This window comes from Thalassophryne amazonica, chromosome 6, assembly GCF_902500255.1.
Source record: "Thalassophryne amazonica chromosome 6, fThaAma1.1, whole genome shotgun sequence".
Classification (NCBI taxonomy): Eukaryota; Metazoa; Chordata; class Actinopteri; order Batrachoidiformes; family Batrachoididae; genus Thalassophryne; species Thalassophryne amazonica.
In genome coordinates this window covers 27,982,656-28,054,744 of record NC_047108.1, presented here as the reverse complement: position 1 = coordinate 28,054,744, position 72,089 = coordinate 27,982,656, and positions in this window count along the sequence as shown.

Below are 72,089 nucleotides of genomic sequence, written 5' to 3'. Positions count from 1 at the left end.
TAATTTTTTGCATCTGCCTTGCGTACCTCTCAGCATACTGCTGCGTAGAGGAGCAAAAAACTGTTGCAGCTGCTTAAACTCGGCGTAGTCGGTATGCCGCAATATGCAACTCTACATTGGCCCCGGTGTGAAATGGAGTATAGGTGGAAAACTGCCACTGAAAAATGTGACGTATAACTACATCTTGATGAACAATATGTTTGATTTAGTTACTTTTTTTTTGGTACATATTGAACAAGACAGACCGGGAACATCCCACAAGAGCTGTAGCTTAAGAGATGTTCTCACCCAGTTGTTCACAATTTGGCTCTTGTCAAAGTTACTCAAATTTTAGTGTCTCCCCATTTTTAATTTTTAGGAGAAATTGGTAACTTGATGCCTAATATCCCATGAGCTTTTTGTGTGTTTTTATTTTCATTTAATAATAATGATGATGATGATGATGATGATAATAATACTTATTATTATTATTATTATGTGCCTTCCCACCCACCCCTGTGACCCTTGATTGGAGTAAGCAGGTATAGATGGATGGATGAATGGATGGATTATTAGTTATTATTATTATTATTATTATTATTATTATTATTATTATTAAGGTTTCCTTAAGCCCCATTCACACCGGGGCTGATAAACCGTATTGTGGCGTGCCATCTACGCTGAGTTCCATGCCAGCAATGAGCTCCACGCCAGGTTTAAGCAGCCAACAGTGAGTTTTTGCTGCCTACGCAGTAATATGTTGAGGTATACGTGAGGAGGACACAAAAAATTAAGCATGTTAAATTTTTTTCCCTGTTGAGCACTGGACGCAGAAAGCACACCATTTTTAAGCAGGTCTGCACAACACGGCGCTACTGCATGCAAGTCTGTGGAACACGGCGCTACTGTACACATCCAAAAACTGAGTGCGTGCATCCAGAGTGAATCACCTGGAGAACAGGTGTAGCATGTATGTGGCTGCATGATCCACGCAGCCCGCAGCACCTCTGTGTGCTCAGAACAGGTGATCTAACTGGTGGACTGGTGAAATCCAAAGAACAGAATCACCAGGTCTTTGAAAAAAAAGGGCAGAGACACAGCGCTCACATTCTCTCTCTCTCCCTCTGACAAGAAACAGGATGTTTATGTATGCTTGTGAGTTTAAATAGCAATATTTTCTCCTTTTTTTGGGGGGGGGGGGCACACAGTGGACTCTGAACTTTGCGATCTGTTTCATGTGGACAAACTGCTTCATTCACACAGTCTGAGGAACACTGTATCCACATAAAGCCTGATTTTGGAAAATGACATCTGAAAATACTTTTAATTCCTTGTCATAGCTGGAAATGTACCATTTTAAAGCAAGTCCCTATGTGTTTTTTCTGCTCCAGGTGCGCTATATCAGAGGATGTCGGTGTCACGCTCTGATCACATTTGGCCAGACAGAAGCACTGTGACGATTTAAACTTTTAAAGCGCCAGTCAACCATGATCAGGTCTGATCAAACCTGAATAAGCACTGTGACTCTTTAAACTAAAGCACCATTGCTGTCAGTATGGTCATCAGATGACCTGATTGATCAGATACTGAAATGCTGTGATGACTTTTAAAGTGTCATTGCTGTCGGTATGATCAGGTCTGATCACACCTGATCGTGATCAACTGGCACTTTAAAAGTTTAAATCATCACAGCGCTTTAATATTCAGGTCATCACAGATCTGATCAGGTCTGATCAGATCAGCTGACTTGATCGGAAATCAACTGGCAATTTAAAAGTTTAAAGAGGCACAGCACTTCATTCACGTCAGTGTTTACCACAGCCAGAAAATGATCCACCAAGACAAAAAACAAAGTTAAATTAGTCTGTTTCTGACCTGCACCACACTGTGTACCACACCTCACCTGAACCACCCACTCGGTGGAAACGGAGCTGTTAGCACACGCTGGTCATCAAAGTGTGACAGCTGCATTAATTTATGCCAGCATTTTTAATAAATGGTTTGACAGGGCCTAAAGCAACCATTGTGCCATCACACACCAGCCTACACAGGGAACTATGCCAATTTTCCAGCATACTGCATACACCTGGTGTGAAAGGGGCTTTATATACATTTTCTATACAGTTATACCCTTTACACTCAGTGAAATAACACTTTTGAATTTTTACCTTCTGCTGACCAATAGAGAGTTCCTCAATCTAAGTTGAACCATTTTAAAAAGTCATGTGTGCCTACATCTGTCAAACTTCTAAATGAAATTGGCGTAAGGCGGCAGGAACTGTTTGATGGCTCCATGGTTATGGAATGTGTGCAATATGGGGGAGGTGGGCGAGGATTGTTTGTTATACTGTTGTTTGTTGTGTTATATTTATATTTATGCTGTGTGTTTATATTGGGTATGTTTTTAATCTTTTAATAGTGCATTGTATGCAGCATATAAGTCAAAGATGAATTTTGCTTTTGGGATAATAAAGTACATCGAGATTTTGAAAGCAAATAACACAATTGCAAAGCCAAAGCAATGTAGACAAAATTATTTATTAATACAAGTAAATAATCGGTTTTACAGCCAGTATTCTTAAGGGCCCCTTCACACATAGTGCAAATACGTACAATTCCAGGCTGACTCATGACGAAACAGCTCATATGATCGAACCACGAAACATTGCGCCAATGGGCAGGCGTGCACGGTGCCGGTGTAATGGTTCGATCACGTGGGAACACACTGCACCACATCGTGCAGCTGCTGTGAAGAAAAAATAAAAAAAAATTAAAAAAATACATGCTGTGATGGTTTTGTGCATGCGGGAACACAGCAGCTTTTCACAGCAGCTGCGTGATGTGGTTACAATAAAAATAAAAAAATAAAAATTACATGCCACCCATGAGACTCGAACCCACACCTTCCAAGAGCTCTGATTGCCCATCAGAAACTTTACCACTGAGTTACAATTTCACTCCTGTGAAAGTTGCGAGAACCTGGCTGATATGAGGAAGGAGATGGACATATTTAAAATGAAATAAACCCACACACCATATATAAACACCGCATTTATCAAGGGGGCAACGCAAATATGATCCATCTGTTTCTCTGTAGATGACCTATGGTCACAGACATACAGTCATGAAGGGGCTGTTAAATAACCATGGTTAAATAAAAAGAAAAAAACTCCACTGGATTTGAACCCACACACGCTGATTACCAGATGGAAACTTTAACACTGCACTACAATCACTGTCATATAACAAGAGCTTGACATGGGTAAAATAAACAAGCACAAAAACACATTTTCTAAAAAAAAAAAAAGTGCTATGATAAGTGACCAAACATTGTTTATTACGGCATATTTCTGCTGATACATGACTGAAAGTGGCGTATTTGTCATACTGTTGGCTTGTTTGGGTCGTGCGGCACGCCGCTTACAGCCCTCGCGGCCCGACACGTGTGTCCTGTCAGACGTGACATTCAGATTGCCTGCTCCGTGTCCAAATGGACTGACGGCCCATTTCTCCTCCCATTGCAAAAGCAATATATGTTTTTTATGTATTTCCACACAAGCACACACACGCACATGTCCGTCAACACACGGGACAGGTGCTGTGGCTGTGATGTCCAGAACCTGAGATGTTCCAAAAGCCGTAGGCAGCCAGCCACGCCCCCTGTCCTGTCAGCACACAGACCAAGATGTCACTCTTTGATCAGATGAGAGATGCCTCACCTGCGGGTGGGGGGGGGCGCGAACCACTGGCACAGATGTGCTGTGGGGTGTGGGGGGGGGGAGCGAGCGAAACACATGCACACGTGTTGGTGGGGGGAGCTAACACTCTGGCACGCCACATGTGCACTCTGCAATTTCACAGTCATGGGGCACTTACACAAATTTCATATCCAGCTCGACAGTGATCGTCTGCAGCCTGATAGTACGAATGGCCACACATTTTCTAAGTGTCAAGCGAGCAGTGTTAGATGATTGTGCATGTCAGCTGGAATTTGGCCAACACCTGCAGTGAGATGGTTTGATGGGCTCACACAGCGCACACTCTCTCTTTCAGCCACTGGTGTGTGCAAGTAGTTGGAGCAAGAGGTGTACAAGGCGTTAGAGGCAGCTACAAAATTACGTTTTGCACACAATTCCTGCTTCATGTGCACTTTCTGTGCAAATCAACCAAATTTGCACTATGTGTGAAGGGGCCCTAAGATTAGTCAGGAGAAGAATACCTGAACAATTGAAGGTCACTGAGTATCTCGGACTTCATTAAGTTCATGTAATAGGCAGTTCTCAAAAAAACTGCAATAATGAAACGACTGGTGGGAAGCCACTGTGACACCCATGAAGTCCAAGTGATTGGAGAAACTGTGCATGAGCAACTTTGGTCTGTAATAGCAAACGTTACACAGCTTCAAGGATTAGTCGCAGAGAGCATTTATCTGAACAAATTTTGCACAATATGATTTCTTTAAATCATCATTATTTTTCATGGTTTCTCAGATTTGTGTTTAATCAGAACATATGGGCAGTATTAACGTTGTTAGTACTGCTTCTATTCACAACAGGTTTCATTGTTATTGCATACAAAGTGAACTCTGCATGATGATTCAATTTCTTACCATTTAAAACAGCTGTAATAACTTTCATGAAGTGAAAATTTGTTTGGACTGTGAGAAGATACATAACATATTTTGTGCAGATTTAAAAAAAAAAAGTTGCAGATTTTTAAACTGCAAACTGGCACTTACACATTTCCAGTGGCCCTGCTGTTAGATGGAACAGGCTGTGCTGATTCACTTCTCATCACATTAATTCCTCTGAACATCATCTTCTTTAATATTGCTACAGCAACATTACTGCCTTTGTAAAACTGTGTGTGTGTGTGTGTGTGTGTGTGTGTGTGTGTGTGTGTGTGTGTGTGTGTGTGTGTGTGTGTGTGTGTGTGTGGAGGGGGGTGGAATCACAAGCATGATCAAAATGGAGCATCGCAGCCCCTCAGGAGGTCTCTGTAAGCTCTGCATGTGGCACAATGAGATGGCTGTAGATCATAACAGTGATGATAGGGTTCGTGCTATGATGCCACAGACAGCAAACAGTGGTGATGATGAAGAGGTTATTATATATATATATATATATATATATATATATATATATATATATATATATATATATATATATATATATATATATATATATATATATATACACAAGGTCTGTTAGAAAAGTATCCGACCTTTTTTTTTTTTTTTGCAAAAACCTGATGGATTTGAATCACATGTGCTTGCATGAGCCAACCTTGAACCTTCGTGCGCATGCGTGAATTTTTTCACGCCTGTCGATTGCGTCAGTTGCTGGCAAGCTGCATTTGTGTGAGGTCATGTGTTTTGCTCTTGACGGATTTTCATTGTAAGGAAAATGGCGGAATGACTGGAGCAGTGCTACTGCATGAAATTTTGCCAGAAACTGGGCAACAGCCAGGTGGAAACCATTCGGAAGATTCTGATGGCTTTCGGTGGCTTTTCAGTCATGTAACTATCTGAGAAATTGTGGAAGAGGTGCGCATCATTTTTCGGAGTCCAGCATGTCCTGTGAGACTTCAACACGAAGGTGGCCAAATCTTCTGTCACAGTGGAATGTACCAAAAAAGTGCTGATGTCCACCTCTTCTGCAATTTCTTGGATAGTCACACGACGGTCCCGCATCACCACAGCGTTCACTTTGGAAATGATCTGGTCATTTCAGCATGTTTATGGCCGACCAGAGCGTGGCTCGCTCTACACCATTGTGTGGACATCTTTAAACCGGTTGTACCGCTCCTTAATCTGTGTGATGCCCATAGCATCGTCACCGAAAGCCGTCTGAATCTTCCGAATGGTTTCCACCTGGCTGTCGCCCAGTTTCTGGCAAAATTTGATGCAGTAGCACTGCTCCAGCCGTTCCGTCATTTTCCTTGCAATGAAAATCTGTCGAGAGCACTACACATGACCTCACACAAATGCTGCTTGCCAGCAAATGACGCAATCAACAGGCATGAAAAAATTCACGCGTGCGCACGAAGGTTCAAGGTTGGCTCATGCAAGCACACGTGATTCAAATCCATCAGGTTTTTGCAAAAAAAGGTCGGATATTTTTCTAACAGACCTCATATATATAGTTTTTATTAGTCCAGCTTGGAATTTTTTAGTTTTATAACAACAGTCATATTAGAACTGTGCAAGAGAAGGGCAAAGTAAAACCTGCAAATGGAAGGTAAACACAAATACCTGTGACAAATCAAGAAAATGACAATGAGAGAAATACTCTGTACATTTAAAGCAGGACATCCATCCATCCATCCATCCATTTTCTTCCGCTTTATCCGGAGTCGGGTCGCGGGGGCAGCAGCTCAAGCAAAGCCGCCCAGACCTCCCAATCCATACACACCTCCCCCAGCTCCTCCGGGGGAACCCCAAGGCGTTGCCAAGCCAGCCGAGAGATGTAGTCCCTCCAGCGTGTCCTGGGTCTTCCCCGGGGCCTCCTCCCAATGGGACTTGCCCAGAACACCTCTTCAGAAAGGCGTCCAGGGGGCATCTGGAAAAGATGCCCGAGCTACCTCAACTGACTCCTTTCGACGTGGAGGAGCAGCGGCATGACTCCGAGCTCCTCCCGAGTGACCGAGCTCCTCACCCTATCTCTAAGGGAGCGCCCAGCCACCCTGCGGAGGAAACTCATCTTGGATGGTTGTACTCGCGATCTCGTTCTTTTGGTCATGAGCCAAATCTCACGACCATAGGTGAGGATCGGAACTTAGATCGATCGGTAAATCGAGAGCTTTGCCCCCCCTACTCAGCTCTCTCTTCACCACAATGGTCCGATACAATGACCGCATCACTGCAGATGCTGCATCGATCCGTCTATCGATTTCACGCTCCATCCGTCCCTCACTCGTGAACAAGACCCCAAGATACTTAAACGCCTCCACTTGAGGCAAGGACACTCCACTGACCTGAAGAGGGCAAAGCACCTTTTTCTGGTCGAGAAGCAGGACATACGAGGGCTGTCAATAAAGTATAGGTCCTTTTTATTTTTTTCAAAAACTATATGGATTTCATTCATATGTTTTTACGTCAGACATGCTTGAACCCTTGTGCGCATGCGTGAGTTTTTCCACGCCTGTCAGTGGCGTCATTCACCTGTGAGCACTCCTTGTGGGAGGAGTCGTCCAGCTGAGAGACTGGCGCTTTGTTTGATCAAACTTTTCTAAACCTGTGAGGCACATCGAAGTGGACACGGTTCAAAAAATTAAGCTGGTTTTCGGTGAAAATTTTAACAGCTGATGAGAGATTTTGAGGTGATACTGTCGCTTTAAGGACTTCCCACGGTGCGAGACGTTGCGCAGCGCTCTCAGGCGCCGTCGTCAGCCTGTTTCAAGCTGAAAACCTCCACATTTCAGGCTCTATTGATCCAGGACGTCGTGAGAGAACAGAGAAGTTTCAGAAGAAGTCGGTTTCAGCATTTTATCCGGATATTCCACTGTTAAAGGAGATTTTTTAATGAAAGACGTGCGGACGGGTCCGCGCATTGGGACGCAGCCGGCGCGGTGCAGTGGCACAGGAAAAACACTTCCGTGTTGATAACCATTTGTAAAATCCAGGCGGCTTTTGATGGCTTTCAGTGGAGTGAGTATATGAGAAATTGTTTAACAGCTGGACATGTTCCAACTTGTCCTTAAGGCTTCCAACAGAGGTGTTTTTCCTGTGGCGGAGCGTCACAGCGGCTGCGAGCTGATGCTGCAATCCGTCCGCACGTCTTTCATTAAAAAAATCTCCTTTAACAGTGGAATATCCGGATAAAATGCTGAAACCGACTTCTTCTGAAACTTCTCTGTTCTCTCACGACGTCCTGTATCAATAGAGCCTGAAATGTGTAGGTTTTCAGCTTGAAACAGGCTGACGACGGCGCCTGAGAGCGCTGCGCAACGTCTCGCACCGTGGGAAGTCCTTAAAGCGACAGTATCACCTCAAAATCTCTCATCAGCCATTAAAATTTTCACAGAAAACCAGCTTAATTTTTCGAACCGTGTCCACTTCGATGTGCCTCACAGGTTTAGAAAAAATTTTGATCAAACAAAGCGCCAGTCTCTCAGCAACTTCTCAGACAAAGGAATCTCGACGAGGGGCTGGACGACTCCTCCCACAAGGAGCGCTCACAGGCGAATGACGTCACCGACAGGCGTGGAAAAACTCACGCATGCGCACGAGGGTTCAAGCATGTCTGACGTAAAAACATATGAATGAAAATCCATATAGTTTTTGAAAAAAATAAAAAGGACCTATACTTTATTGACAGCTCTCGTAAATACTGTATTTGCAGAGGTAGAGTAAATCTAGTACAATATGTACAGCAAAACAGATTTCACAGAAGTATTGAACAGTTTGTTGACCTGCAATAAACATAAGTAACACCCATATACACTTTGGATACATGAGAAATTCAAGTGCAAGTGCATGGAACACAAAAGAGGATGTGCAACTGTGCATATATGCATACAGTTGTGTTCAGAATAATAGTAGTGCTATGTGGCTAAAAAGATTAATCCAGGTTTTAAGGATATTTGTTATTGTTTCATGGGAAACAAGGTACCAGTAGATTCAATAGATTCTCATAAATCCAACAAGACCAAGCATTCATGATATGCACACTCTTAAGGCTATGAAATTGGGCTATTGGAAAAAAAAAGTAGAAAAGGTAGCATGTGCTGTTGATACTACAAACTCAAAACTATTATGTTCAAACTGCTTTTTTAGCAATCCTGTGAATCACTAAACTAGTATTTAGTTGTATAACCACAGTTTTTCATGATTTTTTCACATCTGCGAGGCATAAATTTTGTTGGTTTGGAACCAAGATTTTGCTCGTTTACTAGTGTGCTTGGGGTCACTGTCTTGTTGAAACACCCATTTCAAGGGCATGTCCTCTTCAGCATAAGGCAACATGACCTCTTCAAGTATTTTGAGATATCCAAACTGATCCATGATACCTGGTATGCGATATATAGGCCCAAAACCATAGTAGGAGAAACATGCCCATATCATGATGTTTGCACCACCATGCTTCACTGTCTTCACTGTGAACTGTGGCTTGAATTCAGAGTTTCGGGGTCGTTTCACAAACTGTCTGCGGCCCTTGGACCAAAAGCGAACAATTTTACTCTCATCAGTGTTGTGTGGGCCGCCCGAAGAGGAGGTACTGCTGGCTCACCACTACATTGACAGACTAAAAGCATATCTGGTTGTTTTGTGCACATTTGCAGAATAAATTATTTATTCGGACTTCCTATTGGCCGTTCATTTACGCCCCCTGGCATGTGTCCTGTTCCCAACAGGATAACTCGGCCACGTCATGGACTCTGAGGGGCATTTTCCACCAGTTGAACCACCAATGGAAATGCAAGGTGCGCAGGCTCCACCAGGAGGTGAGTTGGGTGAGCTGCAGCACAGTCTCTCCAACCTTATGGCTCAGTTGGATCTCTTAACTGAGCAGGATATTCACCTCACCCGTAGGATGGAGGCTCTCACCGCTCAGGCGGAGGCGCGCGCGTCAGGCGCAGCTGCAGCCACTCTTCCTGCGGGCCTGTCGCTTAATAATGATGATCCAGTGGTAGTTCAAGGGTCTCCCCCCCTGTCGCCTGAAGCTTACATTAGCCCCCTGGAACCGTATGGGGGTTGTGTCAAAATGTGCGCGGACTTCTTGATGCAGTGCGCACTCGTTTTTTCACAACGCCCCGTGATGTACGCGTCAGACCTCAGCCGGGTGGCTTATGTGATTAATTTGCTTCGGGGCAAGGCACGTGCCTGGGCTACGGCGCTCTGGGAGCAGAACCCACGGCTCCTGTCGACGTACACTGAGTTTATCGGGGAGTTTCGACAGGTGTTTGATCACCCTTACAGAGGCGAATCGGCTTCGAATGTGCTACTGTCAATCCGACAGGGGCGCAGGAGCGCCGCTCAGTATGCAGTCGACTTCTGCGTCGTGGCAGCGAGAGCCGGCTGGAATACAGTAGCGCTCCGCGCCTCCTTTATAAGGGGGCTGTCTCTAAAGGAGCACCTGGTGGTGAAGGATCAGCCGCGGGATTTAGACGGGCTTATCGACCTAGTTATACGGTTAGACAACCGATTAGAAGAACACCGACGGAAGCGAGATGAGGGACGTGGCCGGGCACGCGCCGCCCCTCTCCCTTCCAGGTCCGAAGCAGCGCCGCCCCCCCCCCGCTCCAAAGCCAGAGCGCTCCGCGTGACAACAGCTCCCCCTGCTGACGAAGCTATAGACACGAGCAGGGCTAAAGTAAAATCAGATAACAGACAAAGGAGGCTGGCCCATGGAGAGTGTTTTTTTCTACTGCGGCTCGAGTGTGCATATGCAGAAAAACTGCCCCAAAAGGTTAAAACGTCAACGCTCGCCCTTAGAGACTGGGCTAAGGGTGAGCCATCATACTCATGAGGGAACACCACGAAAGTCCGCATGAGTCCCAGTCACAATCCTCTGTGGGGATTTAACCCTTCATGTCCCAGCACTAATCGACACGGGGTCAGAACGGAATCTGCTTGATAGTAGATGGGCTAAGGAAGTAGGGCTCCCTCTAGTGACCCCTCCTTCACCTTTGAAGGTACGGGCACTAGATGGCACCCTTCTTCCAATAATAACACACCAGACACAGCCCTTAACACTGGTTGTCTCTGGAAACCACAGGGAGGAGATTGTGTTTTTTGTAACACCTTCTACCTCCAGGATTATTTTGGGTTATCCATGGATGATTAAGCACAATCCCCAGATCGACTGGCCGACTGGGGTTGTGGCTCTATGGAGCGAAACCTGCCACCGGGAGTGTTTAAGATCCTCGGTCCCACCCGGTGAGACTGCTAAAGAGGAGGTCTGAGTTCCCCCTAATCTTACAGCGGTGCCAGCTGAGTACCATGATCTTGCTGACATTTTCAGCAAAGATCTGGCACTCACGCTTCCTCCGCACCAACCGTATGATTGTGCCATTGATTTGGTTCCGGGCGCTGAGTATCCGTCCAGTAGGCTGTACAATCTCTCACATCCTGACCGCGAATCAATGTATACCTACATCCGGGACTCTTTAGCTGCCGGGTTAATCCGGAACTCTTCCTTCCCGTTGGGTGCAGGTTTCTTTTTTGTGGGCAAGAAGGACGGCGGACTCCGTCTATGCATTGATTATAGAGGGCTGAACGAGATCACAGTTCGCAATCGATACCCGTTACCTCTATTGGATTCAGTGTTCACGCCCCTGCATGGAGCCAAAATTTTCACCAAATTGGATCTTTGGAATGCTTATCACCTGGTTCGGATCCGGAAGGGAGACGAATGGAAGACGGCATTTAACACCCCGTTAGGTTACTTGAGTACCTGGTCATGCCGTTCGGCCTCACTAACGCCCCCGCGACTTTCCAAGCGTTGATAAATGATGTCTTGCGGGACTTCCTGCATCGGTTCATCTTTGTGTATCTGGACGATATCCTCTCTTCTCCCTAGACCCTGAGACCCATGTTAAGCACCCGATCCGGCCAAGGTAGAGGCGGTGAGAGATGGCCCCAACCGGTAAGCCGTAGGAAGCTGCAAAAGTTCTACAGGAGGTTCATTAAGGGCTATAGTCAGGTTGTTGGTCCCCTTACAGCCCTGACCTCCACAAAAGTCCCCTTCACCTGGTCGGATTGGTGCAAAGCCGCGTTTAGGGAGTTGAAACGCTGGTTTTCAAATGCAACAGTTCTGGTGCAGCCCGATCCTAACTGCCAGTTTATTGTTGAAGTGGATGCCTCTGACTCAGGGATAGGAGCCGTGCTGTCCCAGAGCAGGGAGTCCGATAAGGTTCTCCACCCTTGTGCCTATTTCTCCTGCAGGTTAACCCCAGCAGAATGGAACTATGACATTGGCAATCAGGAGCTCCTGGCGGTGAAAGAGGCCCTGGAGGAGTGGAGACACCTGTTGGAGGGAGCTGTGGTTCCATTTAGGGTTTTCACTGACCATCGGAACCTGGAGTACATCTGGACTGCTAAGCGTCTGAACCCCAGGCAAGCCTGTTGGTCACTGTTTTTCGGACGTTTTAACTTCCAGATCACCTACCGCCCCGGAACCAAGAACCAGAGGTCTGACGCACTATCCCGGGTGCACGAAGAGGACGTTAAGACAGAGCGGTCGGATCCACCAGACACCATCTTGCCGGAGTCCGCTATCATCGCCACCCTCACATGGGACGTGGAGAACGTCGTCAGGGAGGCCCTGACCCGTCACCCGGATCCCGGCGGTGGACCAGCTAACCGGTTGTACGTCCCACCAGATGCAAGGGCTACGGTTCTGGACTTCTGTCACGGTTCCAAGCTCTCCTGCCATCCAGGGGTGCGAAGAACCGTGGCAGTGGTCCAGCAGCGGTTCTGGTGGGCGTTGATGGAGACCAATGTCTGGGAGTACGTCCGGGCCTGTACCACCTGCACCAGGGGCAAGGCTGTGCACCAGCCAGAAAAGGGACTCCTCCAGCCATTGCCCATACCTCGACGCCCCTGGTCACACATAGGCCTGGACTTTGTCACGTGCCTCCCTGCGTCCCAGGGAATGACCACCATCTTGACGATAGTGGACCGGTTCTCCAAGGCGGCCCACTTCATGGCCCTCCCGAAGCTCCTGACGGCCCAGGAGACTGCAGACCTCCTGGTCCACCACGTCATGCGTCTGCATGGTATCCCGACAGACATCGTTTCGGATCGTGGTCCCCAGTTCTCCTCGCAAGTCTGGAGGCGTTTCTGTAGGGAACTGGGGGCCACCGCAAGCCTGTCATCCGGGTACCACCCCCAGACCAACGGACAAGCAGAGCAGGCTAATCAAGATCTGGAGCAGGCCCTACAGTGTGTAACCTCCACACACCCGACAGCCTGGAGTCAACATCTGCCGTGGATTGAGTACGCTCACAACAGTCAGATCTCATCGGCGACCGGCCTCTCCCCATTCGAGGTATGTTTGGGGTACCAGCCCCCATTGTTCCCAGCAGTAGAGGGAGAGGTTGAGGTCCCCTCGGTCCAGGCCCATCTCAGAAGATGCCGTCGGGTGTGGCGGACAGCCTGCTCTGCCCTTCTGAGAGCCCGGACGAGGGTGAAGGACCATGCAGACCGCCGACGCGCACCGGCCCCCGCTTACCAGCCCGGGCAGGAGGTCTGGCTTTCCACAAAAAACATTCCACTGAACATGGACTCACCAAAACTGACAGATCGTTACATCGAACTGTTTCCCATCCTGAAGGTCATCAGTCCAGCCGCAGTGAAGCTTAAACTCCCAGCTTCACTGCGGATCCACCCCGTGTTTCATGTGTCAAAAATCAAGCTGTACCACACTTCGGACCTCTGCACCCCCGGACCTGCACCGCCTCCTGCCCGCATCATCGACGGCGAGCCAGCGTGGACAGTATGTAGGCTCCTTGATGTTCGCCGGAGGGATCGGGGTTACCAATATCTGGTGGATTGGGAGGGGTATGGATCCGAAGAGCGCTCCTGGGTGAAGAGGAGCTTCATCCTGGATTCAGCCTTCCTGGCCGGTTTCTACCAGTGACACCCCGACAAGCCTGGTCGGGCACCAGGAGGCACCCGTTGGGGGGGGGTCCTGTTGTGTGGGCCGCCTGAAGAGGAGGTACTGCTGGCTCACCACCAGAGGGCGCCCTGCCTGTCATCGGGTTTCAGGCACCAGTGGGCGCAGTCGCCTCTCAGGAACACCAGGAGCATCGGTACTGACAGCTGTCAGTCATCACTAATCTACACACCACACCATAAAAGCCTGGGAGAGACATCACAACTCTGCCGAGTTATCTGCTTACCCTCAAGGTAAACTACTCAGCCGTTTGTGCCGTACGCACACGTTTTTGCTTCTGAACTTTTTGCAGTCGATTAACCTTCCGTACACTTGCAGCTTGTAGCCGAGTTTGTGGAAGTTGGAGGAGTTGGCATCTCCACTCCTCACTTCTGACTTGATTAAGTGATACATAAGGCACTGCACGTACTCTGTGTTCCTGTGTTTGGAGGTGGACGTTTTTCCCTCAGGAAGGAACTGTATCTTTGCTGACTGTTTTGCTGGGTGTACACACACCCACCTTTAACCTGTCTCTTTTCCTGACAGCTGGAAGTGGTGGCCACCTGGGGACTCAGGACTTGGCAGCTCCGGTGTGTTGCAGGTCTCCGTTGGCCTGCCCACGCATTACCGTGTTTTGTGATTGACAGACTAAAAGCATATCTGGTTGTCTTGTGCACATTTGCAGAATAAATTGTTATTTATTCGGACTTCCTATTGGCCGTTCATTTACACCCCCTGGCGTGGGTCCGTGTACTTCACTTTCCCATCAATCAGTCCACAAAGTAATCCTCCATTTCTCTTTAGGCCAGTTGATGTGTTCTTTGGCAAATTGTAACCTCTTCTGCACGTCTTTTATTTAACAGAGGGACTTTGCAGGGGATTCTTGCAAATAAATTAGCTTCACACAGGCATCTTCTGTCACAGGACTTACAGGTAACTCCAGACTGTCTTTGATCATCCTGGAGCTGATCAATGGGTGAGCCTTTGCCATTCTGGTTATTCTTCTATCCATTTTGATGGTTGTTTTCCATTTTCTTCCACGTGTCTCTGGTTTTTTTGTCCACTTTTTAATCAAACTTTGCTGTTCTTCTGAACAATGTCTTGAACGTCCCATTTTCCTCAGGCTTTCAAAGAGAAAAGCATGTTCAACAGGTGCTGGCTTCATCCTTAAATAGGGGACACCTGATTCACACCTGTTTGTTCCACAAAGCTGATGAACTCACTGACTGAATGCCACACTACTATTATTGTGAACACCCCCTTTTCTACTTTTTTTTTTACTAATAGCCCAATTTCATAGCCTTAAGAGTGTGCATATCATGAATGCCTGGTCTTGTTGGATTTGTGAGAATCTACTGAATCTACTGGTACTTTGTTTCCCATGTAACAATAAGAAATATACTCAAAACCTGGATTAATCTTTTTAGTCACACAGCACTACTGTTATTCTGGACACTACTGTACATGTGTCTGTTGGGTGGCTGAATGGACCGTGCTTTGGGTTTTTCATTCCGTCATTAAAGCCAGAGTGCCAGAATGGGACATGGAGAGACATTGATGGTGTGTGAGTGTCCTCATATCCGTAAGGGAAATATGATGAAAGGAGCTGTGAGAGATATGCACAGAGCCCAGAGTGAACTGTAAGGGGTCGACCACTGAAAACAATTCCACCTCAACTGCCAAAGTGGTGAGCTTTTGAGCTGAAAAAGATAAACCTGCAATAAAAAGAAAGTGCAAAGGATGGTAAGGAATATGTGTGAAGATTAAAAAAACAACACAATTCATTTTACTGCATGGAGGCTTCAGAACATCTGCAGTCAAGCACACAAATCACATTAATGCTCAGCTGACTGTAAAATGATAAAAGAGATTCAAAAACCAAATATACTAACATTTTAAAACACATTTTTCTTCTTCTGTTGACAAGTGGACAAAGAGCGACCGCAGGAGTTCGTATATGATTGAGGTTAACAGAATAAAAAAAAACCTGTACCCAGGAATAAAGGTTAAAAAAGAAAATACTCTCTGGCCTTTACCAATTTGTTGCCTCGGGTCAGGCACTACACAACATAACATGGGCTCCACAAATTGAAAAGCATTCTTCTTAGAGTGAATGCACAGCGAGGGTCATCACAGGTCAGTAGAAAGACACAGATTTGGGCTTTTATATACATGCACACACGCATGTGCACATGTGCGTGTGTGTGTATATATATATATATATATATATATATATATATATATATATATATATATAAAAACACTTTTTTGTCTTTATTGATCTCACAGTGGAGAAATTCACATGTTACGTCAGCTGTTAAAAAACACACAGGATGGGTGCGAGTAGAGGAAAATGTGCATCAAACAGCGTGTGCAAGGATAAGCAATAATAATAATACTTGTAACAATACAATAAAATAAGAAAATGAGGTAGAAATAGAATATATATATATAAGTACATATGCATACATAAACATGATTGGAATTAAAAAAGATAGGAGCATCTTAGTGGAATTTAGATGTGATAAGGTGACATCAGTGCTGGGATTTGTAAACGAGTTGTTATTGCACAATTTGTGGACAGATTAATATTGCACATGATTTGTGGACATATTATTGCATATGGTTATTTCACAGTGTTATTGTACAGCCTGACAGCAGCAGGGAGGAATGACCTGCAGTATCATTCCTTCTTGCACTGAGGGTGCCTCAGTCTGTCACTGAAGAAGCTGCTCAGCTCCACTACAGTCCGGTGCAGAGGGTGAGAGGAGTTGTCCATGATGGATTTGAACTTGGCTAACACCCCCCTCTCAGCCACCTCCTCCAGAGAGGACAGCCCAGCACAGAGCTGGACTTCCTGACCAGCTTATTCAGTCTCCTTCTCTCCCACTCTGTGCTGCCCTGGCCCAACAGACGACAGCATAGAGGAGAACAGAGGTCACAACAGAGTCATAGAAGGTCTTAAGCAGAGGCCTGCTCACTCCAAAGGATCTCAGTCTCTTCAGGAGGTGGAGGCGACTCTGGCCTTTCTTGTACATGGCGTCAGTGTTGTGAACCCAGTCCAGTTTATTGTTGAGGTGAACACCCAGGTATTTGAAACTGTTCACAGTCTCTATGTCCTCCCCCTGGATGTTCACAGTCTCGACCATGTGTGTTGCTTGGTTATGCCACACTCGTGAGGCACTTAGACAATTTTCACTGACAGCTCAAATGAGGTTGCCAGCTGTCTGTTTTGTGCTGGCAGCGCAAATTGCCCCGCCTTTTCTAAGTGTCCAGCGAGCAGTGTTAGATGTTCATGTGCAACATCTTGAATTTGGCCAACACCTTTCGAGAGAGGAGTCAAATGAGCACGCACAGGGCACTCGCTGTCTTTTGGCCGCTGGTGTGCGCGAATGGTTGTTGCAACACCTGTATGAGGCATTTGAGGTGGCTTTTTCACGAGTGGCATTTGACTCCTCCTTCGTACGCAATTCTGCCTAAACCGTGTTATGTGTGAAGGGGCCTTTACACAAGTCAGGGAGATGATACATGAACATTTCCAAGTAACTGAATATAGTTGTATGCAAAAGTCTGGGCACCCCTGATAATTTTCATGACTTTCCTTAATAAATCATTGGTTGTCTGGATCAGAAATTCCAGTGAAATATATCATATAGCAGATGAACACACTGCTATTTCAGAAGTGAAATTAAGTTTGTAGTATTAGTATAAGTGTGCAATAATTATTTAAACAAAATTAGGCAGGTGCATAAATTTGGGAACCCTTGTCATTTTATTGATTTGAATACATTTAGCACTAATTATTGGAACACACAATTGGTTTGGTAAGCTCGCTGACCCTTGACCTCCTTACACAGGTGAATCCTATCATGAGAAAGGGTATTTAATGTGGCCATTTGCAATTGTTTCCCCTCTTTGCATCTCTTCTATTGAGTGGCAACATGGGAGCCTCTAAACAACTCTCAAATGACCTGAAAACAAAGATTGTTCAACATCATGGTTTAGGGGAAGGATACAAAAAGATTTCAGCTGTCAGTTTCCACTGTGAGGAGCATAGTGAGGAAATGGAAGACCGTAGGCACAGTACCAGTTAAGGCCCGAAGTGGCAGGCCAAGAAAAGGCTCAGATAAGCTGAAGCGTAGGATGGTGAGAACAGTCATAGTCAACCCACAGACCTGCTCCAAAGACCTACAACATGATCTTGCTGCAGATAGTGTCTCTGTGCATCATTCAACTATACATCGCACTTTGCACAAAAAGATGATGTATGAAGCTGTAATGCAGAAGAAGCCTTTTCTGCGTATACAACACAAACAGAGTCGCTTGAGGTACGTTAAAGCACATTTGGACAAGCCAGCTTCATTTTGGAATAAGGTGCTGTGGACCGATGAAACTAAAATTGAGTTATTTGGACATAACAAGGGGCGGCATGCATGGCTGAAAAAGAACAGAGCATTCCAAGAAAAACGCTTGCTACCTACAGTAAAATTTTGACGTGGTTCCATCATGCTGTGGGGATGTGTGGCCAGTGCAGCTACTGGGAATCTTGTTAAAGTTGAAGGTCACATGGTTCCAGTCAATATAAGCAGATTCTTGAGAACAGTGTTCATGAATCAGCCTGTATGCAGATGCAGTGATTGTGGTGCAGACTGGAGACAAAGACTCTGGCTTTTACCCACTGAATACTGGCCTTCATCTGGGATGGTTTCTCTCTCCTACATGGGTTAATACTTGTATAGACTGGGTGCTGGATGTGGATGCCGGAAGCAGCGTCTTTGGCAACTTTTTTGATCATGAAATGTTTACTGATCCTTTACTTCAAGGACAATGCCATAATCTTGTGGAGTCAAATTATGCTTAGATTGCAGCACTTGAGAAGCTGAGTGAGGAATCGGAGTGTTTGGGTTTGCATTTGTCCTGGATCAAGACATTTTTCTATGTGCTTGTGAGATTGTGACAACAATCATTGACATACAGTGCCCTCCTAAAGTATTGGAACACTTGCTATTTCACACATTTTAATTTGTTCATGCCATCTTAAAGACACACAAATAATAATAATAATAATAATAATAATAATAATAATAAAATACAAAAAATAAAAATTCGAAAATGAGCTTCCTTAAAGTATAACTGAAAGCAAATCTCTACAATTTGATAAAAAAAAAAAATTAAAAAAATTAAAAAATAAAAGCCAAGATGATGGGTTGCATAAGTAATGGAGTGCTTTTGTACGTATAATACCTGTAAATAATCAGTTTTATTGCCAGTTTTCTTCAGACAGGGGACGAATACATGAACATTTCCCTGTCACTGAATATGTCCTGGACTTTATTTACATCAATTATTAAGAAATTCAAAGAGTATGGCATTCTTTGGTAAAGCTGTATGGGGTAAATAGTTCTCAAAACTGACTGTGCAAGAAGGAGAGGCACAAGGAATGACACCAAGACACCCAGACAACCCAGAAAAAGTTAAAGGCTTCTCTGGCTGTGATTGGAGAAATTTTCTGTCCCCAGTTATACAGCTTCATGATGACATTGTATAGAGGAGGATTTTCTTAAAAAGAAGGCCTGACAGTTCAGGAACCATTTGCCAGAAGGTACATATGAGATGCAAGCCTAGAGTTGATGTTTGCTTGTTTGTTTTTTTTTTTTTTTTTTGTTCTTTTATGTGATGTGTCATTTAAAAATCAAATGACAAAAAGAAGCAATAATAATGTAATAATAATGACAATAATAATAATTGTGTACATATGATAAAAGAACCTATACAATTTATAAATGCATTAATTTTGCTGTCTTAATGTATTTATAAATTACTTAGGTTCTTGTTATCATATTGTTAGACCCTGGGTTCTTTGGGCCTGTCCTGGATTAATGAGACTCTGTTATTACAACAAGGATAATTTATTCATTTCATGTGAAGTTAAACATACCAGATCTGGGGTTCTCACCATCTCGAGGTCACACACAAACCCGTTCAGGAAAGAGACCCCGAACAGTTTACAGTAAGGTTTTTATAGACATCCGTTGACATCATTGTGTGCTTACGTGATCAAACATGCCATGTCATGTTTAGGCCATGTGGACTAACTGGATCAACCTTCAAGATGTAAAGCAGGGCCTTGTGTTAGTGAAACCACTGGGTGCTGATATGTGTTTTTGCATGATCACAATATAATGACAGACGCAAGCTTTTACAAGATATACATTTGGCACAAATATCTTAACAAGAGTACAGTAAGTTACTGTGCAGATATTAGGAACATTACTGACCAGTGCAAACTTGCTGACTGTCATCGCTCTTAACCTCACACACCCCCAGCAAAAATGCAACAATATATGTACAATGTTTCGAGCATTTGAAATCAATAATATTATATAACATATGTATTTTTAAGTTATTTATTAACACCCCCCCCCCCCTCCCGACATGATTTAATCATGTCAACAATTAAGGTAGATTTGATATGATAATTCAATTCCCAACAATTATCCAATACTACAATCAAACCAGTATACTGCCAAACAGGTAGGCATATGGGCAAGCATCAATTAACCCCATCACAGTACGCTCATGTCATGCCTTCGTAGCCAGTCTTAGTGAGTCAGTGTCCCACAGAGACAAGATTGAGTAATCGTGACTGCGCCTGCCTTCGGTTGTCCCAGGGTATAAAATAGGATCTTACCCCTCATGGGCTATCCGCCTTCCATACTCACCTGAGAAAGCATACAGACTAGGCAGGGGCACCAAGGGGATGGAGGAACAACCATTTGAGGTGTCATATTTAAAAAATTAAATGTTAACAGATAAATTAAATTAAATTTGTAGGATCATTGAAAATGAATTGAAATGCCTCTATAGTAATTTAACTGAGAATAGAGCCACTGGATCACTCAATGCTGCAATCAACAAAGGACAGCATTTTTATATTCTCATTAAAATAATAATAATTATGCCAGGCGAGCGAACTGTCCAAAAATGCCCTCGGACCCCAGAGGGTTAACCAAACTGAAGTGTCTTGGGGTCACCCTTGATCCCCAATTAACATTTAAAAGGCATGCGAAAAACTTCACCAATTCCATAAAGTTCCATTTACTTCAGACATGTAAGAAAGAACTTGACAGAAAATGTAGCTGAAATGTTTTTAAATTCCATGATCCTCTTATGCAAATAATATGTTTTATTATTGCTGTTCAAAGCTCACTCTGCATCCCACAATCAAGTGGTATATCTCTTTTTTTCAGGACAACCTGTATTTTCAGAATATATATGCCATAGTAGTGTTTTATAAGTGTAATAAAGGTTTACAATCAGAAATAAGAAAAGAAAAAATAAAGCGAAAAATAATTTTCACACATATTTATTCAAAACACACAGCAAATTATAATAAACAACTATTTTACACTTTATAAAGGTAAGTTGGGGCCTTGTACAAAGAATGTACAAAAATAAACATTCTAAAATAAATTCAAATGCACATTTTGAACAATATATACAAAATGGTCTATGCGTTTTGTCTTTATTCCACATCTCAAAGCAATTTCTGTCTGCTATTACACAAAGCTTACAACACAAACTTTTTACCTAAATGGAGTTTGACTCTCTCTTGGAATGTGTTTCAGCATGTAAACAACCGCTCTTCACAGTTTGAGGCCCTGTTAACACCCCTCCCCCCTCCTTTCATTCAAATGCATAATTGGCACTTTACAAGTGAGAGCGAGAGAGACTTATTTAACAATATTCCCTGGCCAACTAAGTGAATCATTTCTCTCAGTGACAATCTTCGTTAGACCACGTTAGGTTGTAAGAGACCCTGTTACGCTGATCTCCTTCATTCATATGCGCAACGCTGCGCTTTTACGCATGGAGCCAGCAGCCAGGGGGCTATTCAGACAGCATTCACATGCCACAGAGTAACACATTACACCTAGAAGCGATCTTTGGGATACCATGTGAGACTGTTCTGCCCTACGACTGGATATTGGAAAACCATGTGACGGTGAACCAATTCCGATTGGACACTCACATTGCGCACATCATCACACAGCTTCTATGAGGAGTACAGAGATGGTGGATGGCTGGCCAAAGGTCTGCGGAGTTAACTTTTCAGCAAAAAAAAGGTAAGTTTCTATCTTATATCATTAAAAAGTTATTTATAATTTAGTAAAACGTGTACCAAGCTGTCGTATAAGACGGCGTTGGCCCCAGAGGGTTAATATGTCAACCACCTCACCATTTAAGAATACATTTGAACTGATTGTTTACTGGTAGCATTTACAGAACATTATACAGACTGTTTTTTGATTTTTTTCAACAGAACACATGATTTGGTTGTCCAGTTTGGAATAATGAACAGTGCTCGTGTAAGGGTATGGTGAGACTTCACTGATGTTTTAGCCTAGCTGAGGATCACTGTATCATCCATATACATTTTGATTAGAATATTCTGACAGATTTGGTAAGTTGATATATAAAAAATAAAACTGGCCCAAGGAACAACCCATGTGGAATGCTGGCACAAGTACCAAGGCACAAAGATTTAACACCATCATTAGTCACATATCCTACAGCTAGCCAGGCCCCTGTAGTTGGTGCGGACCAAGGTAGCTTAGCTGCCGTTAGCTGTCCCCCAGCAGATCCCGAGTAGCTGGGAAAGCAGGCCGGCTGGGTGACTGGGAGGAAGAAGCATAGTTCTAAACAGAAGCCCCCTGTACACCACCAACCTGTTCACATCTCTAACCATTTTTCGCCACTCTGCGACACACCCGCCGAGGATCAAACTCTAGTTATTGGCGACTCTGTTTTGAGAAATGTGAAGTTAGCGACACCAGCAACCATAGTCAAATGTCTTCCGGAGCAGGCGACATTGAAGGAAATTTGAAACTGCTGGCTAAGGCTAAGCGTAAATTTGGTAAGATTATAATTCACATCGACAGTAATGACACCCGGTTACACCAATCGGAGGTCACTAAAATTAACATTGAATCGGTGTGTAACATTGCAAAAACAATGTCGGACTCTGTAGTTTTCTCTGGGCCCTCCCCAATCGGACCGGGAGTGACATGTTTAGCCGCATGTTCTCCCTGAATTGCTGGCTGTCTGAGTTGTGTCCAAAAAATGAGGTGGGCTTCATAGATAATTGGCAAAGCTTCTGGGGAAAACCTGGTCTTGTTAGGAGAGACGGCATCCACCCCACTTTGGATGGAGCAGCTCTCATCTCTAGAAATCTGGCCAATTTTATTAAACCCTCCAAATTGTGACTATCCAGGGTTGGGACCAGGAAGCAGAGTTGTAGTCTTACACACCTCTCTGCAGCTTCTCTTCCCCTGCCATCCCCCCCATACCCCATCCCCGTAAGACAGTGCCTGCTCCCAGACCACCAATAACCAGCAAAAATCTATTTAAGCATAAAAATTAAAAAAGAAAAAATAATATAGCACCTTCAACTGCACCACAGACTAAAACAGTTAAATGTGGTCTATTAAACATTAGGTCTCTCTCTTCTAAGTCCCTGTTAGTAAATGATATAATAATTGATCAACATATTGATTTATTCTGCCTTACAGAAACCTGGTTACAGCAGGATGAATATGATAGTTTAAATGAGTCAACACCCCCGAGTCACACTAAATGTCAGAATGCTTGTAGCACAGGTCGAGTGGGAGGATTAGCAGCGATCTTCCACTCCAGCTTATTAATTAATCAAAGACCCAGACAGAGCTTTAATTCATTTGAAAGCTTGACTCTTAGTCTTGTCCATCCAAATTGGAAGTCTCAAAAACCAGTTTTATTTGTTATTATCTATCGTCCACCTGGTCATTACTGTGAGTTTCTTTGTGATTTTTTGACTTTTTTTTTGACTTAGTGCTTAGCTCAGATAAGATAATTATAGTGGGTGATTTTAACATCCACATAGATGCTGAGAATGACAGCCTCAACACTGCATTTAATCTATTATTAGACTCAGTTGGCTTCGCTCAAAATGTAAATGAGCCCACCCACCACCTTAGCCACACTTTAGATCTTGTTCTGACATATGGCATAGAAATTGAAGACTTAATAGTATTCCCTGAAAACCCCTTTTTGTCTGATCATTTCTTAATAACATTTACATTTACTTTAATGGACTACCCAGCAGTGGGGAATAAGTTTCATTACAGTAGAAGTCTTTCTGAAAGTACTGTAATTAGGTTTATGGATATGATTCCTTCTTTGTTATGTTCTTCAATGCCATATACCAACACAGTGCAGAGTAGCTACCTAAACTCTGTGAGTGAGATAGATTATCTCGTCAATAGCTATACATCCTCATTGAGCACAACTTTGGATGCTGTAGCTCCTCTAAAAAAGAGAGCCTTAAATCAGAAGTGCCTGACTCCGTGGTTTAACCCACAAACTCGCAGCTTAAAGCAGATAACCCGTAAGCTGGAGACAAAATGGCGTCTCACTAATTTAGAACATCTTCATTTAGCCTGGAAAAAGAGGCTGTTGCTCTATTAAAAAGCCGTCCGTAAAGCTAGGACATCTTACTATTCATCACTAATTGAAGAAAATAAGAACCATCCCAGGTTTCTTTTCAGCACTGTAGCCAGGCTGACAAAGAGTCAGAGCTCTATTGAGCTGAGTATTCCTTTAACTTTAACTAGTAATGACTTCATGACTTTCTTTGCAAATAAAATTTTAACTATTAGAGAAAAATTATTCATAACCATCCCAAAGACATATCTTTATGTTGGACTGCTTTCAGTAATGCTGGTATTTGCTTAGACTCTTTCTCTCCGATTGTTCTGAGTCACTTTCATTAGTCACTTCCTCCAAACCATCAACATGTCTATTAGACCCCATTCCTACCAGGCTGCTCAAGGAAGCCCTACCGTTAATTAATGCTTTGATCTTAAATATGATCAATCTATCTTTATTAGTTGGCTATGTACCACAGGCTTTTAAGGTGGCAGTAATTAAGCCATTACTTAAAAAGCCATCACTTGACCCAGCTATCTTAGCTAATTATAGGCCAATCTCCAACCTTCCTTTTCTCTCAAAAATTCTTGAAAGGGTAGTTGTAAAACAGCTAACTGATCATCTGCAGAGGAATGGTCTATTTGAAGAGTTTCAGTCAGGTTTCAGAATTCATCATAGTACAGAACGCATTAGGTGAAGGTTACAATGATCTTCTTATGGCCTCAGACAGTGGACTCATCTCTGTACTCGTCCTGTTAGACCTCAGTGCAGCTTTTGATACTGTTAACCATAAAATTTTATTACAGAGATTAGAGCATGCCATAGGTATTAAAGGCACTGCGCTGTGGTGGTTTGAATCATATTTATCTAATAGATTACAATTTGTTCATGTAAATGGGGAGTCTTCTTCATGGACTAAGGTTAATTATGGAGTTCCACAAGGTTCTGTGCTAGGACCGATTTTATTGACTTTATACATGCTTCCCTTGGGCAGTATTATTAGAAAGCATTGCTTAAATTTTCATTGTTACGCAGATGATACCCAGCTTTATCTATCCATGAAGCTAGAGGACACACAACAATTAGTTAAAATGCAGGAATGTCTTTCAGACATAAAGACATGGATGACCTCTGATTTCCTGCTTTTAAATTCATATAAAACTGAAGATATTGTACTTGGCCCCACAAATCTTAGAAACATGGTGTCTAACCAGATCCTTACTCTGGATGGCATTACCCTGACCTCCAGTAATACTGTGAGAAATCTTGGAGTCATTTTTGATCAGGATATGTCCTTCAATGCGCATATTAAGCAAATATGTAGGACTGGTTTTTTTGCATTTGCGCAAAATCTCTAAAATTAGAAAGGTGTTGTCTCAGAGTGATGCTGAAAAGCTAATTCATACATTTATTTCTTCTAGGCTGGACTACTGTAATTCATTATTATCAGGTTGTTCTAAAAGTTTCCTGAAAAGCCTTCAGTTAATTCAAAATGCTGCAGCTAGAGTACTGACAGGGTCTAGAAGGAGAGAGCATATTTCACCCATATTTGCTTCTCTTCATTGGCTCCCTGTTAATTCCAGAACAGAATTTAAAATTCTTCTTCTTACTTATAAGGTTTTGAATAATCAGGTCCCATCATATCTTAGGGACTTCATAGTACCATATCACCCCAATAGAGCGCTTCGCTCTCAGACTGCAGGCTTACTTGTAGTTCCTAGGGTTTGTAAGAGTAGAATGGGAGGCAGAGCCTTCAGCTTTCAGGCTCCTCTCCTGTGGAACCAGCTCCCAATTCAGATCAGGGAGACAGACACCCTCTCTACTTTTAAGATTAAGCTTAAAACTTTCCTTTTTGAAAAAGCTTATAGTTAGGGCTGGATCAGGTGACCCTGAACCATCCCTTAGTTATGTTGCTATAAACTTAGACTGCTGGGGGGGTTTCCCATGATGCACCCAGTGTTTCTTTTTATTCACCTCTTTTTGCTCTGTATGCTCCACTCTGCTTTTAATCATTGGTGATTGATCTCTGCTCTCTTCCACAGCATGTCTTTTTTCTGATTCTCTCCCCTCAGCCCCAACCAGTCCCAGCAGAAGACTGCTCCTCCCTGAGCCTGGTTCTGCTGGAGGTTTCTTCCTGTTAAAAGGGAGTTTTCCTTCCCACTGTCGCCAAGTGCTTGCTCACAGGGGGTCATTTTGACCGTTGGGGTTTTTCTGTAATTATTGTATGGCTTTTGCCTTACAATATAAAGCGCCTTGGGGTGACTGTTTGTTGTGATTTGGCGCTATATAAATAAAACTGATTTGATTTGATTTGATATTAAATGCTATGTTTTGTGAGATTAAAGTGAGTCAACCTGGATCTTAAGATGTCATGGTTCACAATATCAAATGCTCTCTTTAAGTCAAGGAAAACAGCCCTCACATAGGCATTCCTGTCCAACAGATTTTTTTGTATTTTCTAAAAACACACATTTGGCCATTTTTAGTCGAGTGATGGGTGTGAAATTCAAACTGTATGGGGTGCAAAGGAGAATGACCCTGATTGAGATGTTTCACAAGTAGTTTAGCAACCCATTTTTTCTGCAGTTTTGGTTATAATCAGAAAAATACTGATTTGCCGATAAATTGATACGTTTCTTTGCCTGATTTAAAAATTGGGAAAACTGCAGCCACCTTCCAGACTAATCTGGCATATGAATGTTTGAAAGCTAGGTTGACAAGATGAGTAATGGGGTGAACCAAACAATCTTTATTTTCCATTACAAAGTCAGTGCTAAGACCAAAGGCATCCTTTTGTAGACCCGAGATCAAGTTAGCTAAATCTGAGTCAGTTATTTTCATAATACTGAAACAGGTACTATCATAAAAGTGACATGACACTGTCATAACTGTTACATGACACAGTCATGAAGGTGTCATAAACATTATGTCAATGCCATAAATGTTTATGACTGCTGTCATTAAGTGTCTCCCAAATGCTGCTCAAAGAGGTGTAATGTTTCCCTGACTGTAAATCTCACATTTAAGAAGGGCCCACAAGTTCTCAAAATGGTTTAAGTCACATGAGGAAGAGGGCAATGTCATCATTCTGTCATCTTTGCATGCACTCAAGTACTCCACGGTTTGGCTAGCAAAGGCATCAAATATTCAAAGTATCTTGCATAAACATCATGACCTTCTTGAAACAGACTTTATCCTATACAACTGCTTGATTTCTAAAAAACTGACAGTGTGTTTGTGTCTGTCTTCAGATATTTCTTGGCCTAATCTTGACATTTCAAGTTGTTAGTCTTGTTCAGTGGTGCTCATGGTTCAGCCTTCCTTATCTTGACTATGTCTCTGAGCACTTTGTACCTGTAGGGCCTTCAGGTAGGTTGAAGTTCAGGAATATGGAGGCACTGGAAGAAAATGAGTGTCATGTTTAATTCTTCTTGTTTTTTGTAATTAATTTGCATCTTTTCTTCTTCACACATTTGATGCAACCCTGTTGACTATTTGGAACAAAATGCCTTTGAGAGGGATGCAATCATCCCTTTCAAAAGCACTTTACAATTTTTGCTGTTTCAGTGTCTGTTAACTCTTTGGAGTCGTCTGACATGGAGATGCATCAAAGTCACATGTTAAACAGTCATACCATCAAATCTGCCACATTCTGAGTCTCTGTTTTAATGTGTGTTGAAAGTGCGGACTTCTAACTATATACCAGTTTTATATTGTCTTGATAGGCCCAGCAAAACCTGAATCATAATTAGTAGTTATTAATAATAATTATGTTGTGTGGGCCGCCGAAGAGGAGGTACTGCTGGCTCACCACCACCGGATGGCGCCCTGCTTGGAGTGCGGGCTTCAAGCACAAGAGGGCGCCAGAACCACTGGGAGTGACAGCCGTCAATCATCCTCAACACCAGCTGTCACTCATCATCTCATCATCACCATCACCATAAAGGCCGGGTGGCGACTCCACCTCCTCGCCGAGAAATCTCCTACAATACAAGGTAATCTCTCTGCTGACTTATATGTCAAAAATAATCTGATCTGTTTTGCAGCTGTTTTTTCCTGGTGGTATTTCCTTGACTGGATTTTCGGAGCTGCACGTGTGTATGATTGGAGGTGGAGGCTCTCCCTCCACAAGAATCAATAATCAAGGTTGCTGGGTGTGAGGATTCACACTCACTACCTTCTGTTTTTTCTGCCAGCAGTACCAGGGCCGACAACGGAGGACAGAGACCACCTGGGGACTCGGGGCTTGGCGGCTTCGGTGTTCTTCAGGCCGTTGGTGGTGGAAGCGGTGTGGGTCCCGGCTCTTCGTTCATCTGAGGTCTCCTATCTTCGAGCCTGCCCGCAATCCTCTTGTGTGTGATTGGCAGAACCTTTGTTTGTTTTACGTTGTGTACTTGTGCAACATTAAATTGTTACTCCTTTCCTTATCCATTGTCCGTTCATTAGCGCCCCCTGTTGTGGGTCCGTGTTACGACACCTTCCCAACAGGATTTCTCGGCCATTCGTCATGGATCCCGAGGGGCGTCAACCACAGCTTGAACAGCCAATGGGAGAACAAGGAGCGCAGGCGTCAGCAGGAGGCGTGGTGAGTGATCTGCAGCAAATCCTTACCGCTTTCACTGCTCAGTTACAGCTGGTAACTGAGCAAAATGCAAGCCTCAATCAGAGGATGGAGGCTCTCACCGCCAGAGTGGAAGCACGCGAGTCAAGCGTCGCTGCAGTGTCTCCTCCTGCTGGTCCGGGGCCTAATGTAGATGTTCCACTGGCCGTTCAACTACCCCCCCCACCGTCCCCTGAAGCTTACATAAGTCCTCCTGAACCGTACGGAGGCTGTGTGGAGACGTGCGCAGACTTCTTGATGCAGTGTTCGCTCGTTTTTGCACAGCGTCCAGTCATGTACGCGGCAGACGCCACCCGGGTGGCTTATGTAATTAATTTGCTTCGAGGTGAGGCACGCGCTTGGGCTACAGCGCTCTGGGAACAGCAGTCATGGCTTCTGACGTCATACGCTGGGTTTATACGGGAATTCAAACAGGTGTTTGATCATCCCAACAGAGGCGAGACCGCCTCGACCGTGCTGCTGTCACTGAGACAGGGGCGTCGGAGCGCGGCCGATTACGCTGTCGACTTCCGCATCGCGGCTGCGAGGTCGGGTTGGAATGACGTCGCGCTCCGCGCCGCCTTCATAAGCGGACTGTCCCCAGTACTGAAGGAGCATTTACTGGCTAAGGACGAACCGCAGACTTTCGACGGGCTTGTCACTCTGGTTATACGCTTAGACAACCATTTGAATGAACACCGTCGGGAGCAGGCCGGGGGGCGTGGCCGGGCACAAGCCGTCCCTCTCTCTTCCGGGTCTGACGGGGTGACGTCGTCCTCACACTCCATTGCCGGTGGGCTCCGTGTGGCAACAGCTCCCCCTGCTGACGAAGCTATGGACACGAGCAGGGCTAAAGTGAGAGCAGATATTAAACAAAGGAGACTGGCCCGCGGGGAATGTTTTTACTGTGGCTCATGTGAGCACCTGTTAAAAGACTGCCCCAAACGGTCAAACACCAACGCCCGTCCTTAGACACTGGGCTAAGGGTGGGCCATAACATGTGCACGGGAAGTTCCCGCAAATCAGCACGAATCCCAGTGGTAATCCTGAGTGGGGATTTAACCCTTCACGCCCCAGCACTGGTGGACACGGGGTCCGAAGGGAATCTGTTGGATAGCAGATGGGCAAAGGAAGTGGGGCTCCCCCTAGTGGCTCTGCCTTCGCCCTTGAAGGTACGGGCACTAGATGGCACTCTACTCCCGCTAATCACACACCGGACCCAGCCTGTGACCTTGGTTGTGTCTGGGAATCACCGGGAGGAGATAGTGTTTTACGTGACATCTTCTACCTCCCGAGTGATTTTGGGTTTTCCTTGGATGGTGAAGCACAATCCCCGGATCGATTGGCCGTCTGGGGTCGTGGTGCAGTGGAGCGAAACCTGCCACCGGGAGTGTTTAGGATCCTCGGTTCCCCCCGGAATGACGGCTAAGGAGGAGGTTAAAACCCCTCCCAATCTGACGGCGGTGCCAGGGGAGTACCATGATCTGGCTGACGTCTTCAGCAAAGATCTGGCGCTCGCCCTTCCACCACACCGTCCGTACGATTGTGCCATCGATTTGGTTCCGGGCAGTGAGTTCCCGTCCAGCAGGCTGTACAATCTCTCACGTCCGGAACGCGAATCAATGGAAACCTACATCCGGGACTCCTTGGCCGCCGGGTTGATCCGGAACTCCACCTCCCCGATGGGTGCTGGTTTCTTTTTTGTGGGCAAGAAAGACGGCGGACTTCGTCCATGCATCGATTACAGGGGATTGAACGAGATCACGGTTCGCAATCGATACCCATTGCCCCTCTTGGATTCGGTGTTCACACCCCTGCATGGAGCCAAAATATTCACCAAACTCGATCTTAGGAATGCGTACCATCTAGTTCGGATCCGGAAGGGAGATGAATGGAAGACGGCGTTTAACACCCCGTTGGGTCATTTTGAGTACCTGGTCATGCCGTTCGGTCTCACTAACGCCCCCGCGACGTTCCAAGCCTTGGTTAATGACGTCCTGCGGGACTTCCTGCACCGGTTTGTCTTCGTGTATCTGGATGATATACTCATCTTTTCCCCGGATCCTGAGACCCATGTCCGGCATGTACGTCAGGTCCTACAGCGGTTGTTAGAGAACCGGCTGTTTGTGAAGGGCGAGAAGTGTGAGTTTCACCGCACTTCTCTGTCCTTCTTGGGGTTTATCATCTCCTCCAACTCCGTCGCCCCGGATCCGGCCAAGGTTGCGGCGGTGAGGGATTGGCCCCAACCAACGAGCCGTAGGAAGCTGCAACAGTTCCTCGGCTTCGCAAACTTCTACAGGAGGTTCATTAAGGGTTACAGTCAGGTCGTTAGCCCCCTGACCGCCCTGACCTCCACCAAAGTCCCCTTCACCTGGTCGGACCGGTGCGAGGCCGCGTTTAGGGAGTTGAAACGCCGGTTTTCATCTGCTCCAGTTCTGGTGCAGCCTGATCCTACTCGCCAGTTTGTAGTAGAGGTGGACGCCTCAGACTCAGGAATAGGAGCCGTGCTGTCCCAGAGCGGGGAGTCCGATAAGGTTCTCCATCCTTGTGCCTACTTTTCCCGCAGGTTGACCCCCGCTGAACGGAACTATGACGTGGGCAATCGAGAACTCCTCGCGGTGAAGGAGGCTCTAGAAGAGTGGAGACACCTGTTGGAGGGGGCTACGGGGCCTTTCACGGTTTTTACGGACCACCGGAACCTGGAGTACATCCGGACCGCCAAGCGGCTGAACCCCAGGCAAGCCCGCTGGTCCCTGTTCTTCGCACGCTTTGACTTCCGGATCACCTACCGCCCCGGGACCAAAAATCAACGATCTGATGCATTGTCCCGGGTGCACGAAGAGGAAGCCAAGGTCGGGTTGTCGGACCCCATCGACACCATCCTTCCCGAGTCCACTGTCGTGGCTACCCTCACCTGGGACGTGGAGGAGATCGTCCGGGAGGCCCAGACTAAGAACCCGGACCCGGGAAACGGTCCGAAGAATAGACTCTACGTTCCACCAGAGGCTAGGGCTGCCGTCTTGGACTTCTGCCACGGATCCAAGCTCTCCTGTCATCCTGGAGTGCGTAGGACCGTGGCAGTAGTCCAGCAGCGCTTCTGGTGGGCGTCACTGGAAGCCGACGTCCGGGACTACGTCCAGGCCTGCACCACCTGTGCCAGGGGCAAGGCGGACCATCGCAAGACCAGGGGTCTCCTCCAACCCCTGCCTGTGCCTCATCGCCCCTGGTCCCACATCGGTCTGGACTTCGTCACGGGCCTCCCGCCGTCCCAGGGCAACACCGCCATACTGACGATAGTGGACCGGTTCTCCAAGGCGGCCCACTTCGTGGCCCTCCCGAAGCTCCCAACGGCCCAGGAGACGGCAGACCTCCTGGTTCACCACGTCGTGCGTCTGCATGGGATACCGTCGGACATCGTCTCGGATCGTGGTCCCCCAGTTTTCCTCGCAGGTCTGGAGGAGTTTTTGTAAGGAACTGGGGGCCACCGTGCGTCTCTCGTCCGGGTACCACCCACAGACGAACGGCCAGGCAGAGCGGGCGAACCAGGAACTTGAACAGGCTCTTCGTTGTGTCACCTCCGCTCACCCGGCGGCCTGGAGTAACCATCTGGCCTGGATCGAGTACGCTCACAACAGCCAAGTATCCTCTGCCACCGGCCTCTCCCCCTTTGAAGCGTGTCTGGGCTACCAGCCCCCGTTGTTCCCACTTGTGGAGGGAGAGGTCGGGGTACCCTCGGTCCAGGCCCACCTGCGGAGGTGCCGCCGGGTGTGGCGGGCCGCCCGCTCTGCCCTGTTGCAGGCCCGGACGAGGGCCAAGGCCCATGCAGACCGCCGGCGTTCCCCGGCCCCTACATACCTACCAGGGCAGGAGGTGTGGCTATCCACCAAAGATATCCCGCTCCAGGTGACCTCCCACAAACTCAAGGACCGCTTCATCGGGCCGTTCCCCATCGCCAAGATCCTCAGTCCAGCCGCAGTGAAGCTAACTCTCCCGGCTTCACTGCGGATCCATCCGGTTTTTCATGTTTCCAAACTCAAGCCATACCACACCTCACCGCTCTGCTCCCCCGGACCCGACCCACCTCCTGCCCGGATCATCGACGGGGAGCCGGCATGGACCGTTCGTCGGCTCCTGGACGTCCGTCGGATGGGTCGGGGCTTTCAGTACTTGGTGGACTGGGAGGGTTACGGACCCGAGGAACGCTCCTGGGTGAAGAGGAGCTTCATCCTGGACCCGGCCCTTCTGGTCGATTTCTACCACCGACACCCGGACAAGCCTGGTCGGGCGCCAGGAGGCGCCCGTTGAGGGGGGGGTCCTGTTGTGTGGGCCGCCGAAGAGGAGGTACTGCTGGCTCACCACCACCGGATGGCGCCCTGCTTGGAGTGCGGGCTTCAAGCACAAGAGGGCGCCAGAACCACTGGGAGTGACAGCCGTCAATCATCCTCAACACCAGCTGTCACTCATCATCTCATCATCACCATCACCATAAAGGCCGGGTGGCGAATCCACCTCCTCGCCGAGAAATCTCCTACAATACAAGGTAATCTCTCTGCTGACTTATATGTCAAAAATAATCTGATCTGTTTTGCAGCTGTTTTTTCCTGGTGGTATTTCCTTGACTGGATTTTCGGAGCTGCACGTGTGTATGATTGGAGGTGGAGGCTCTCCCTCCACAAGAATCAATAATCAAGGTTGCTGGGTGTGAGGATTCACACTCACTACCTTCTGTTTTTTCTGCCAGCAGTACCAGGGCCGACAACGGAGGACAGAGACCACCTGGGGACTCGGGGCTTGGCGGCTTCGGTGTTCTTCAGGCCGTTGGTGGTGGAAGCGGTGTGGGTCCCGGCTCTTCGTTCATCTGAGGTCTCCTATCTTCGAGCCTGCCCGCAATCCTCTTGTGTGTGATTGGCAGAACCTTTGTTTGTTTTACGTTGTGTACTTGTGCAACATTAAATTGTTACTCCTTTCCTTATCCATTGTCCGTTCATTAGCGCCCCCTGTTGTGGGTCCGTGTTACGACACCTTCCCAACAAATTAATTAATAATTCACAGTCAAAAAATCTTTTTATACTCTGATTTTATGTTTTTTGTGTGAATTTAGGTCTATTGTGTTTATACAGTATGACAGAATGAAAGGCAAACTGTAATGTGATACAGGTGAGGTTGTGCTGTAAAAACCTGACATCAAACAAGACAAAGTAAACACATTTTAAAGGTAAATTATAAAGGTAAAATCAAAAGTAGTAAAACCGGCCAGTTATACCCTGTACCCCAGAGGGTTAAATCTCTTTTTATCCCATTTTTCTTGAGGCAAAGAAGCTGCCTAATAATAATGTACACCTTGATTTAGGGTGATTGTCCCACACAATCCCACCAGGTCACACCATCCCTTACCACACAAATACGAGGTCTGTTAGAAAACTATCCAACCTTTTTATTTTTTTTTAAAACTATATGGATTTGAATCATGTGCGCTTGCATCAGCCAAGCTTGAACCTTCGTGTGCATGCGTACGTTTTTTCACGCCTGTCGGTTGTGTCATTCGCCTGTGGGCAGGCTTTGAGTGAGCACTGATCCACCCCCCCCCCCGTGTCGGATTTTCATTGTCAGGAAAATTGATTCGGGGCAGAGGCATCAGGTGTCCTCAGGAACTGCTGCAACCTGTTACCACCCGTTACGATTAATGGCACATGTTGCCGGAGAATTATCAGGAGCCATTATGCACGGTCAAGAATAGTGTTCCACGTTGTTACGCACTATCATTAAGTTCTGTCACGTTGTGAACGAGGTGAATTGTCTCCACACATACCCCCATATTCATCCAACCGAATTCAGATCGCTCCAGTTTTTCAGAATAACTTTGTGACTGCATGCGTAGTTGGGCTCTGTGCCATGGAGTGGCGCAGAGAGGAGGAGGAGGACAGCGCCAGATGTGTGGCTTCATGCGGCTCTCGTCTGACGCATTTCCCCAAACATCAGGCACATGCAGCAGGTGGAACACCTGCATGAGCGCGCTGAAGAGCACTGAAATTTGACTTTTAGCCGACTTGGTGTCAGCAATCAAACAATGTTGTGTAGCGCAGGGTTTAATTGTGCGCGCGCTTCTTCCTCTGCTGAAATGGAGGAGGTGCAGAGATGTCTGGCTGCACGTGAGTCTCCTCTCGCTCCTCTGGTTCAGACTCGTTCTCCTGCTCATCGGTTACAGCAGGTGGAACTCCTGCAGGAACGTCCTGAGGAGCTTCAGCGGGAGCTGTGGAACGACATTTGGAGCCAAGTTTAATTGTGCGCACATGACAGAAAACTGATCCGTCGTGGCGCGCAGTGAAATGTGATGCCGCGTTACAAGTCGTGTCAAAACTTGACAGTTTTCATGTCACTTCGTAATAACGCGTGACAGTTTGGGCTCCAAGAACCATCACAGGAACCACTACGAACGTTGTCACGTTCTATTAAGGATCAATGCTCATCAAGACGGATCAATACGCTCAGTTGCGACCTCCACGACGTGAGACGAAATGAGGGTGGTGTGTGACATTCGTGGAAGATTTTTTTGACAGGCAAAAACATGCTCCACGAATATCAAGAATATCACGCACCAACACGCACTATTAAGAAACCTATTCAGATGCGTTAAGTCACATTAAGAATGTCAGGAATGTGTCACGAATGACAGAAAAATGACATTCGTAATGCGTCTTGCTTATGTGTAAACGCACCTTAAGGATCATTACAACCAGATTAAAGACGGCCCACAGTGGCGCAGGGCACGCCGCGCTCTGAGCGGCCATCGACAGGCTGAAACAACCAGATCATTTCCAAAGTGAAGGATGTGTTGATCCGGGACGTCGTCTGACTACCAGAGAAATTGTGGAAGAGGTGTACATCAGCACTTTTGCGGCACATTCCACTGTTAAAGGAGATTTTGTAATGAAAGACGTGCGGAGGAATTCGCGTGTCAGGACGGAGCCGCTCATGGCGCACAAAAAAAGCACGTCCGTGTTGGAAACCATTCGGAAGATTCAGACGGCTTTCGGTGGCTTTTCAGTCGAGTGAGTATCCGAGAAATTGTGTAACAGCTGGGCATTTCACAACATGTCCTGTGAGACTCCCAACATGTACGTGCACGTACGTGCTGCTGTCTTTAATCCGGTTGTAATGATCCTTAATCTGTGTGACGCCCAGAGTATCTTCACCGAAAGCCGTCTGATTCTTCCGAATGGTTTCCACCTGGCTGTCTCTCACAGTTTCTGGAAAAATTACATTCAGCGCTGCTCCAATCGCTCAGCCATTTTCCTGACAATGAAAATCCGACACGGGGGGTTGATCAGTGCTCACTCAAAGCCTGCTCACAGGCGAATGACGCAACCAACAGGCGTGAAAAAACTCACGCATGCGCACGAAGGTTCAAGCTTGGCTGATGCAAGGGCACATGATTCAAATCGATATAGTTTTTTTAAAAAATAAAAAGGTCGGCTAGTTTTCTAACAGACCTCGTACATACATAAAACCTGAGAATACTTAAATCCAACAAATTATTAGGCTTATGTAGCTTGGAGGTGGAACATATGCATAGAATGGATGAGGTCAGAATTGTCACTTGTCAAATGATTATGCTCACAGTATATATGAAGTGGTGGTGGAGTGCATGTTCTGTTTATTTTAAAATGTCTTTCAAAATATAATTCCCTGTGCTGACAACAGTGTAGGCCTTGGGCAGCAACAATATAGGTGAGTGGGTGAGTGACTGAGTAATTGAGTGAGTGAGTTATTCCACAGCCAGTTTGTGTTGACAGTAACAATGAACGGCATTAGAGGGCTGATGCATATCCTACGTGCTCTGCATGCAGAGATATAAACTTATATAATAAATTATGAAATGTTAATGCAGTGAGCTTTGAGGGACCATACAAATTCAGTTATTTTTTATTATTATTATAATATATGAGTTCATGTTATGACTTCTTTGTGACTTCATCATGAAGACACTTTTAGCAATTGAACACAAATATTTTGCTGCTCAACATGAGTTTCTGATCACATCTTTAGCCATATTGATAACACAGATGTATGTAAAGCTTTTGATTCATTTATTTATTTTTGGGCTGTTTTGCTTGACCTTGACTTGTGACTACACTGAAAAAAGAGAATGTTTGAATCAACTTAAAAAAAGTGTTACAATTTGTAAAAAACCTGAATGAATTAAGTTGTTTGTACTTAAGTTTGTAAGTTAGAGTTGATTTAACTTTCAAACTTAAGTTCAAACAACTTAATTCATTCAGGCTTTTACAAATGGTAACACTTTTTTAAGTTGGTTCAAACATTCTTTTTTCAGGATAATACTAATCTACTAAAACGACACTTCCTATGCTTTAGTCTAATCTGTGACCCTGATGGCCAAATCTTTGAGCCATCAGGAATAAAGATGCAAAGGAGAAATGGAAACAAGCTTTCTACTTCAACCTGCGGCATAATGCAAAACCCCTGCTGTTGCTGAAACCAGATGATCCTATCTTCATCAGAGCACTTGAGAAACACCTGCTGTTGTTGCTGGTGACAGTTCTACTGTTGTGCTGCCTTGGACTGCTCTGCTCCCCCTCCCTTCCTGTTCCTCTACGCGCCGCGTCACTGGGTTGGATCAGCACACCTGCCTGCAATCATCACCAGCTGTATATAAACTCCAATCCTGCCACTTCACACTCGCCAGAATCTCAGCTTTGCCTGCATGGTACCTGGCCTGAGTTTGTCTCTTGATGAATTGTTTTGTTTCCTTGTAATCTGGTTCCTGGTGAACTGCATTTTCTCTGTGTACTCAGTGCTCCAGTTTGCAGTCAGCTCCATCGTGGCCGCCTGGTCCTTGTTATGGTTTTAGTTCGGTTCTTTCACACCATCTGGCTCTGGAACAACTCCATTCACCTGTGGTTCTGGTCAGCGTCTCCCTCCTCCGGTGTCATCCTTCTCAGACTTCACACATTTGTCAAATCCAGTTTGTTTGTAAAAATTGAATTGTTAATTTACTTTCATTTTGGCTCTTTCCATGTTGTGTCCAAATCTCTGTCTTTGGTTTAACCATAATAGCTACTCCGAGATCTTATATCATTGAGATACACCAGGGGGTGGCTCTGAGATGCATCCGTCGTCATCTGCAGTACATCCCTGCATCAGCTGCAGATGCTTCATCTCCAGCTCCACAAGAACCACAACCTAAGGCTGCTGTGCCACAGCTTGATCCTGTTTTTACCCCATAACTGTTGTGTGTTGGGGGGGGTTGGCTGGACATTTTGGTGTTCTTTTCTTTTCTTTGCTCTCCAGGTGGTATGCAAACTGGTTTTTTGTCTGTGGAGAAGGTGCTGGCAGAAGAGTCCTTCACCCTCATCAGCGTGATATGCAGCACCTGTGGATGATGCTCACGTGCAACCTTAAAGACTTTCAGCTGAGGCAGATAATGAGATGGCGTTCTGCATTTAAGCCATGTGTGATTCGAGCATAATTGCCGGGAACTCGACCTTGTGACGTTCGTTTGTGAGACGCTGAGGACCGCACCTGGGTTTGACACATCGTGCCTGTGAAGGAGGACGGGTAAGGGACACATGCTGTCAGCACACATCAGAGGTGATTGATTGTCTGAATAAGTGTTAATAGTAATTTGGTATTTTGTTACGCAGTATATTTGAACATTGATGAGAATTGTGCAGCTCGCTTCTCACGGCCGTGGCGTGCGGACTGATGATCCTCCACCTGTTGTGAGAAGCTGCTCATTTACATAAAGCTTAAATTCAGACCTGAATGTGTTGCTGATAGTGTGTGCCTTTGAAGGATATTAGTTGTAGCTGTTGACTTACCTCACCTCTTCTATCCTTCACAGAGAGTCAGTTTGTCATGTCCACCTGGGGGGTGTTTGGCGGTGAATGTGAGTCCAGAAGCGCCGGGCTTCGATCCCTTTGGGCGCTGGAGAGCGCGCCGTCCTTCACTCCGCCAGACAAACCCTATTTTATGTTGTACACTGAGTATTGCACAAGAGGGGAAAATAAAATTGTTTTGTTTTTGGAACCGCTTTCTGGTTATTTAGCGCTGGGTTCAGTCAGACGCAGGTCCGCTCCTCAACCCGCGTCGACACATAACAATAACTCCATAACATTCAGTCATAGATAGTCCAACCTATACCTTTTTGGATATTTATGATCAGATAAATAATGTGTTATACTTTTCAATGTGATTGGAGCATTTTTTTTTATTTTTACCCTGGTGGAATTCTTCATTGACCCCTACCTGGCAGCCATATTGGATTTTCAAGTGGCCAGCATTTTTTTTCCTCAAACACTGATTTATGAAGAACATTCATGCCAGATCTGATGCTTGTATCACCATGTGAAAGATTGTTTCAGTTATATCTGCTGCACTACAACAAAGACTGAATTTTCCACACATAGTTTTGTTCTCTGCATCATCATCTCGATTAACTGAAAAATGACTACAATATTTGGTTTCAGCTTTTCAGGTAGGGAGTGTTTTCAGAAGAGTTCTGAAATGTTTTATTCTTCAAAAATTGGTGTGCAATGAAATATTTCTTGGAAATATCATGGAGGCAGCTTGCACTGAGAAATGTGGACTCATTATGGGTCAGTGTGCAGTCAATTCTTGGATGGTGTTTGCATCAATGTTGACCTGAATAAAGCCTGATGATTAGTCAGCTGACACGCAGGTTTAATGTAATCACACACAGCTGACCTCTCGAAGTGCCTTGCTTCAACACTGAATTCATGGGTCTGCATTTTGACCTCATTACCTTGACCCTGATTCTGACCAGCATTGCTCACACACAGACACGCTAAAGTCATGCACACATTCCTCCACCACATGCTCTGAAAGTACTATTCCAGGCACAAGGTAGCAATCAACATGGCCGTGATCGTTAGCCTCAGTTTTCCCCATGGGCCAGACACAAAAAAATAACTTTGCCTTTTCCCTGGCATCTGCAGATAGCAGGGTAAATGAAGACATACAGCCCACGGGTCTAGCGGCCTGCTCAAGGTAACCTCTGCTGTCAGTACACATTTACTAATGCTACCTATTGGGTTGGGGGGTGGGCGCCAGGGAACAGAAAATAATATGCCACTCAGGTAAGATCCCCAACTTCATATATTAATAAATAAATACCACTGCTTGGTTCAGTTTCTGTTCTATGAGTGAATGTCCAAAGGAGAAATCCACCTGATTCTTACACACACACTTCAGGAAATCCAGATCCAGTTTGATCAAGTGGTAAAGCACTCCCTGATTTCACCAAGGATTATTTTTTTCGGTAATCCCTGGATAGGCAGCCAATTAAGGTCCATATGTATTTGAACACTTGCAATGTTTTTGTTGTTGTTGTTGTTGTTTTTTTTTTTTTAAATCACAGTACATTAAAGCTGCAAGGAAAAAAATACAATGACCTCATACGCCTTATCATCAGCTGTAATTTGAAGATAACTGCACCCAAATCAGTTGAACAATGTGACAATTATAATGTTTCTTCTTGTGCTCCCAACTTTGAAAATATCAAAAGTAAGTGGACAACTGGCTGCTGTGGTGTAACACACTAATCACAGGCTGGTCTATTATTATTATTATTATTATTACATGCACCAAAGATGTATTAAAATCATTGGAATAAAATCATTTGTCTGTTGTTAGCAGGATTACATCAAAACTACTGTACAGGTTTTGATTAAATTTTCACCACATAGATATTAGGCCATCGAAGACTCCATTAAAGGAGGACAATGTGTCTATATACAGCAGGAGAAGAGGAAATCTAGAAGGGTGGAAGTGAGAGTCTGGACTTTGAATGTTGGCAGTATGGTTGGTAAAGAGAAAGAGCTGACTGTTATGATGGAGAAGGAGAAAAGTAGTCATATTGTGTGCACAACAGACCAAGTGGAAGGGAAGTAAGAGCAGGAACATAGGCGGTGGATTCAAGTTGTTGTAACATGGTGTGGATAGGAAGATAAATGGTGTTGGGGTCATTTTAATGTCAAGAGTGTGTTGGAGGTTAAGCGAATGTCTGACAGGGTGATGAGTGCGAAGTTGGAAATTGAAGGGCGATGATGAACATCATCAGTGCATATGCCTCATAGGTAGGTTGTGAGCAGCTCGGTCTCACAATTTTTTTTTTTATTTTTTTTTGACAAAATGAGTCACATTTTCATGACTTTTTTTTTTAACTCACTATTACTAACCCTACTCCAACCCCTGACCCTAACCTTAACCATAACCTAACCCTACTCTTTACCCCCATCCTAACCATAACCACCCCGACCCCCCCCCCCCCCCCCTTTAATTTCGTGCAGCCATCACGGAATGAATTAGAATGAATTTGTGCTGCCGTGATGAAAATGAGGCGCTTTTCATCACAATAACACAAACAAATAGATTAATGTGTATTTCATGCTGCTGATTCACGACCTGATGTGAGACCAGGTTGTTGTGAGATGAAGGAGAAAGTAGATTTTTGGAGTGAGTTAGATGAGGTGGTGGAGAGTGTGCCGAAGCATGAAAGAGTGATGATTGGAGCAGACTTCAATGGGCATGTCGGTGAAGGGAACAGAGGCGATGAGGAAATAATGGGTGATGTGGTATCAGGGACAGGAATGTGGAAGGACAGATGGGAGTTGCTTTTGCAAAATGGATGGAAATGGCTGATGAATACCGACTGTAAGAAAAGGGAGGAGTACAGGGTAACATATAAGAATGGAGGAAGGTGCACACAGGTGGAATACATTCTGTGTAGGAAATGCAAGCTTAAAGAAATTGCAGACTATAAGATGGTGGCAGAAGAGAGTGTAGCTACACAGCATAGGGTGGTGGTTTGTTGGATGACTTTAGAGGTAAAGAAGATGAGACTGAGAGCTCAACAAAAGATCAGACAGTGAAAGCTGAAGTAGGAAGACTTATGTGAAATTCAGTGAGCAGGTAAGAGAGGGACTGGATAGAGGGGAAGTAATTTTGGACAACTGGTCAAGTGCTGCAGATGTGGTGAGGGAGACAGCTAGGAAGGTACTGGGTGTTACATATGGACAGTGAAAGAAAGACAAGGAGACTTGGTGATGGAATGAAGTTGTCCTGGAAAGCATAAGGAGAAAGACGTTGGTGAAAAAATTTATAGTAAGAGAGATGAAGAAAATAGACAGGAGTACAAGGCGATTCAGCATAAGGTGAAAAGAGAAGTAGCAAAAGCTAAGGAAAAGCAATATTGCGAGCTGTGCAAGAAGTTGAATAGTAAGGAAGGAGAAAATGACTCGTACTAATTGGCCAGATGATGGGACAGTGCTGAAAAGGATGTGCAGCAGGTTTGGGTGGTAAAAGATGCACATGGTTATGTGCTGACAAGTGAGGAAAGTGTGTTGAGAAGGTGGAGGGAATATTTTGAGGAACTGATGAATGAAGAAAATGAGAGAGAGAAAAGGCTGGATGATGTGGCAAGAGTAAAGCAGGAAGTACAAGAGATTAGTTAGGATGAAGTGAGGGCAGCTATGAAGAGGATGAAGAATGGAAAGGCAGGTGGTCCAGATCACATTCCAGTGGAGGCATGAAATGTTTAGGAGAGATGGCAGTAGCGTTTCTAACCAGATTGTTTCAAAAAATCTTGGAAAGTAAGAGGATGCCTGAGGAGTGGAGACAAGTGTGCTGGTTCCTATTTTTAAGACCAAGGGTGATATGCAGAGCTGCAGTAACTACAAAGACATAATGTTGATGCCACAGCATGAGGTTAAGCTAGGCTTAGAAAACAGGTGAAGATCTGTGAGCAGCAATATGATTTCATGCCACTACGATGCAATGTTTGTGCTGAGAGATACAGATCGAGAAGTACAAAGAAGGCCAGAAGGAGTTACAGTGTGCTTGTGGATTAAGCAAAAGCTTATGACAGGGTGCCAAGAGAAGCATTGTGAAAATATCAGATATATGTTTTCGTTTTGAAGTAATGTGCTAATTTTTAAGGTTTTGTGAGCACATGCTGTGCCAGGCAGCAATGCATTATGGGTAGCATAAGGTAATCTCAGATGTTCACGACAGGACAAATGCATTTCAGACACTCTGTTCAGGGTCCACAGATAGCATTAAACTCTAGTGCCTAAAACTCTCGTGAATATATTCTCTGGGTTTATAGACGTTAGTGTATTTGCGTTTGTTAAATTCCACGCATCTTAAATGTAGCAGACACGGATTATCTGGAATTTTGTTTGACATTTTTTCAAGGCCGCTACTGCCATCTACTGGCCAGGAGTGTTCATGGCAGTATTAAACGTCTGGGTACATGGCTGCTCTCAAAGTGTTGGTATTATCCATTGTCCAGGCACTTTTTGTGTGCATATATTTGTTAACTTTGTATTCTAAAACTACGGTTAGAAGTAATTCCGACTCCTTATCGGTCCACACGAATGAGGTTGGCGCCATGTTTTTAGTTTTTGGGCTCCTGATTGGATAGAATTTTAATCAGTACCGCCACCCAAAGGTTTGGCAGACTAATTACAACACATTTATATGGTTCGATGTGGATGGATTTTTTTTTTTTTTAAACGTAGTGTGGATGAAGTTTTTTCCCCAAACTGAAAGGGTAAGATATTCGGTTTTACAAATACCTGACAACGTGTGTACATGGCCTCATGTCTGTGAAAGGCACTATATAAATAAATTTACTTACTTACTTACTAATATTGAGTGCACGTTTTACAACATCATAAAAGTTTTAAAACATGCAATTGCAATGACACTTCCAGGGCTCCGTAAAAATGCCTGTTTTTACAAATAAAAATGGAATAGTTTACAAAAGCATATTTATCTTTAAACCAACACACGACACACGTCACATTAAACGTGTTGGTTTACATAATGGATTACTGAACCAATCACTGTTTAGCACTTTTACCCAGAATGCTTTGCGGTCTGTGTTTGTTACAAAACCTCAGAATTAGTGCCTTATTCAACATTAAAAGATATATGTTATATTTTAACTTTGTACAAATGACAGAATTGACATTAATGGAGTTATTCTATCAGTATTTTCAAAAAATCATAAGTTAGTATGACTTTATTTTTCAAGACCTCCGCCTGACCGGAGTGTTGAAATTGATAGGGAGTTGGCTTTATGGCTGTTTTTGGGTGTGCTTCTGTGGTGGGAGTGTTATTGTAAATAAGAGCTTCCAGCAGAGGCAGAATATTAAAAGAAAAATGATTATGATTAGTAAAGAGTTGATTTTGTGGGTGCTCTCAGGATTTGTCTGCGCTGTTTCCTGCAGGGGGCAGCATGGTCAAACATTTTTGCTTATTCTTTAAGTCTTTCACCGCTTTTGATGCTTTCAAAAGTGATCGTGTTAAGAATCAATTTCAGCTCTTTAGTAACTGCAAATGTCCCATAGACAACACCAGAATTTATCGTTTATCTGAAACTTCCGATACATTTTTGGGTGGTTTATCGGTTTATCTTTTTCAAAGATAACTTTTCAGTTATCTTATTATCTGTTATCAAAGTTAATTTTTTGGTTATCTGTGCCCACCACTGAGTGTAGTGCAGGACATGTACAAGGATAGTGTGACAGCAGTGAGATGTGCAGTAGGAATGACAGACTCATTCAAGGTGGAGGTGGGATTACACCAAGGATCAGCTCTGAGTTTTTTCTTGTTCGCAATGGTGATGGACAAGTTGACAGATGAGATCAGACAAGAGTTATGATATTTGCAGATGACATTGCTCAGGTGGGACGGTTTGGAGACAAAGTCAGAGAGGCGACGTTGAGATGGTTTGGACATGTGAAGAGGAGGGACCCAGGGTATATAGGGAGAAGGATGCTGAGGATGGAGCCACCAGGCAGGAGGAGAAGAGGGAGGCCAAAGTGGAGGTTTGTGGATGTGCTGACAGAGGACATGCAGGTGGTTGGTGTGATAGAGGAAGATACAGAGGACAGGGTGAGGTGGAACTGATTGATCTGCTGTGGCGACCCCAAACGGGAGCAGCCAAAAGAAAGAGAATTCAGTTCAATTCAATTCAATTTATTAATTTTATATAATGCCAAATCACAACAGAGTGCCCTGGGAGGAGAGCATGTGGTGGATTGATCCTGCCCCAGCTGAGTCCATGTTTAAGGCTAGGAAGGAGAGGGAGACAACAAAAGGGAGCCAGCCCAGTTCCCCAGATGTCAACAGAGTGTGTGTGTGTGTGTGTGTGTGTGTGTGTGTATACATGTTTATGCACATATTAACCATATTACGTAATAGGTAAAGGTATATTTAAAGCAGTAAATTAAGATCATGTTCTTTATTCAGTATATCTGCATGTTTTATGCAGCTAATCTGGTTTATGATGATGATAATACTGTATATGATATACTGATAATCTCCACAGAAATTGTGCTGTGGCCTCCAGCTTCTGATTTTGTGACTCATGATGATAAAATTTTATTATTGGATAGTTTTCAATGTCAGTAAGTTCTCAGATACCCCCAGTAAAGCATATTTTGCAGGTTTTGCATTTTAGTCAGTTTATACTGTCATGCCAACAGCAGAACTGAAGAGTCGTTGTGCTTTGGAGGGTTGCGGTGTCGCAGACCGAACGGTCCCCCCCTAAACATCGGTCCATCTGGCTTCACTGCGCATGCGTCATTTCAGACCACAGTAGCACGTCTGAGATGGAGTCTCTTCACCCAAAGCAATGAAATGGATAAATGTAAATATTAACCATTAGATGACAAGGTAACACCTCTTAAATCATTCTAAAGTCAGTTTTAAGCAGAAACTCGGCAAAACTCTGTGACGCTTTGAAATAACCGACGTGCAGTGAATGCATCAGCTAGCAACTCTGATCGCTTCATCTGTCTTTTATGATGAAATAATGCTGAATTTATGTGGAAATGATTGTTGTACAAAAACGGCAGATATCTGTCACTGAGATAGATGATGAATGGAGTGCAGTTTGAAGCAGAAACAAGATGTTAATCCGTGAACCATGGCTAATGACGCATTCGGAGTAAAGGCAGGGCTGACTGATTTTTATGGGGGACCATTCGGTCGGCGACACAGACCTTTGCTTTGGTGAGTGATCCAAGATGAGGCTTTGGCCTGTTCATTCCATGGTGCTGCCTCTGCCTCGTGTTAGGACTGGACTTTGTCTCTTATGTCTCATGTTATTTCAAACAATTTAACTGTTTTTTTGTTTTTTTTTCAAAACACAGACTCTGTTGTCTTGATGGAATAAAACCAGTTAAATTCTTGAATAGATCTGTGTGCCATCTTAAATTTGAATGTTTTTTTTTTTCAACCCCATGGACAGCAATATCACTGTAATGCAAACAGCTTGTATTTGGAGAAACATCCTTATTGGGATTAGTATCATTTAATTGCTCAAACATTGTGCTTAGAGATTTGAACAGTGACCATAACACCAGCTGATGGTTATAATTCTAGTTTCTCCTCTGTGTGGTCATCAGAAATGACATCTCCTCTGGCATGTGAGCAACGAAATTCTGCTGCAGATCTAATTTACATATTATTCCCTTCAGTAATAACGTGTCAGTTTCACAGCCACCGTATTAGGCCTGCGATTGTGGTAAGTGGTTCTAACACAGGACCCTAAGGCTGACACTACCTGGAACATCCCCTAATTTTTGATAACTGTGGAGCTGTTTGGTGATTTTAATCTGTGCTGTGTGTCATTTAGACACAAAAATGTGTATTGTTCTCCAATGAGTGCTGACAATAGGGCAGCGCAGTCTCGTTTGAACCCCTACATGATTTCACAGGATTTGACCACATCTGGGGATAGCTGTTATTAGAAGCCCCAGGCGAAGTGTTGGAATTTCAGCACAAACCATTCAGTCAGGCTCTGTAAACTTAAAAGCATACTTGCTGTCCCCTAGTGGACCCGCTGGTTTAAGAAGTGCCAGTTTAAAATGGTTTCCACTGAAACCCTCATCCTCCATATGGTTTGTGCTGACACTCCCACACTCGGCCTAGGCATTAGGCTCTTCCCACAAACAGTGTCAATTCTAATGGGAAAATGGTGTACTGTTTTGTTTTGTTTCATTTTGGCGGCAATCATCGAAGCAGTCACAAAAAGTGCAGTTTTTTTCTGTTCTCAGTGGAGAAGGGAAGACGAGACAAAAGGGACAGGTTGTGTCGGATAGCCGACACAACTAACCAGAGTAACTGCATTCTCTCGCCTGCAAAACCACCTTGACACTTTTGAGCTCCGGGTCATAAACAAACCACAACACATGTCCACTTTCCACCACATCTTCACTTTTTCTTTGCATTTTCACTTTGTTTGCATGTAATTTGCTCAAAAACTCAGAGAAAGTACCATGTTTCTGTCCCCGGAAGTAGAAAATTTACATCATATGCATCATAATTTATCCCTTTAGCGTCCACCCTCAAACAAAACAGCGCTGCCCAATACACTTCTGATCATAAACAATTTAAACTGTTGTCAGTATTGAGGTGACTTTTTTTTTTTTACTCTAAATGATTCCATTGTAAAATTCATGGAGGAACCTGAATATGAACTTCAACATCTACAAACTGGAGACAGACCTAATTGTAGAAACATTGTACACCTATCCATATTGTTCCTGTTTGCCTGTATTTCCTTGCTCTGAGAGTCAGGCATCATCAAGGTGGTGACATCCAGAGCCATCCCACTTGATTCGCAAAACTGTTTTCCAGAAAAACCTACATGTAACAATACAGAGATTATGTCCATTATTTACTGTCTGGATGTTACCAGGGAGGTGTTGCAGTCTAGGGACTCAAAGGAGCCAAAGGTGGCCAAGGCAGATGAAATCTGGCAGGAAGTGATGCACACTCTGACGAGTGCCACTAGCTTAGCTTATGGCAAGCTAAAAGTGGATGCTCTCCTTATGGCCAAACAACCGTCCAGTTTCTGGGTATTCTGTGTTAGTACGCGCCAACGGCCGATGTGCTTGATGAATTCCTGCGCAAAAAGTAGTTCCCAGATAATTGTGGTATATTCCTGTGAGATAATGAATATATCTCATCTAAATTCATTTTAAAATTTGCCAGTAATAAAATTATGAAGATATCTGAAGTTTTAAGAGTGGCAGTAATAAATATTTAACAAAAAACATAACTCTCTGGGGTCCTAGGGCATTTTTTTGGACAGTTCACTCTCCTGGCATAAGTGTTTTATTATTGCTGTTAACAACTCTCCCTGCATCCAACAAACAAGTTTTATGTCTCTTTTTTCAGGACAATCTGTTCTTTCATAATATATATGCTTTTGTTGTGTTTTATAAGTGTAATAAAGATTTACAATCAGAAATAACAAAGGAAAAAGTAAAGTGGAACGTAATTTTCCACACACATTTATTCAAAACACACAGCAAACTATAATAAACAACTGTTTTGACACTTTATAAAGGTAAGTTGAGGTCTTGTGTGAAAGACTGTACAACAAAAAGTTCAAACAATAAACACAAATGCACATTTTGTACAGTATATACAAAATGGTCGATGCATTTTGTTTGTCTTCAACTCAAAGCAATTTATGTCTGCTATTACACAAAGGTCACATCACAAATTTCTATTTCTACTGTGTTTTAGAGTCTTCTGTCTGACTCTGCAAGCAGCATTCATTTCACACTTTGGTTCCTTACAGTCGGAGGAGCGGCCCCTCTCCCTCGCCCCATTGATATGGTAAACAGTGCTTTACACCAGAGGGAGAGAGCCACAGAGTAATCCAGTAACATTCAAATGCAAACTAGTGGAGCAATCCTGATAGTTACACACTCAATGTTTGAGCATGTGAGATTGTCATGTGAGGCTCTCCGTCTGCTTTCACTTCTGCTGCGCATTGGAGGAGTTGAGGGGCTATTCAAATAAGACTAGTAAGATTCATAAATTTTCTCATTTTTTTGTTGCCCCGTCCCAACGTTTTTGAAATGTGTTGCAGGTATCCATTTCAAAATGAGCAAATATTTGCACAAAACAATAAAGTGTATCAGTTTGAACATTAAATATCTTGTCTTTGTGGTGTATTCATTTGAATATAGGTTGACGAGGATTAGCAAATCATTGTATTCTGTTTTATTTATATTTGACACAATGTCCCAACTTCAATGGAATTGGGGTTGTACAATTATACACTTTCCATAGATTCCTTGAAATATGTTTTTTTTTTTTAACTGGTTCTCAATTGAAACACTATTGTTTTCATTTGTGGCTGTCTCTTGCACATTGTTTGGCCGCCTCCTTGCCTGTCTGTCTCCATTACTGTCATGTGTGTTTGTAAACCAATGACCAGCCCAGGTTGTGATGTCTTTGTCACTTGTATCTCGCATCCCAGTGTTGGTGCATATCCCCTCTGCAAATATGGAGAAAAGAAGAAAGAAATGTATTGTTATTGTACATTTACATCAGGTGTATCAAAGTATCTAGTTCTTGATTAATATTCAACCTCACTTGAACATTGACCCTTTAAAAAAAGTTCCCAAATGCATGTCCTATCCAAGACTGGTTGTAAATGGCTTATCACAGGAAAAGTTATTCACAGTTACCTAGTAAAACGGACAGACTGATGACATTGGACTTCTTAGCCTGACCAAGTCTGGATGACAAAACTCATACTTTTTTGCTGTTAGTGAAGTAATGTTGATGTTTCACAGTGTTAAGCCAAGAGGACCCCCCCCCCCTTTCAACAACAGCTGTTGCAAACATAACACTTTTGACATTAGAATGTGATATATCCGTTCACATTCTAAGGCAAACAGCATGAACTTCAGGGAAAAAAGAAGCTATATTATTACCTGCATCACCGTAAAAAACTCTGCATCTACTGGAAATGCGACCTGCAATCTGCATGAGCAGCTGCTCATGCCGGCCCTGCCTCTCTATGATCTTCTCAAAGAGCGTGAACGTCCTCTCATCTGAAAATGTAAATGACCAAATGCATTTCAAAAAGTGCTAAAATAAAAAAAAAACTTCAGAAACACACACACACACACACACACACACACTTCTTGCCAATATACAGTGGGGCCAAAAAGTATTTAGTCAGCCCCTGATTGTGCAAGTTCCCTTACTTAGGAAGATGAGAGAGGTCTGTAATTTTCAACATAGGTACACTTCAATTATGAGCGACAAGATGGGAAAAAAAAAAATCCATAAAATCACATTGTAGGATTTTTAAAGAATTTATTTGTAAATTATGGTGGAAAATAAGTATTTGGTCACCCACAAACAAGCAAGATTTCTGACTCTCACAGACCTGTAACTTCTTCTTTAAGAAGCTCTTCTGTTCTCCACCTGTTACCTGTATTAACGGCATCTGTTGGAACTCATTATCTGTATAAAAGACACCTATCCACAGCCTCAAACAATCAGACTCTAAACTCAACCATGGCCAAGACCAAAGACCTGTCAAAGGACACATAGAAGAAAATTGTAGACCTGCACCAGGCTGGGAAGAGTGAATCTACAATAGTCAAGCAGGGTGGTGTGAATAAATCAACTGTGGGAGCAATTATAAGAAAATGGAAGACATACAAGACCATTGATAATCTCCCTCGATCTGGGGCTCCATGCAAGATGTCATCCCGTAGGGTCAAAATGATCATGAGAACGGTGAACAAAAATCCCAGAACAACATGGAGGGACCTGATGAATGACCTGCAGAGAGCTGGGACCAAAGTAACAAAGGGTACACACTACACAGAGAGGGACTCAAATCCTGCAGTGCCAGGCATGTCCCCTTGTTTAAGCCAGTACATGTCCAGGCCCATCTGAAATTTGCCAGAGAGCATATGGATGATACGCGTGTCTTGTGGACTGTGCGCCGCATCACAGACACCGCATCATGTGGAACAGAACTCACGTGGGTGACGTGACAGTCAGATCGCCCGCTGTGTGCTCTGACCTGACGGTCTGTTTCAACCTGGGGGGGGGGTGTCAGTGTCCGCTTCGTGCACGCGCTCGCTTGCTGCAGCTTGTCGCCTCCACGGCAATATATTTTTTTATTTATTTATTTTTAGACCAGTGAAACTTTTCCATAATGCCTCTAGAACCGAAAATGGAACAGTTGTTATGAGTCTGTGTTCAGTTTGAAAATATTGATGTAAAGGAAAGAGATGTGTTGCTGTAATGCACATTATCAATCAATCAATCAATCAATCAATTTTTTATATAGCGCAAAAAGAGAAAGAAACAGTGCATCATGGGAACCCCCCAGCAGTCTACGTCTATAGCAGCATAACTAAGGGATGGTTCAGGGTCACCTGATCCAGCCCTAACTATAAGCTTTAGCAAAAAGGAAAGTTTTAAGCCTAATCTTAAAAGTAGAGAGGGTGTCTGTCTCCCTGATCTGAATTGGGAGCTGGTTCCACAGGAGAGGAGCCTGAAAGCTGAAGGCTCTGCCTCCCATTCTACTCTTACAAACCCTAGGAACTACAATTAAGCCTGCAGTCTGAGAGCGAAGCGCTCTATTGGGGTGATATGGTACTACGAGGTCCCTAAGATAAGATGGGACCTGATTATTCAAAACCTTATAAGTAAGAAGAAGAATTTAAATTCTATTCTAGAATTAACAGGAAGCCAATGAAGAGAGGCCAATATGGGTGAGATATGCTCTCTCCTTCTAGTCCCCGTTAGTACTCTAGCTGCAGCATTTTGAATTAACTGAAGGCTTTTTAGGGAACTTTTAGGACAACCTGATAATAATGAATTACAATAGTCCAGCCTAGAGGAAATAAATGCATGAATTAGTTTTTCAGCATCACTCTGAGACAAGACCTTTCTGATTTTAGAGATATTGCGTAAATGCAAAAAAGCAGTCCTACATATTTGTTTAATATGCGCTTTGAATGACATATCCTGATCGAAAATGACTCCAAGATTTCTCACAGTATTACTAGAGGTCAGGGTAATGCCATCCAGAGTAAGGATCTGGTTAGACACCATGTTTCTAAGATCTGTGGGGCCAAGTACAATAACTTCAGTTTTATCTGAGTTTAAAAGCAGGAAATTAGAGGTCATCCATGTCTTTATGTCTGTAAGACAATCCTGCAGTTTAGCTAATTGGTGTGTGTCCTCTGGCTTCATGGATAGATAAAGCTGGGTATCATCTGCGTAACAATGAAAATTTAAGCAATACCGTCTAATAATACTGCCTAAGGGAAGCATGTATAAAGTGAATAAAATTGGTCCTAGCACAGAACCTTGTGGAACTCCATAATTAACTTTAGTCTGTGAAGGAGATTCCCCATTTACATGAACAAATTGTAATCTATTAGACAAATATGATTCAAACCACCGCAGCGCAGTGCCTTTAATACCTATGGCATGCTCTAATCTCTGTAATAAAATTTTATGGTCAACAGTATCAAAAGCAGCACTGAGGTCTAACAGAACAAGCACAGAGATGAGTACATTGTCTGAGGCCATAAGAAGATCATTTGTAACCTTCACTAATGCTGTTTCTGTACTATGATGAATTCTAAAACCTGACTGAAACTCTTCAAATAGACCATTCCTCTGCAAATGATCAGTTAGCTGTTTTACAACTACCCTTTCAAGAATTTTTGGTCTCAAACATTAGGTCTCTCTCTTCTAAGTCCCTGTTGGTAAATGATATAATAATTGATCAACATATTGATTTATTCTGCCTTACAGAAACCTGGTTACAGCAGGATGAATATGTTAGTTTAAATGAGTCAACACCCCCGAGTCACACTAACTGTCAGAATGCTCGTAGCACGGGCCGGGGCGGAGGATTAGCAGCAATCTTCCATTCCAGCTTATTAATTAATCAAAAACCCAGACAGAGCTTTAATTCATTTGAAAGCTTGACTCTTAGTCTTGTCCATCCAAATTGGAAGTCCCAAAAAACAGTTTTATTTGTTATTGTCTATCGTCCACCTGGTCGTTACTGTGAGTTTCTCTGTGAATTTTCAGACCTTTTGTCTGACTTAGTGCTTAGCTCAGATAAGATAATTATAGTGGGCGATTTTAACATCCACACAGATGCTGAGAATGACAGCCTCAACACTGCATTTAATCTATTATTAGACTCTATTGGCTTTGCTCAAAATGTAAATGAGTCCACCCACCACTTTAATCATATCTTAGATCTTGTTCTGACTTATGGTATGGAAATAGAAGACTTAACAGTATTCCCTGAAAACTCCCTTCTGTCTGATCATTTCTTAATAACATTTACATTTACTCTGATGGACTTCCCTCGTGAGCATTATGTTGAATGCTCACGAGGGAGGGAGCACTAATATGAGTGACGGCAGTAACACTTCACCAAGAAACCCTCAATAAAAATCTAGAAGCAAAGAAGGAAAAATTGTTATGAGTTTGTGTTCAGTTTGAAAATACTGATGTGTACGAGGTCTGTGATAAAACTAACGTACATTTTTATTTTTTTCAAAAACTATATGGATTTGAATCACGTGCGATTACATCAGACAACCTTGAACCCTCGTGCGCATGCGTGAGTTTTTTCACGCCTGTCTGTTATGTCATTCGCCTGTGGGCTGGCTTTGAGTGAGGAGTGGTCCACCCCTCCCGTCGGAATCTCTTTGTCTGAGAACTTCCTGAGAGACTGACGCTTTGCTTGATCAAAATCTTTTCCAAAACTGTGAGGCACATCGAAGTGGACATCATTCGAGAAATTCAGATGGTTTTCTGTGAAAATTTTAACGGCTGATGAGAGATTATGGACTGTTGCTGTCGCTTTAAGGACTGCTCACAGAGTGGGACGTCGCGACGCGCCCTAACCCACTGCTGTCTGCCTATTTCGAGCTGAAAGCTTCTAAATTTAAGCCTCTGTTGACCCAGGATGTCGTGACAGAACAGAGAACTTTCAGAAGAGGTCGTGATCAGTGGTTTATCCGGACATTCCACTGTTAAAGGAGATTTTGTAATGAAAGAAAGTGCGGACGGGTCCGCGCATCGGCACAGGAAAGACACCTCCGTGTTGATAACCATTTGTAAAAACCAGGTGGCTTTTGATGGCTTTCAGCTGAGTGAGTTTCTGAGAAATTGTTTAACAGCTGGACATGTTCCAACTTGTCCTTAAGGCTTCCAATGGAGGTGTTTTTCCTGTGCCGCCGCGCTGCGCCGGCTGTGTCCCGACGCGCGGACCCATCCGCACTTTCTTGATGATGTCCACTTCGATGTGCCTCACAGTTTTAGAAAAAATTTTGATCAAGCAAAGCATCAGTCTCTCAGGAAGTTCTCAGACAAAGAGATTCCGACGGGAGGGGTGGACCTCTCCTCACTCAAAGCCAGCCCACAGGCGAATGACGTAACCGACAGGCGTGAAAAAACTCTCGCATGCCCACGAGGGTTCAAGCTTGTCTGATGTAATCACATGTGATTCAAATCCATATAGTTTTTGAAAAAAATAAAAAGGTCCGATGCTTTTCTAACAGACCTCGTATTTCTCTCTTGTAAAGGGAAGAGATGTGTTGCTGTAACGCACGTTACCTTGAATGCTAAAATGAATGACAACAGTAACAACTCACTGAGAATCCTACACAAAAAACGAGGAGAGAAAAAAGGAACAATTGTTATGAGTTTGTGTTCAGTTTGAAAATATTAAAGGATTATTAACCGACTGCAAGGTCTGTATGGGGAAATATCAGGCCACAAATGTGGATGCACTTATGAACTTCCAGAAGTGGAACTGAAGAAGTGGAACTGAACAACAGCGCCTCTGTTCCCACTCGATGACGAAGACATCTCTGGCTTTTCAAAAGTGGTTTCCAACAACTCCACTCACAAGGTTGAAGCTGTACCAAATATGGTGACAGACATATGTTGACAGAAGTAAAAGTTGCCTTCATTTTCCACTTTTAACAAAGAAATGACTCTTCAGACAATATTAAATTTGGAATGTGTGACACTGGACTGACACAATGTTATCACCCTGTACCAAAATCCTCCCTTCTCGCAACGTGACCAGTCTTCCAAACAATTTCTTGCTAAATTGACAATGCCTCTGGAAAGCTTCAATGAACAAATATTGAATATCTGAATAACATATACTCAACAAAAATATAAACGCAACACTTTTGGTTTTGCTCCCATTTTGTATGAGATGAACTCAAAGATCTAAAACTTTTTCCACATACACAATATCACCATTTCTCTCAAATATTGTTCACAAACCAGTCGAAATCTGTGATAGTGAGCACTTCTCCTTTGCTGAGATAATCCATCCCACCTCACAGGTGTGCCATATCAAGATGCTGATTAGACACCACGATTAGTGCACAGGTGTGCCTTAGACTGCCCACAATAAAAGGCCACTCTGAAAGGTGCAGTTTTGTTTTATTGGGGGGGGGATACCAGTCAGTATCTGGTGGGACCACCATTTGCCTCATGCAGTGCAACACATCTCCTTCGCATCATCCGTGAAGAGAACACCTCTCCAACGTGCCAAACACCAGCGAATGTGAGCATTTGCCCACTCAGGTCGGTTACGACGATGAACTGGAGTCAGGTCGAGACCCCGATGAGGACGATGAGCATGCAGATGAGCTTCCCTGAGACGGTTTCTGACAGTTTGTGCAGAAATTCTTTGGTTATGCAAACCGATTGTTCCAGCAGCTGTTCGAGTGGCTGGTCTCAGACGATCTTGGAGGTGAACATGCTGGATGTGGAGGTCCTGGGCTGGTGTGGTTACACGTGGTCTGCGGTTGTGAGGCTGGTTGGATGTACTGCCAAATTCTCTGAAACGCCTTTGGAGACGGCTTATGGTAGAGACATGAATATTCAATACACGAGCAACAGCTCTGGTTGACATTCCTGCTGTCAGCGTGCCAATTGCACGCTCTGTTATGTGTCGGACGCAGCTCGGAGAACCGACCAGCGTTTGAAGGACCCAGTATGAAATAAGCAGAGCACGGTACAAAGGCTAACTGAATTTAATACATAACAGTGATAATACAAAAAGATGCGGCCTGGCGTGGTGCGCTCCCAGCAGCGCTAACGGTCCGGAGCCAGAAGCTGTTTCGGACCCAAGGACCCCGCCGACACCCCCCAGGTGGCCGCAACAACCGAGTCTGTGAAAGAAGGAACCATTATGTGAGTCCACACTCTACACACAGAACACTTAAAGGTGTACAAACAGCAAACACTTCCTGGCTTGATTACTGATCAGCTTCCAACCTGCAGGCATGGAACATCCCGTTCACAAAACTCCACCGCAGTGGAAGCTGATACATGACTAACAAACAGCTCAATACAATAAGGTGTGAGGGACACCACATTTACTGACTGTATAAATGTTAGTCACAAAATCCAACGTACCTCAGGAAGTGTGCTGACGAGCGTGAGACCTCACCCCCTCCTCTTTCACAGACCGTGCATCAAACCTGGACGTTTCTCAGCATCCGCTGCTGATGAGATGGCTCCCAAGACGACGATCTCACCCGTCTGGTCACAAGGTCGAGTCTCTGGCAAATACACACTGTGCACTCCAGTCTTAAATGCCAACATGCTCCAATCCATCCAGATGCACCTCAGCTGTGAGTCCTGACGAGTCGCAGGTGATCAGGGTGAGGTCCTGACAGCCTCAGCAACACAGCCACTCAGTCCCAAATGCACGCCACCTGGGAGGAAAACAAACAGACAAACAAACCGGCAGCCAGGCCCCCCCCAGCCATATAACAGTACCCCACCCTCACGGGAAGCCTCCCGGCGACCACACACACCTGGCCCAGGAGAAACACCCCCCTCCAGGGACCATGGCTGGAAACCGCGTCTGCGTTCGTCCTCCAACAGACTGGTTGAACTGGCTGCATCTTTGCCCTTGTTTGACAGTCTCAGCACAGGTGTGGCCAGGAGTTCCTACACCTGTGCGGTCAGCCTTTAACCAAACATGTGTGATTAGTCATAACACAAAACAACCAAAACACCCCCCCCCGCCCCAGGGGACCGTCCCATCAAACCCCAGGGAAGGGGAGAAAAGAAAAACAACCCACATGTAAACTCACAAACAAAAATGCCAAAATACCCCCCCTCCTCCCCCCCAAACGACACGCAGGGACCAACACCCCCCAGAGGGCCACCCGCCAGCTCCAGGAGTAATAACCACGGCCGAGGTCCCTCTGGGATCCACCGTCACCCACGGGGACTACCAGCGCCCCCCAGAGGACCACTCGTCAACCCCAGGAGACGCCTCCCCTCACGACCAATGGACCCAGCCCCGGCCGTCCACGGCTAGATGGACCCAACGCCTTTTCCCCCCAGAGGACACCACAGTCAAACCCTGAGGGCGGAAACTGGGGGAGGGAAAACAAAAAAAAAAACCCAAACCCCCCCCCCCCCCTCCCCTCCCGGGTGCAGAGGCCACCTGGGAAACGCCCAGCACAACCTAACTGCACCCCTCCAGCAATGCCGACACTACGGCACACCCGGCTGGAGTCAGAGGAGAAGAGAGGGCACAACAAAAAACAAAGAGAAAAAACAACCCAAATACCACCCCATCACCCCCCCAGGGGACCGCTCCATCTAACCCTGGGGATGTGAAACAAAAAGAAACAAAAGGAAAAAAAAAAAACAGACCAACACACAGTTGTTTGGGTCCCCGTTTTTTTTTTTTTTTTTTTTTTTTTTTGTTCTTGGTTAGCAAAGGCTACAGGGTCACACCCCCAGACAAATAGTGGACAACAAAAAAGAAAAGCCCACACAAAAACCAACTCAAAAAACACCCACACAAAATAAACTAACACAAAACAAATCAGTGAGTTATACCGTCAAGCTCAACCAAATGGAACACACCTGTTCCTACTCCAGAGCTTGACGGTACCGTGATTCAGTCACCACAAGGGGGAACCAGAGTGCTAAAAATGAAAAAAACCCCTTGGGCGACAGAAAAAAACAAATGAGCTGCTTTTGTGTGCGCAGCTGAGTGCAACACACAACCAAAATGTGCTCAACTAAATAACGCCGGAGCTGATACAACAGACGCAGTAGTTACCTTTATCCGGGGAAACGGGGCTACGACTGTAACACAGGAAGCCCAGCGACCCGTGCTAACAGAGCTCCGCCGTGCGCGTGAACCCATTACAAACGCACTCTTGCAGCTCCCGTTTACACCTCCCATCCGGTCGGAGTGTGACGCGAAGCCGTCGCCAGTCACACTCCACCACGATCCACGGATGAGGCACAACACAGGAACACGGCTGCAAGAGAGCACAAATTAGTATCCAGTAATGGGTCTCACACACGCACCTTCCGGGCGGAGAGCCCCGCAACTGATCCGGATAACCACTGAACGTCTGCTGCCGCCTTCCCGGCGCGTTACCGTCTCTGCTAACGCTGGGTCCGTGATGTTTGGCCAGAGACTACTGTTATGTGTCGGACGCAGCTCGGAGAACCGACCAGCGTTTGAAGGACCCAGTATGAAATAAGCAGAGCACGGTACAAAGGCTAACTGAATTTAATACATAACAGTGATAATACAAAAGAGGCGGCCTGGCGTGGTGCGCTCCCAGCAGCGCTAACGGTCCGGAGCCAGAAGCTGTTTCGGACCCAAGGACCCCGCCGACACCCCCCAGGTGGCCGCAACAACCGAGTCTGTGAAAGAAGGAACCATTATGTGAGTCCACACTCTACACACAGAACACTTAAAGGTGTACAAACAGCAAACACTTCCTGGCTTGATTACTGATCAGCTTCCAACCTGCAGGCATGGAACATCCCGTTCACAAAACTCCACCGCAGTGGAAGCTGATACATGACTAACAAACAGCTCAATACAATAAGGTGTGAGGGACACCACATTTACTGACTGTATAAATGTTAGTCACAAAATCCAACGTACCTCAGGAAGTGTGCTGACGAGCGTGAGACCTCACCCCCTCCTCTTTCACAGACCGTGCATCAAACCTGGATGTTTCTCAGCATCCGCTGCTGATGAGATGGCTCCCAAGACGACGATCTCACCCGTCTGGTCACAAGGTCGAGTCTCTGGCAAATACACACTGTGCACTCCAGTCTTAAATGCCAACATGCTCCAATCCATCCAGATGCACCTCAGCTGTGAGTCCTGACGAGTCGCAGGTGATCAGGGTGAGGTCCTGACAGCCTCAGCAACACAGCCACTCAGTCCCAAATGCACGCCACCTGGGAGGAAAACAAACAGACAAACAAACCGGCAGCCAGGCCCCCCCAGCCATATAACACGCTCCCTCAAATCTTGCAACATCTGTGGCATTATGCTGTGATAAAACTGCACCTTTCAGAGTGGCCTTTCACAATAACTCACAATAACTTTAACTTGCCTTTTGTCTCTGTTTTTGAAGTAATTAACAATCTCTCATTAACTACATTTTATGAGCAAAAGACCTTCCACACTCGGAGGTGCTGTCCCATGGACAGCTCCAGCCTGGGTGGGTGGAGGGCTCTGCACCTATGTGTTGAGCCTCCTGTCTGCCCAGGCCAGAGTGGTCACTGTGTCTGCACTCCCTGTAGGCTTGAACCCCTCCCCTATGGATGGCCCCAAAAGGCACTTTCTTTGGCTGGACCTGAATACACACCTCCTTTCCCAAGCTACTGTCATCTGAGCACTGATATTGATATTGCATGTGCTTATAGACAAAAACAAATAAGAGACAAAATTCAATTTATTATTCAACTAAACTGCAAATATATGAATTTTTTAACATTTATGAAACACTTCTCTAAATAAATAACAGTAAATTCTGAAATAGAACTATTTTTAAGTGTTGCATGTGCTACATAATGAAGTGCACCTTCTGTATATTCAGTGAAGTGCACCGAAGCAGAATATATGCAACAGTAAGGTGCTGATGGCAGCCTCTCGGTTTTCTGGACCCTAGGCTGTCAGAGCGGGCGGGGGCCTGTCTACCATGGTGGCTGGACCCGCAATGCAAACTCCCGGACTAAGCTTAGGTGTAGGAGAAAGCATGGTCTTTATTCCAGGCTCTGGTTCGGTACACATGTGATCGAGCAGCGGAGCAGAGGTACAATCAGGATCAGGCAAAAACGCAGTCATGGTTGAGCAGGGATCAGAGGCACGATCAAACACAGACGTCCGGGACAAAGCAAAAGGCATGGTCAAGGAAAACAGAGCAGAGGTACGATACACGGCGAAGCAAAACTCAGAACTGACAAAGGCACTGGAATGTGTACGAGACAACAAACTGGCAGTGAACTGTGAGACTGTGATGGTTTAAATAAGGAGCAAACAAATTAGGGTGATGTGAAGCAGGTGAGTGGAAGTCTCTGGAAGGGGGCATGACCGGGGGAGCCAAAGGTTGTGCAGAGTACAAGATAGTGAAGGAAGGAAAGCACAGAGTGGAGTGAAGTAACAGACAAAGACACGTGAGCTGGAACAAGAGTGGGAGTGAATGAAAACACAAAGCAAAAATAAACAAGGTGGGAAACAAAGACATGGGCCAGGTGCAGGACATGGAGTGAAAATAAGTAACTGGGCATGAGACAAGGAACGAAGACATGATGGGGGAGGTGCGAAGTGGAAACAAATGGCAAAAACAGAACAGAGCAAAATTGGAAATCATGGTCAGAATATCATACAACAACAGGCACCAAAATCAAACATGAGCAAGAGTACAAAAGCAACTAGAACTGATCAGGAAATCAATACAAAAGCAGAATTAAACAGGAACAGACTAATAAACAGAAATCAAAACCCGATATAAAAGTATAACAGAAAACAGATGAAAGCTAAATGATAAACAATGAAAACACAAACCGGCTGAACAAAACTAGAACAGAACAATGGCTAAAGTATGGAAAGTAACAAAGTGATAAGAAAAACATAACAGAATAACTCATGATGAAAATACTTACTGACAAATCCAAGCTGAAGTAGATGGAAAACCACAAAAAGGGGAAAAACAAGGGTTCAGCGCCCTGACCCGGCCAAATCCCTGACATAGGCGTGATTCATCAACACCTGGGAGTGGGTTTAGCACCTTGTGTACTTTGAACTTAACCACTGCTGAGTATACTGCTGACTCATCACTTTACTTTTGCTAAGTAATCTGGATAGTGATATTCATTGCCACTAAAATATAATAATGCCAAATGATAGTCCTTCATCTAATAAATTCATTGTGCTCCCCAGCCCTGTATAGTTTGTCATGAGGGATTTCCTCTTTGCAGTGTGTTGTATTTGACATCGTTTACTAACAAGGCCATAGGGTCACTGACCCTAAAGAGATTCCCTCCTTGGCACAGTGATCTATTCAACAATTCAGTGTTACACCCAAAACTATGATACATACACTTTTCTTTCATTTATATTTGACATCCTTGACCATGAAAACATACCACTAGAACTTGGAATCACTTTTATGTCTTTATTAGTTCAAACATTGTATAAAAATGATTTTTCGGTAATGGCGGTTTTCTTCTGGATCTAGCTCCATAACATTTGAAGCTACATCAAATCTGATGACACCTTACTGAATCAGTACAGATTCAGCTACAATTTGGTGTTAGTTGTGCATCTCTGGCTTCATTTGTCACCTCACACTGACACATTTTCTATTTTCCCTATATTTTTGCATATTCTGGAGCACCAGATCCGGAATCCGGATCCAATTATCAACAAACTTTATTGTTTGATAGAACATTTGACTATGTTACACCCTAATTTTTTTTCAAGCCTTTCTGCCTTGTTTTAGTGGAGTTAGAAACTAGAATGTCAAAATTTCCCCTATCCTGCAATGGTGAAGAATCCTTTAAAAAATTCCTCGATCCGGATCGTGATCTGGATCACCACTAAAATTGAATCACTTGTTCCTCTTGTCATTTCCAACCACTCCACAAAATTTAATCAAAATCCGTTCAAAACCTTTTGAGTTATCCTGCTGACAAACAGACAGACAAACAAACAAACAAACTCGACCGAAAACATAACCTCCTTGGCGGAGGTAATGAGTCAAACTTTAGAGTCCCAACTGGTGTTGAACTACATGGCAAGTGGCCTCACAATATGTTTAAATCATCAGAGATCAAATGTATTCAAAAGAACAAAGTCCCTGGAACAGACCCTTCTTTACCCAGCAAAAATCAGTTCACTTCATACTATACTGACAGACAGTATGATAATAAACAAACAGTACATTTATGTTAGTTTTTCAACACCCAGTATGATAGCAATAGTTTGCTGTAATGACCATTTTACTTATTTATCTATTTGTAATCCTATAACTATATTCTGCTAGTACTAATGTAATCAGAAAATATTAATTTGGTGTATTACATGACATTTTTTACTGTAATCTGAAGTTTGACATAATTTAGGTGACATTTGACCTCAAGCGAAACCCTGAAGGTCAAGGTCAATCAATTATCCCATGTAATGGCTTATGGGCAAGGCCTGTGACACATCAACAGCACAACAAAAGGCAAATTGCAACTATAATACAATGTTTCTTGTAACCCAAATCTAACCTTACCCAGATTACTTTGACCCACTTTCCTGCATTTACCTCAAACCAGGTCGTTGGAGTAACCAAAGCAAGACTGTAGCTCTGTATAAGGGGAAAGGAGGCCAGATACCACAGTTCAGACATATAGCTCATTTGGGTGATTTTATGCTCATGTGAACATATTTTACATTCTTTTTAATTAATTATCTTTGGAGCACCTCCAGGATTTGGATTTTATGGATGCTGTGTCTGCAAGCACCAGGTCTGTGCAGGAGGAAAACAATGTATGTAAACTGAGCACATTTTTCACAGAGTGACAATTCAAGCCACAAGTACGCGAGAGACTCACCTGAAACTGGTTTGAAGTTGTTGCAGTTGTTGTATTGTTTTTTCATGTTTTACTCTTGTCATGCATCTGAGGATTGAAAAGAGTGTTGAAACTGGTTCAGTGTGTCTGCCTGCATGCATGCTTCATCTAAAAGCCCTCCTCCAATTATTCTTCCCAAAGGACTGTCAGATCCTGCACCATGCCTGGCAGGCTCGAAAAAACACCAAGGGTTGTAGTGCAGTGCTGATCACTGAATGTAGACTTGGGTTTTAAGTATTATAGACTTTGGCACAGTGTGTACCAATAATATGTTTCATCCCTTAATGAAAATAATATTATTCCAATTCAGTAATAATAAACTGTAACAGACTGGCGTCATGTCCTGTGTGCACCCCGTCTCACGCTCTATGACTGCAAGGACAGGCTCCAGCCCCCCTGCGACCCTTAACTGGAGTAAGCGGTTGAAGATGAGTGAGTGAGTAATAATAAAAGTTTGGCATATAATGGTGAATTCAAACAACAACCTCTCATGATATATAAAACAGATGTCAAAACTCTCTGGACAGACACCCCCTTTGTGTAAAAGCACTGCATTCTTGAGTTTGTAAAAGATATTTTATTTACAAAAAGCAGAAGAGTGGTCAATATCCAAACAGAGGTCGATACACAGTGGCAGAGGCACCACAGTCCAGTCCGTGAAACAAACTCACTTCCTCTGTAACAATCCAGGGTCTGCTGACAGCAAGTTAAAAAAAAAAGAAAAAATCAAGATACACAGGCAACTGTTCAAAAACAAAAGCAGTGGTCAATAAGGTCAGAATACACAAGGAGACTAGAAGTACTTTTGGAACATGAGAGCCGAAGCAAAAAAAACAACAACAACAACAAAAAAAACAAAAACAATGCTTACAGTCTTACACAAAATCATAGTAAACCCTACATCTTGTCAAGCCGGGAGGCAGCCTGGCACCAGGAGCAGTTGGACCCACAATACAGACTCCCAGACTTGACTTAGGTGAAAGAGAAAACGTGGTCTTTATTTCAGGGAAAGGTTCGGTACACATGTGGTCAGTCAGCGTGGGAGAGGTACAAACAGGATCAGGCTGAGGCGCAGTCAAAAACAAGCAGGGGTCAGAGGCACGAGCAAACACCGACATCTGGGATGAGGCAAAAGGCATGGTCGAGGTAACAGAGCAAAGTTCAGTACACAGCAAGACAAAAACAAGACTGTGATGGGCGCTGGAAAGTGTACAAAGACAACAATCTGACAGTGTGCCATGAGACTGTAAGGGCTTAAGTAACAGGTGCTGTGAACAATGTGCATGTGTAGAATTAGGTAACAAGGTGCAGGTGTGGAGGGAAGATTCCAGAAAGGGGATGTGGCTCATGAACAAAGACACAATGTTGTGCAAGACAGTGAGAGAAGAGAGCACAAGGTGGAGAGAAGAAAAGACAAAGATGTGTGAACGGGAGTCAAGAGTGTGACTAAAGGGAGTGAGCACAGTGGTGTGATGTAATAGACAAAGACAATGGAACAAGTGCAAGAGCGTGAGTAAATGGAAACACAAAGCAGACATAAACAAGGTGGGAGACAAAGACATGGGGCAGGTGTAGTGAAGTGAAGTAACATAAATAACTGGGCATGAGGCGAGGAGCAAAGACTTGATGGAAGGAGCGGAGTGGAAACAAATGGCAAAAGCAGAACAGAGCAAAAATGTCGAATCAGGGGCAGAATATAACACAATAGCAAACCAGACATGAACATGAGAACTGAAAGAAGACACAAAGATAAAACTAAACTGGATTGACTAAGAAAACAGAGTGGTAAAACAAACCAAAAATAAAACAGACTGTAATGAAAACTGACACCAAAGCACAACAGATAATATAACAAATGAGAAGGACAAAATAACAAATGGTAAACAATGGAAACACAAACTGGCTGAACAAAACAAGAACAAAACTGGACAATGGCTAAAGTATAAAAGTAGCAAAGAAACAAAGTGACAAAGCAAAATGGAACATAGCAGAAACACATGATGAAAATAAACCACTAATAAATCAAAGCGGGAACAGAAGATGCCGCAAAGAAAGGGGCAAAAAAGGGATCAAAGCATGGAACAGGGCCAGTCATGACACATTTAAATGACACCAGAAATAATCAATACAATGAGTGACCAGAGGTAAGTAATTAACAAAACAGGCATAAATGACTGAACAAAACAGAAGCAGAAAATAACTGACAAACACAAGTGTGTTCATGCTTGCACATAAGGATTAATGCAGGAAACATAAATTGATACAAAGAGAGGGGAAGATGATGGCAAAATGACCCATCTTGCAATGATTAATACTGAGGAACCACAATAGATACAGCCTTTTGCACATCTGAAAGATAATCATTTACTATATGTAGTAGTGTGGTTGAGAAAGGTACCCAAGCCCCTTATGATGTCATTATGACATCATCAACTGTGGGAAAATTGTTGTGAAAATTACACATTTTCGGCCTGAAGGAAGCGAGTTTTCCCAGACTGGAGAACACAAAGAGAATCCTTTGAGTTTTCAGGAAATCACCTTAAATTTGTGTCTTCCTCTTTCCTACTTGGAGTAAATTGTGATTAAAGATACATGTTTGTTTGTTTTTTCACAGAGCATTTTTAGAAATCACTACTATCCGGTTGTTAAGTGTGACGTAATGCATCATGTGATTTTCAACTTCCGGCTCCAAACAAGAAAGGCCTGCTGTCATTAACATTGAGAACTGCACTGAGACGATCTGATCAGGCTGCACTTACACCGTTGCACACGGACAACAGCATTAACATCGCAACATAAAACCTTTTGTATATTGTGCCTAAAACTCTCCTGGATATATTAACTGGGTTTTTAGATGTTGTTATTGCGTTTGTTTTATGTAAAAATGTCAGATGCTCAGGCTGTTTCTCCGTTATTTTCAATGGGAGTTGCTGCGAGCTGCGATCGCTTCCTGTTCATGTCGTTAGGGGAGAAAGTGAAATTTGCACTTTGTCTTGTTTATTGTAATAAATAATTTTTTAATTAACAAACAGACGTATATTTTACCTGTGCATAATAAAATATGTAAAGTAAAATCTTTTTTTTTTTTTTTTTAAGTGTTCTGACCATAGAGCCAGACAAATGCGTTTAACGGAAGTGGAGGCGGAGAAGGGAGGGACGGAGGTTTGCGCACAATGTAAACACAAACTAAACTTAAACTGTAAATCCTTAAAAGGATCATACAGACGTAACTTTAATTGTAATGTTGGAGGTCTTTGGACCCGGAAACAGATTTATCACGTGATGCGTTACGTCAGCGCTTAACAACCGGATATGGGGCGATTATTCTCTGGCCAGGAAGCTTCAAAAAGCCCACCGAGCTCAGTAATTATGGTAAGTGTTCTCCTTTAAGAATTTTAAGTTGTAATGATTTAATGGCACTTAACTGCAAATCAGACATTGATTTTACTTTTTTAAAATTCCTATTAAATATTATAATCCTTAATGAATTAATTTTATTTGCACAAAGTTTGAGTCAGACTGGAGTTCTTGGAAGTTTAATTTCAGGTTCCTGAATTGTTTTTGTTTGTTTGTTTTTTTCTTTTTTCTCTCAGCATCAAAGTTCAACATGATTGTTTCATCACCACCAGATGTGTTGTTAGGGTGAGGCCCAGTGACGTAACATAGTTATGCCAGGTCCTGGTACAAATATTTGCCTTGCCTTGAAATCATTCAAAGATCTGTAGTGAATATTTTAATGGAATGTTTAAAAGATTAACTGAATTTAATTTCTGTTGAGTTTATAAAAGTAAAAAAAAAAAAAAAAAAATCACATTTTATTTTTTAGAAGAACCACGTGATTGGTCCTGCTTCTGAAACATGTAATAGCCAGAATCTGGTGCCTCTCATTCACATTTGTTTTTCAGGGGGCGGTGCCATCGGATGGAGACAAAACTGCCTCTGTACAACCAATAGCAGGGAAGCCTGTGATGTATGCAAAGAGCAACAGCCTTTCTGATTTTTTTTTTTTTTTATGTTATAAAAATAACTTGAAGTACTGTTATGGTTTTGGTGGAGTCCAAAAATAAACCCAATGTTCACTGTCCACACCAGTACATGCATCAGGTGTGACATGATGTGATCGCCTTGGTGACCGTGTGTCATCATCTGACAGCTTCGGGGCTACTGGCTGCACTGACATGATGTGATGATCTGAGCGACATGCCCTCCTGCTCTCACATGAATGCACTCACTGTCACTCACTGTCCATGTGAAGGACTGACCATGTGGATGTTACGTGGCGTGATGCGCAGGGTAGGGTTTTATTTTACCTCTGTGGTGTTGGCTGGGCACATTGCTGCCCGTTATTCCACCTCCACAGGGACATGCTGTATATGTTATGATGGGTGTTTGACAGCTCTCAGATCCTGCTCAGCTTTGGAGTGAGAGAGCAGAAATCCACTGCATGTGAGCAGGAATCCCCTACGCTCAAGCAGAAATCAACGTCAAGAGGGCAGGGGGCGCTGGTCATCTCAGGTTTCCCTCACTCAAGTGCATGTGTGCAAAGATAGTTTGCATGCCCACAGTTAATATCTACATGTGTGAAATAATATAATACATCCAAACATTTTTTTTTACATGAGTGCGGTTTTGGCATTGATCTGATGCCATGCAAAGAGACGTTTTCTCAGCTCCTCTTCCTTAATGCACTTAAATTCAAAACAACAATCCTTATTAGACATGATGTTATTTTCTACAATAGATTTGGACATTATATCACTGACAGGCAACATTTGATCTCTGATTGTATTAGTTTATGTCATGATTTGAGGTGGCGTGGCACAGAAGGTGGTTGGACACAAATGTAGAATCACAGACAAAAACATTAGGGTTAGCAAAAAAAAAAAAAGGCTTTATCTAGTATTCTGGCAAAGGGTTCGGTATACAGTGTATCAGTCAGTGAGGCGAAGGTACAGACAGACATGGTGCTGAGGCATGGTCCAAAAAACAAGCAGGGTTCAAGTACGCATCATGGTGGAGTTCAAAGGCAAGACAGAGGCAAGGTCAAAAACAAGCAAGGTCAAAATACGGGCAGGCAATCAAACAAGGACAAACAAGACAGTGAAAAGGGCTGGAACGATGATGAAAAAGTGCAACGAACTGGCGGGGAAGCGGTGAACAGAGGCTGTTTAAATAAGGGAAGTGGTAATTAGGAGAGCAAGGCATAGGTGTGGGAGAACAATCTGGAAAAGGGTGTTGCAAACAGAAGGCATAAGACACACCCATACCAAACCCTGAACACCAGACAAGAGAGTGCAGTAAGACAAAAGCAAGGTGAACAGGACTCAACTAAAAGATTACGTAACCTAAAACCACAGTGGTCTAAACAAAATACCAAAATCAATGCTGAACAAAACACAAGGCCTAATAAATAAGAAATAAAATAAAGAAGACCCAACACCAAGGAACATCGAATTAAACCAGGAACCAGAAGTAAGTCTAAAATGGGACCAACAAGAAAATAGATGCTAAGGCTAAACTAAAATAGGATTCACATGTGGCAGAAGTGATGGTAAGAAGATACAACTAATGATTACACTGTTGGGGAAAGTGTAGTGACACGGACCCACAACAGGGGGCGCAAATGAATGGTCAATAGATGAGCCAAAAGGTAACAATTTAATGTGAATGTGCACAACGATTATACAGACAATCACAGAATCTGATAGCAGTCAATACACCAAGGTGACGTGTGGGCAGGCTCGAGGATAGAAGACGTCTGTCCTGAGAAGAGCCAGGACCACACGATTTCCACCGCCACAGAACCTGGTGAATACTGGAGCCGCCAAGTCCCGAATTCCCAGGTGATCACCGTCCCCGACTGTCGGATCTGGTACTGCTGGCGAGGAGCACAAACAGTGAGATGTGGGTGTGTGCACACCCAGTAACAAAAACAGTCAGAAGGTGGAAAGTCACCTCCACCTCTAATCACACACTCGTGCAGCTCCTGTTAAACCACCTATCTGGTTTGGGTGTGAAGCGAAGCCGTCGCTGTTCACACCAAACGCCAATCCAGCAGATAAGGCACACCACAGGAAAACGGCTGCAAAAGAGTTCAGACTATTATTCAGTATTAAGTCAGCAGAGAAGTTACCTTCACAGGTAGATGATATCTCGGCAACGAGGTGGAGATGACGTCCGGTCTTTATGGAGTGAGATGATGAAGTGTAGATGGGTGACAGCTGTCAAGAGATAATGAGTGACAGCTGTCACCTCCAGCTGTGTCCGTGGCGGCAGCGCCCTCTCGTGCCTGAAGCCCGCAATTCAGGCAGGGCGCCCTCTGGTGGTGGGCCAGCAGTACCTCCTCTTCTGGCCGCCCACACAACAGGATCCCCCCCTCAACGGGCGCCTCCTGGTGCCCGACCCGGCTTATCCGGGTGACGGCGGTAGAAATTGGCCAGGAGGGCCGGATCCAGGATGAAGCTCTTCTTTACCCAGGAGCATTCTTCGGGTCCATACCCCTCCCAATCCACCAAATACTGGAACCCCCGGCCCATCTGACGGACGTCCAGGAGCCGGCGCACCGTCCAAGCCGGCTCCCCGTCGATGATCCGGGCAGGAGGCGGCGCCGGTACGGGACCACAGAGGGGTGAGGTTTGATTCTTGACACATGAAAAACCGGGTGGATCCGCAGTGAAGCTGGGAGTTGGAGCTTTACTGTGGCAGGACTGAGCTTTGGGAGGGCCACGAAGTGGGCCACCTTGGAGAATCGGTCCACTATCGTGAAGATGGTCGTCATGCCCTGGGACGGCGGAAGGCCCGTGACAAAATCCAGACTGATGTGGGACCAGGGGCGATGAGGCACAGGAAGTGGCTGAAGAAGTCCTTGTGCCTTCTGGTGGTCTGCCTTGCCCCTGGCACAGGTGGTGCAGGCCTGGATATATTCCCAGATATCGGCCTCCAGGGACGCCCACCAGAAGGGCTGCCGGACCACTGCCATGGTCCTTCGCACCCCCGGATGACAGGAGAGCTTAGAACTGTGACAGAAATCCAAAATAGCAGCCCTGGCCTCTGGTGGGACGTAGAGCTTGTTCTTCGGCCCAGTTCCGGGGTCCAGGCTCCGTGCCAGGGCCTCCCGGACGGTCTTCTCCACGTCCCAGGTGAGGGTGGCCACGATAGTGGACTCCGGAATGATGGGCTCCAGTGGATCCGACAGCTCAGTCTTGACTTCATCTTCATGCACCCGGGACAAGGCTTCCGATCTCTGGTTCTTGGTCCCGGGGCGGTAGGTGATTCGGAAGTCAAAACGCCCGAAGAACAGTGACCAGCGGGCTTGCCTGGGATTCAGCCGCTTGGCGGTCCTGATATACTCCAGGTTCCGATGGTCAGTGAAAACCGTGAACGGCACAGACGCTCCCTCCAACAGGTGTCTCCACTCCTCAAGAGCCTCTTTCACCGCAAGGAGTTCTCGATTACCGACGTCATAGTTCCGTTCAGCTGGGGTCAACCTGCGAGAAAAGTAGGCACACGGGTGAAGAACCTTATCGGTCTCTCCACTCTGGGATAGCACGGCTCCTATCCCTGAGTCAGAGGCATCCACTTCAACCACAAACTGGCGGCTAGAGTCGGGCTGCACCAGAACTGGTGCAGACGAGAACCGGCATTTCAACTCCTTGAACACGGCTTCGCACCGATCCAACCAGGTGAAGGAGACTTTTGGAGAGGTCAGGGCTGTCAGGGGGCTAACTACCTGACTGTAGCCCTTAATGAACCTCCTGTAGAAATTTGCAAAGCTGAGGAACTGTTGCAGCTTCCTAAGGCTTGTTGGTTGGGGCCAATCTCTCACCGCTGCAACCTTGGCCGGATCAGGGGCGACGGAGTTGGAGGAGATGATGAACCCCAGGAAGGACAAAGAGGTGTGGTGAAACTCACACTTCTCACCCTTCACAAACAGCTGGTTCTCCAACAACCGCTGCAGGACCTGACGTACATGCTGGACATGAGTCTCAGGGTCCGGGAAAAAGATGAGTATGTCATCCAGATATACGAAGACGAATCGGTGCAGGAAGTCCCGCAAGATGTCGTTTACCAATGCTTGGAACTTCGCGGGGGCGTTAGTGAGGCCGAACCAGGTACTCAAAATGACCTAATGGGGTGTTGAATGCCGTCTTCCATTCATCTCCCTTCCGGATCCGAACCAGGTGGTACGCATTCCTAAGGTCCAGTTTGGTGAAAATTTGGGCTCCATGCTGGGGCGTGAACACTGAATCCAACAGGGGTAAAGGGTATCGATTACGAACCGTTATGTCGTTCAGCCCCCTGTAATCAATGCATGGACGGAGTCCACCATCTTTCTTGCCCACAAAAAAGAAACCTGCACCCATCGGGGAGGTGGAATTCCGGATCAACCCGGCAGCTAATGAGTCCCGGATGTAGGTCTCCATTGATTTGCGCTCAGGACGTGAGAGATTGTACAGCCTGCTGGACGGGAACTCAACGCCCGGGACCAAATCAATGGCACAATCGTACGGACGGTGCGGGGAAAGGGTGAGTGCCAGATCCTTGCTGAAGACGTCAGCAAGATCGTGGTACTCAACCGGCACCGCCGTCAGATTGGGAGGGACTTTAACCTCCTCTTTAGCATTTACATCGGGAGGAACCGAGGATCCTAAACAATTCCGGTGGCAGGTTTCGCTCCTCTGAGCCACAACCCCAGACGGCCAATCAATCCGGAGATTGTGTTTAATCATCCATGGGAAGCCCAAAATCACGCGGGAGGTAGAAGGAGTTACAAAAAACTCAATCTCCTCCCGGTGATTCCCAGACACTACCAGGGTTACAGGTAGTGTCTTGTGTGTGATAAAAGGGAGAAGAGTGCCATCTAGTGCTCGCACCTTCACTGGTGAAGAAAGCACCATCAGAGGGAGCCCTACCTCTCTTGCCCATCTGCTATCCAGCAGATTCCCTTCTGACCCCGTGTCCACCAGTGCTGGGGCTTGAAGGGTTAAATCCCCGCTCAGAATTGTAACTGGGAGTCATGTTGAAAGATGTGTATGACCCACGTGAATGTTTTGACCCCCCCTCAGCCCAGTCTCTAAGGGCGGGCGTTTGTGTTTTGACCGTTTGAGGCAGTCTCTCTGCTGATGCTCACTCGAGCCGCAGACAAAGCACTCCCCACGGACCAGCCTCCTCTGTCTGAATGTGGCCCTGCTCATGTCCCTAGCATCGTCAGCAGGGGGAGCTGTAGCCACACGGAGCACTGTGGCTGTTTAGCATGGGAAAGACGGCTCCCTTTCGGACCCGGGAGGAAGAGGGACGGCTTGTGCCTGACCACGCCCTTCGCCTCACTCCCGTCGGCGTTCTTCTAACCGATTGTCCAATCGTATAACCAAATCGATAAGCTCAGCCAAATCCCGCGGTTCCTATTCCAGCCAGTCATATTCCAGCCGGATCTCGCAGCTGTGATGCGGAAGTCAACTGCATATTCGGCTGCGCTCCGGCGCCCCTGTCTCATTGACAGCAGCACGGTAGACGCGGTTTCGCCTCTGTTAGGGTGATCAAAAACAGTTCTGAGCTCCCTCACAAACCCAGTATAAGAGGCAAGGAGCCGTGAACTTTGTTCCCAAAGCGCTGTAGCCCAAGCGCGTGCCTCACCTCGAAGCAAATTAATCATGTAA